The sequence below is a fragment of the Aythya marila genome (assembly GCF_965140915.1).
Source record: "Aythya marila genome assembly, chromosome: 11".
Lineage (NCBI taxonomy): Eukaryota > Metazoa > Chordata > Aves > Anseriformes > Anatidae > Aythya > Aythya marila.
In genome coordinates this window covers 1,135,897-1,207,295 of record NC_139052.1, presented here as the reverse complement: position 1 = coordinate 1,207,295, position 71,399 = coordinate 1,135,897, and the positions used below count along the sequence as shown (strand labels likewise).

General features: G+C 39.2%; 3 protein-coding genes and 1 long non-coding RNA gene across 6 annotated transcripts in view; 2 read left to right on the top strand and 2 right to left on the bottom strand.

Moving 5' to 3' along the window:
- CTXN2 (cortexin 2) overlaps window positions 1-2,457 on the bottom strand; it is a 9,357-nt gene extending 6,900 nt beyond the window's left edge. Inside the window, exons 1-2 of one of the 3 annotated variants that reach the window (XM_082768745.1) lie at window positions 2,320-2,457; window positions 1,136-1,299 (exon numbers count right to left, since the gene is read on the bottom strand). The gene's annotated coding sequence lies outside the window, so the exon portion shown is untranslated. The remainder of the gene's footprint in view (window positions 1-1,135; window positions 1,300-2,319) is intronic. The other 2 variants (XM_082768746.1, XM_082768747.1) reach the window with 2 other exon arrangements.
- A 9,428-nt stretch (window positions 2,458-11,885) lies between these two features.
- Window positions 11,886-30,019, top strand: MYEF2 (myelin expression factor 2). The gene is made up of 17 exons (XM_082769179.1): window positions 11,886-12,167; window positions 15,790-16,019; window positions 17,232-17,284; window positions 18,542-18,549; window positions 18,655-18,748; window positions 19,624-19,815; window positions 20,458-20,611; window positions 21,046-21,095; window positions 21,182-21,245; window positions 21,392-21,493; window positions 21,687-21,737; window positions 21,816-21,884; window positions 22,153-22,251; window positions 25,339-25,410; window positions 26,609-26,817; window positions 26,940-26,991; window positions 29,171-30,019. The coding sequence occupies exons 1-17, from the start codon at window positions 11,941-11,943 to the stop codon at window positions 29,332-29,334; spliced, it is 1,890 nt and encodes a 629-aa protein (XP_082625305.1). The 5' UTR covers window positions 11,886-11,940; the 3' UTR covers window positions 29,335-30,019.
- A 19-nt stretch (window positions 30,020-30,038) lies between these two features.
- Window positions 30,039-38,534, bottom strand: SLC24A5 (solute carrier family 24 member 5; the record flags this gene model as incomplete). Its single annotated transcript, XM_082769178.1, has 9 exons — window positions 30,039-30,367; window positions 30,906-31,007; window positions 33,883-34,089; window positions 34,814-35,094; window positions 35,876-35,976; window positions 36,299-36,402; window positions 36,492-36,575; window positions 37,973-38,152; window positions 38,411-38,534. 9 exons carry the CDS (start codon window positions 38,532-38,534, stop codon window positions 30,045-30,047), a joined length of 1,506 nt encoding a protein of 501 aa, XP_082625304.1. The 3' UTR covers window positions 30,039-30,044.
- On the top strand, window positions 30,940-40,510 carry LOC309882275. Its single transcript, XR_014318256.1, has 4 exons — window positions 30,940-30,967; window positions 36,271-36,446; window positions 38,111-38,159; window positions 40,203-40,510. It is a non-coding gene; the product is annotated as an uncharacterized lncRNA (long non-coding RNA).
- Window positions 40,511-71,399: the final 30,889 nt, after the last annotated feature.

Below are 71,399 nucleotides of genomic sequence, written 5' to 3'. Positions count from 1 at the left end.
GAAACAGCTGTATGAGAAACCAGTGGGCATTGCCACTGTGTGGAAATTGGTTCTGGGAAACTAATACACAGCTTTGTGCTCTTCTCTGCCCTGTTCTGAATTGCAGAAATTGTAATTGAAGCCTTAAAGTTCACAGAACATTTTGCATATTTGCATTACATATCCCCAAAACTGTGGTACCAAAATTGACCTTGAGTGCACTTGTATTGTTTTCAGATTTTCGTGCTACGTATACAGGTTAGATGTCCTCTCCCAGTTAGTCAGATATCCTTTCAGTTGCTGCAGAGTATGTGTCAGGTTGTGAGTCAGAAGACTCTGAATACTAACTAACATGGCCTACATCCAAAAATTCTTGAAGATAACCTCTAGGGCAATGTGATGGGGACAGGCATTAAGTCAGTTAGAATCTGCAGAGTCATTTTGTAGGGGCTGGTCTCAGACTGATGTCTCTTGACTTTTTTAATAGGTCAGGACTCTACTTATTCTTTGATTCATTGCCCATATAAAAACACTGCCATAAAGAAAGGCTCCTTAACATCTTGCTGTGAAATAAAAGGTCATTGGAGACCCTTGTGAGACAAGAAGAAACAGCTAGAGTCCAAGAGAAAACAGCAATGAGGAAAAACATCCGGAGACATAGACCACTGAGGTAAGGAGAATGGAGCTATGAGCTGGGGATGATGGCTGTACCCACAGAGGATGAAAGGGAGTACCATAGGTATTAAGCATTGAAAGTTAGCTGGAAGAAAGCCATTGAAACTCTTGATATTCCAGAAGCATCACCAGTCTAACTCTGCCAACGTTTAGTGTGGTTTGAAGATCCCAGCCCAAGCTCTTTGTTGGCTCAAGTGTCACTTTTTTCAGACCTAGCTCTCACCCTCATGTTTTCAGAGGTACTGAGAAGATTAAATAATTTGGACTTCCCTGAGAAAGTAGCTGGCAAGTGTTAAATACAGATTTTCTAAAGAATCTTCCTTAGACTTCAGGTTTCAGCCATTTCTCCTTAGAACCCCCAGCAATTTATTTATTTATTTTTAAATGGCTCAGTACTGTAAATGGGTACCTTAAATAGCTGCTCAAACTGGAAACATTCATCCCCTTGGCATGTTTAAGCCTCAGGTCCCTGAAAACTCACTTCATAAACTACAGTGTGTAACAAAATGGACTGAATCAGTTGCCATCTGTTCTCCCCTTGGATGTGCTGCAAGCCCAGCTGCTGATTCATGAATCTGGTCATTCTGAAGGCTCTTCGAATAGCTTCAGTTCCAGGTTTCTGTTTCTGAGTGACAACAAACCTGCCTTGAAAAGATGTTCATACAGTTAGGGACATCAACAAGCATCCTCTGGGAGTTTCAGAGGCACTGTATTTGCACTCAACTATTTGGTCAAGGAAAATGAATTTCAGGAATACTATTACAGCAATTGGGCATAGGAGTTGTTAGGGTAAAAAGATTAATAATGGAGAAAAAATAATGAAATAGAAACCAGAACGAATTTGGAATTCTTCAAAGGGTCTGAGATGAGTTAACAACACATGGCCAGAAATGCAAAGGCAAAAAGATCTACGTGACCACAGAGCCAACCAGTGATGCTCATGTCCATGCTGCATGCCTGTCTTCCCTAAATTGCTGGGGAGGAAACTGTCTGCTCAGTAGAGGTTTCTAAGACAGCATAGGGGGAGGTAGGTGTAAGGTAGGAAGGCCAGGGCATAGATGACCAGCAACTGAAGCATGTTGAACTGTTCTGTGAGCATAGCAAAGCCACCCCCTGCTCCCCAACATGCAGTGTTTTTTGCAGTATGGTAACTCAGGGTAGAGGCTGCACTTTTTCACGTAAACTGCATTCCCCTGCAATGAAGCAGCAGCCAGGCAGTGACATTCCCAGCCTTCAGACAAGAGATAAATTGCAGCAAAGAGATTTTACCCCTAGGAAGTATGCAAGCCTGGAGTCTGTGTGGAAGGACAGACCCCGTGCCGTGCCCCATACTGTGAATTCACGTACGTGGGTATCAGAGGCAGGAAAACCAAAGGCTCGCTAGCATCACCCTCCGTTTACAGACGTAGAAGAGGGCACCAGTTTCCTGGGGCATGCAGGCTACGCCACTGCCACCCACCGAGCCAACCCGTCGCCAACCCCGTCGCCTCCACCAGCTTGGCCCCTGCTCTCCTCGGTCCCGCTCCCTGGGGGCAGGCCCCCAAGCCTCGGGGGCTGCCCCTCGGCGGCAGGGAGCTCTGGGCCGGGCCGGGCCGGGCCGGGCCCCAAGGTCAGCCCCCGCCGCGCCCCCCTGGCCCGGCCCTGCCGCGCCCCCGCGCTACCGACCCGGCTTCTCCGCGGCCGCGCTGCTCATGGTGGCGGATCGCGGATCTCCCGCCGGCTCTGGGGAGCCAGGGCTGCCGCAGCCCCGACGGCTCGCACGGCTCCAGCTCCGGCCCCGGAGGGGCGTGCGGCGAGGGCGGCTCGCTCGAGCTCCCCTCGCCGCCCGGCGCTGCGCCCCCGCCGGGAGATGCTCAAAGCGCCCTAATTACAAATTGCACGCCACAGCCGTTTCCTTCTCCTCCCTCTCCCTGCCCGCCCCCTTCCATCGCCGCGCTCCTCTCCAGCCCCCCCCGCCTCGGCTTGAAGCGAGGAAAGTTCCCGCAAAACGCTACGTGCGGAGCATCGGTAAGCGGCAGCGGCCCGGAGCCCCCCGGGAGCCTCCCCCGGCCGGGCCCCGCCGCCGGGACCTGTGGAGCTCGGGGAGCTCCGTCCCGCCCAGCTGCTCCGGTGGTAATCGCGATTAAAGCAGGGAACATGTGGCGACATATGGCTGGGAGCCGCTGCTGGGGCGGGAGTCCGGTCCTCGCGTTGCATCTTTTCATTAGCTGTGTTTAGCTGATGCTGATGGTGTATTAAAGAGGCCTCCCTTTGCTACAACAGCAGGTGTTTGCAGTGGATAAGGAAAGAGGAGTTCTTTTTCCAAAGCTGGATCCGTATATTGCACTAATAAACAGCAAATCTGTTTTTAAATGATAGTGATTCAATATTTGCATGCTGCCCTGGTGAATACAGCCCTGGAAAAATGTACGTGGGTCAGTGAAGCAGTGCCATATTGTAGCACCATGCATGGTGAGATTTGTTTGAAGGTCACTTTAGAGCTACTGGTAGAATTTGTTCTGTAGTAAATAATTTTAAAACCTCACGTGCTTCTTGGTACGTGCAATAACATCACAATAGGTTAATATGCTTTCTTCCTAATTCAAACTGGGAAAATAATTTTGGTTTACCAGCCATTTTAACTCCTGTTTCTTCTGCTGTGTCTGCAGTGGGCTTCTGGGTAATCTCAAAACAGCTCCCTCCTGCTGGTAGAACTAATGGTTAAACTAAAAGTTAAAGAGATGCTTGCTAATGGTTATCTGCTTGATCATCTAATGGTGCAGTGTCAGTCATGTGGGAAACAATGTCTGTTGCTGAAATTACAAGCCAAGCTAATTTTTGAAGTGCCTCTCATATTGAAAGACCCATGAAGACTTTATAAATAGATTGTTGGAAATAATATGACTATGCTTTCAGAATATGATAAGGAGCCTCTTCTGTTCCTAAGAAGCTCTAAATTTTATTTTATTTTTTTTTATTTATTTTTTTAGCCTTGTCACTGATTTATTTGGAGCCCAATGAAGATCTTTTGCTATGGTTTGGGATTTGGGGATTAACAAAGACATAAGGACTTGAAGTTTCATGGTGTCACCCTTCCACCTTGCAGAATTGTTTTGGGAGAGTGGCATACATTCAGACTTCTCTTATAATCATTGGGCATTGCTATACTTGGAGGACCTTCCTGTAATATTTACAGGATATTTATTTTAGTTGTGGTGTCTTCCTGCTCATAGATAAATTCTTTTTTTTCCTCTCATTATTCTTGTAGAAGTGAATGTTAAGAGTTTTTTTTATCTTAAAGTAATTGCTCCTTTTGTACTATTGCATGGCAGAGGTTGCTGAAATCATGTGATTATTTTTAGGAACCTGATACTCACTGTTCAGTTTTAAAGAGTTTACAGATGTTTTTGTGTTGGAGATCCACTTTAAAAGGACATCAAACTGAAGCAGAAATCAGCAGCCCTCAATAGAGAATCAGTCTCCTTCAGCCACCCGTTGTCAGCAGACAACACTTTGTTGTTGTTGTTGTTGTTGTTGTTCTTATGTTTTTCTGTTCAAGTTGTTATATTTTCAAACGGTAAAGTGAGGAATAACTAAATTTATTCCTGTATTTCATTGCTTTTTCACTTAAGGGTCACTAGTTTTGTTTAGTTAGGTGCAGGATTTTTTTGTAAGGCAGATGGGATAGCAGTGTATGTATGGCTATTCTGGATACAGAGACAAATAGAGCATTCACTGCTCTTTACTTTCCATTTCTTTATCAGGCCTATCTTCTTTGTGTTCAACCTAATAAGAGCTGTCATCAGTTACTTAAATCATATTTGCGTTGATCCTTATTTTAGGGAGTGTTAAGTGTGTCTTCAGTGGAGAGCCCTCAGAAATAGGTATTTTATAGTCATCTGGTAATTTGGTACATTGACCTTGCAAATTGAGCTGGCCTAACTTCAGGCTGGGCAAGACACTTATAGCCAAGTGGGTGCAAATGAATGAAAGGCAATAGGGAACTCTTAGAGTTCCCTATTATTATAGTCTTATCATCTGGTTAAGACTTCCTAATGTTTAAGGATCATTTGAGCAATGTGTCAAGAAACGTAACTACTTTGAAGGATAACTAGCTCCATTGTAACATGCTTTTCTGTTTAGCTTAGAGGGCTTTTCAAGTGTTCCTACACAAACAAACAAACCCTACCGTCAGCTGCTGGAAATTTAAAATGGGCTTATGAAGGTTGAGTCAGCGAAGAATATTGTGCACAAAAGTATCTTTAGAAACAGATCAACTCAAAAGTTACCTCTAAGCAAATTTAGAGAAGTGAAAACAAATTTATGAGAACATGTGTTGGCAGAAGGAAATAATATATGCAGGATATCAAATAGAGTTGGGGGGGGACACATTACAGAGGAAGGATTATATAAAAATTTGTGTCTTGATCAGAGTTGCAAGTGGAAATTATTTTATATAATTTATTCCAGGGTACTTAATGTTTTAAAATGGATAAACACCTCTGTTCTGTGCTGTTTCTTCTTGTTATAAATGAAGTCTCAACTCAATCTGAATCTAGTAATATTTATACTTATCAGAGCTATAAAAGGTATAAAAGGCAAGTAAACAGCACTGGGTCCACGCTCCAACAACATGCACACACGCACGTCAAACATTCTAAATACATAGAACATTGCTTTACATACTAAACCCGAGTATGCCTATACATAAGTACAATCAGGAAAGGTAACAAACAATCCTTTAAGTTCCATGACTTAAGTCTCCATTTTCCGTTCCTTTTGAACAATATGTCTCGCTTTAAGTTGTCAAGCAACTCGGTCTTCAGGCCTTATGTATCCCGTTCTTCCCAGATTGAAGAAAAAGCATATCCATCTCCTTTTCAAGGCCAATGAGGCCTGGGTCAAAAGGCACGTCCAGGTCAACAGGGGGCATAACAGCAAAGGCCTGCGATGGCTGTAGCAGCAGAGGGGCCCATGGCGTAGCAGTCGGATCAGTAAAGGAGCCTGCAGCTCCCTCACTGTCTGGCAAGCCACACGTTTGTGATTGTGGCTCCACATGGCTCTTTAAGGCCTCAGAGATTGCTCACCAGGTGCTGAGCAATCCCACTGCAACCTTGTCATTTTTAGTTGCAGAGTCCCACACCTTGACATCAATTTGGTCCCATGTTTCAGGATCATAAACTGTCTCATTGCTAAGAAGGAGAATAAGCCGTAAGGTTACCAGGACAGTCTTTGTTCCTAAGGACGTATGATTCCCCATAATGCGCAACTGCTTACCAGCGAGGGGCAGTTGTGTGTGCAGCTCCGTTTCTCTCAGCTCGAGCTTCTCTCCAGCTCCAGTGTGCCTATTTCCAGCGACTTTCAGTACGAGCTTCTCTGAGCAGTTTGCTGAGTTTGGCTGAATCTATCTTCATGAGGCAATCAATGTGCCTGTTCCCGTCCTGGTCTCCGTTTTGCTAGCCTGTTCCTTTTCATTCCTTCTCTCTGCTTTTTTTATTGATGACATAACATCATCACATCGTGTTGCCTCTTTTTTTTTTTTTTTTTTTTATCTTGAGGGCAGGCTCCCCTCATACCTTTTTCTCCACAGCAGTTCTTTTCAAAACAACTTTTCATTGGTCTAACAACTTTGAATGTAACAACAACAGCAAACACCCAGAAACATCCATGCCTTAATGGCTGGAGGACAAGAAACCAGAGGCTGCATGGAGTCTCCTGAATCACCATTCTTTGTTCCCTCTGAACTCCTTTACATTCCTGATGGCCTCATTTTTAAGAGTCTAATGTTATCTCAACCACGGGGCTTGCCGACCCCCATGGCCACACTCCCAAATCTCCCCCTTCTTTGTTAATATCAACCATTTTCTCGACACGAATTACCACTCCATATATAACATTATGTAGTCTTTAAATATCCAGATCTTTCTTTGTGCTTGTAATGCCTTGCTTTCACCAGGTACTGACTTTATCAGCTGCTTCAATATGTGGTCTACAATCCTGGGGATCCATAGGGTACTCTGGTGAATGCCAAGAACGAGGCAGAGGAATGGCTTCTACGCAGCAATCTCCCTATGTTAAATATCTGAATAGGCCCACACCTCCCTAAAAGTTTAGGGATTCAGAAGCTGAAGCTAGTTGAAAATCATGGCTTTTTGTCCAGCACAAGTCACTGTTGATGTTGGGGAAGGTGGAAAGTTGCACGGATCCAGTAAAAACGAACAGTGCCACCTGGTGTAAGTGGGCCAGGAGGAGGGCAGCTGTCCCCAAGTGTGTCCCCAGCTCCTCCACCTCAGCTCAGGGAAAGCCCCTGGCCAACAGGGAGCAGAAAAAGGTCTTCTAAGGCCTTAGGTGGGATGGGTTCCCTTTAGACACGCAGGAGGTAGGTATTCTCTGCCTCACCATGGACAAGGGAGGTGGTGGGTGTGTTAGGGGCACTCAGTCTGTCCTTAGAGGTTATGTGTTGTGGAAGGAAGGACCAAAATGCAGGTTGCTCAAGTTTTCTTCCTTTGTAACTTCAGCAGGTAAAGTAATGACTTGGAGGGAGAAAGGATGATGTGAATTGTTTCAATACAGAACCAGTAACACTGCTGCTAAGAGTCTAGTGTTGTTACACAGCCTTCTGGGGTAAAAAATAAGTAATTAAGGTTTAGGCACTTAAGTTGTAGATAAGGGTTGCATAACACTGGGAAAAAAAGTGTTTAAGAGAGATTTAACCCTTCACTGGGGCGGAAAAGAGGTTAGATCCCTGCAGATCAAGTAGAGTATGTCTCCTCTGTGACTGATCCCACATTCTGGGCATAGGATGCTGCACAGTTTTTTTCTGGTTATAAATATACAGCACACTGAACTGAAGCCTCAACACACAGTTTAATTCCTGTAGCAGGCATCTGTGCAGTCTTTTATCTGGGGGGTCTGAGGTAGTAAAGTGCTGTTGAACACTTATTTGGGGGAGGGGACAGGAGGAAGAATGTCAGAGAAGTCTAACTGGAAAAAAAAGTTGAACGGCCATGGGAGTGAGAGGAAGGAGCAATCAGCACCACAGCTGCAGGTGGGAAGGTCTGTGCAGTAGGTGGGCTCTAGCTGTGAAACGGCTGTGCTGCGCTGCAGTCTGGAAGGTGCCTGCCGTGAGACAGGCTGTTGCATTTGACAGTTTGCCTTTTTGAATCATAAAATGTTTTGTTTTCCAGCGTTAAAAAATAAAAAAAAAAACAGGTTGCTCTACTTCAGGTCCATTACAGCTATGCAAAAGAGGGTTTCATTTGTAGAGCAGAGTTAATTTTTTATTTTTTATTATTATTTTTTTTTTAAGCACAAAGTAGAGCAGTGTAGGTTGGGTGCAGCCTTAGGCAAGGCAGACTGGTTTGGAAATATTTGTGCCTGTGCAGAAAGGAATTTTTAAATGAGTTGCAGAAGTCAAGTGGTTTACAAAGCACATCTGTTGTTAGAGCATTCCTTCTCTAGCTGCACTCAGGGCTTCCTAGAGAAGGGGCAATGTTTAGAAATGCTAAGCCCATTTAGGTGCCTTAGCAAACAAACAAAGAAAAACTATGTGCAACACATTCACCATGCAGGCATTAAACAGGTGGGGACAATGTCTGTCTGAAAATGATCATCCATGGAAAACAGTCAACGGACTTACATATGTGAAGCTTAGAAGTCCAGTTCTCTCACATGACATACAAAACTGACTTTGAGGAAGTTAGCACTTTTTCCACATATGCCAAATGCATATGAGAGTGTTGCTGGACTGCTTTTGATCATGACTTAAGTGGAAACAAAAATAAAAACAACATTAAGATAAACTGAAGTTTATCTTCAGTTTAAAATGATTCAGTTTAAAATTATCTTCAGTTTAAAATGATCCTTTCTAAAATGATGCTGAATTTGGTCATAGGCAAGTTCAGAGCAATGACTTCTCAGCTAGGACTTGAGACTTGAATTTACTGGAAATTCATTGTATAAAAAACAGTGCTTATACTTAGAATGCACAGTTTAATTATTTTAACTCCACAACTACTACTTCTGCAAGAGTAGTTTCTTTATAGTAGTTTATATTTACATATTATATATAAGAACACTAATAATATTCCATTATCCCTGACTACTTGTGTAAATTAGTGCTGTCAGCTCTCTGCTTGCCAAGAATATATAACCATAAGGCCATACACCCTAAATGAGAAATACTATTTACACTAGGTGACTGAAAAGAATTTGCTAGGACAGCATGGGGGAGAATATGTTGAGCATTTTAGTACCAGATGAGGGATTCCCTTGTAACAGGAACATTGCTCAGAGACCATGTCTGTCTCCTGTAGGGACGGGAACAGAGGTGGTAGAGATGTTGGAAGCCTGTTTATCAAAAGATAGTTTTAAAATATTCTCAGGAGGGACTGGTAGTTGGTAGCAGTAGAGACTTTCTTAGCACAAATACAAGCATTGAAAGATACTGTTTTGTTTGTTTGTTTTTCACTTACTGTGAAAAGTAGATTTTATTATTTTTATTTAAATCATTTTATACATTGAAATCTTCCTAGGGAAAAACTTAGACTTTTTCACTTTTTAAACGCAGTTTTGTAGACCAATGAAATGCCACTTTGTAATCCCAGTTCACCAGTCAGCTCCCAAACAGCTCCTAGTGGCATTGTTCTCCCATTTTTATTATTGTTCTTTGAAGACAGAAATACTGAGTGATTATGTGTCAGACTTCTACAAAAGGATGCAAAAGGCCTATAAAAATCTTGAAAGAGGCAACTGAGATAAATAGAATGCTGTAAATAGGAATTGTGGTGTAAGGCAGACAGGACAAAGCTAGTAGCACTCTCCCAGGCCTTAGGTAAGCTATGCCTCTATGCAATGCTAGAGGCCTCTATACAGAATGCTTCTACATTTATAGGTGTATATCTGTACATAAAACATACATCAGGTGACAACTAGTTTTACTGGCACTAAACCATGTGTATTCTGGTCCAAATAGGCATACAAATTTGAGAAGGTAGCAGTTGAAATACATAGTAGATTATTCAGTGCAAGTAGGCAAAAGTGTACAAGAAAAATCAATGGTTCTTCCTGTTACCAGCATCCATGGCCATAGGAATTCAGTTTCAGCTATATGGTGCCATAATGTCAGGTTAGTGGGTATAGGATCCCAACAATTAAGATGCTCTGTGCAAAGCACAATTGAACAGAGGTCTTGGTAACAGGGCATACATAGTAACCTGGACATGTGAATTACTTCCTTTCATCCTGGAGAAGCGAGAGCTGTAAAATGTAATGACAACAATTTAAAGTAAACATTAACTATTTCAGTGATGATAATAATTGCAAATAACCAAGTTATTTATCTAATTAAGGTTAATGTGTGAACAGAAATCATCACACCTCTCATCTGACCTCTAGACATGCTTTTTAACTTTCATCTGGGATGTAGGCTATTAGGTTACTAGGGGTGGTCAGAGTATCTTAGAGCTTTCTACAAAATCTCAGGTGTTAATAACACCTGGTGTGACAGTCATAAGGACAGAGGACAAAAGAGAGTCCTGGAAGCTAAGAAAATGTATTTCCAAAACCCATGTTTGTCCAGATCAGTGATTCTTAACCATCTCTTGCCAGAAACACATTCCTCCAATAGGGATGTGGAACCTGCACTGGTTGGCTTTTCGTAACTTTCATTTATGGGAACTCTTGAAAGAAGTGCATGGATTTCTGTGGATCAAAAAACAGAAGTCACTGATCTAAACTGGCTGTAGAGGACAGAAAGGTTTTCCTTGTATAACAGATGTTGATATACCATCCATTTGGTTACTCACTTAGAAATTCTTTGGTACTTAGAGTTAGCAGAATTAAACTGGAAAGGTATTCCGTCCCCTCCCCTCCTCCCCCCCACTACCAAAGATTAGAGCAAAATTGGGACTGAAGAAGCCAAGGCAAGCTGAGAGGAAAATGTGACAGATTCTACATGGTAACTAAACAAACAGCTCCCAGGATGAGTAATAGAGAAGCTGCCATGTTTAGCTGTATGTGTGCACATGGACCTATATAATTTTGTATTTTTATAGATGAATTACAATTATTCATATTTAATTCTTATCTATATTTAAGAATAAAATAAATGCCCATCTAGAAGCTTCCATTGCCCTGACTATAGTTGAGCTTGCACCTTAATCTACTCAGTATCTTCATTTGTTTATAAACAATCAGACAATCAGGTACCTATGGTTGGAGGAAATTTTAGGTACAAGATGATAGTTTTTCTACCAATACTGAAAAGGTGCCACAGCACCCCAAGCAGATTAGTGCAAAGGTTTGGTCTGTGAGTTTTCTCACCACAGGTTAAGGGGTACACAGAATTCAGGAACCTTCATTTTGCCATAGATGTGGAGGTACTGAAGTGTTTGAGGAAAAAACAAACAAACAAACAAAAACAACAAGCAAACAAACAAAAAAAACAATATACAATATCTTAAAGGAGGAGTACTTTACTTTTGGCTGCACTGATATATGAAGGAACAAGAAACCTATAAACAGGAAAAATTCAAGGCACATTTTAAGAGATCATCGCCTCAATTCATTAAGTATTCCTAGCATAAAATTTAAATAATAAGTTACAGTCTATTTTCTGAAGTAGAGGGAAAGCTGTGACTGTGGCGACTGGCTTTGGAATGCAGATGGTTCCTGAACAACAGGAGTGATGCACTTCAGTTAAATTAAGGGTCAAGCAGCCATTTGTTGGCGTGAACTGCATTATTAGAAATGTAAAGGTGAAGAACTGGAACTGTGCAACAGCATGTTTATTGTTGGCGCAATATGGCTTTGCAGATACTTGTAAGCTTACAGAAATGGTGTTGTGCCTCCTGTGCAGGGCTGGTGGGCCTGTGGGAGGTTCCTAAGCAACTGTCTTAGGGGTCAGAGAGCATGAAATGTTCATGCTCATGGGTCAGTGGTGCAGGAGGCAGTTGGCCACAAACTAGGAGGACGTGCACATGGCTGTGTGCGTCGGTGGGGAGTTACGTATCCTACAGGAGTGAGAACACTCAGGACAAGGATGGGGCGCAGGAAGGAATTGGGTCAGCAGAGCCTGGGGCAAGCCGTGCGACGGCTGTGGGGGGCGGCTACGGGCGGGCCCGGCGGACTGGGTCGGGCCCCGCAACCCCCCGCTGTCGCCATGGCAACCCGTAAGCCTCCCGGCGCGTCCCCTCCTCCCGCCGCTATCCCCGTTCTCGCGAGACTCGGCCGGGCCGGCGCGGCGAGGCCGAGGCGCTCCGGGCCCTGCTCGAAGGAGCCGTAGCGGGGCCGCGGCCCGGCCGCGAAATGGCGGAGAGCGACAGGGCGGAGGCCGCGGCTGCCGCGCCGCTGCGGGGGGCCGAGGAGGCCGCCCCCGCCAGCCAGCCGCCGCCTCAGCAGCAGCAGCAGCAACAACAGCAGCAGCCGCTACCACCACCACCACCACAAAAACAGCCGCAGCAGCCGCCGCGGGCTGAGGAGGCAGCGGCGACAGCAGCCGAGAGCGGCGGGGGCAGCGCAAATGGCGTCAAAATGTGTGTGGCGGGGGGCGGCGGGCCCGGTCGGGCCGCGGCGGGAGGGACGCGGCGGGAGGCAGGGAGGGATGGAGGCAGGCGGCCGGCCCTCTCCTCCCCACCCCCCGGCCCGGCTCCTCCCCCGCCGCGGGCCCGGGCCGCTCCGGCGCCCCGTTACCGGAGGGGGTCCCCAGGGTGTCGGGGGAAGGCTCGCTCCGGTGGGAGGCTGCCGAGCGGCGTTGCCGTTGGGTGAGGGGCAGGAGGCTGCGCTCGGCTCGGGCGGTTTAAGCCGGCGTTGCTGTAACGGGCTCTGGTCTGGCGGGGCGTCGGGGGGAGCCGCGTCTACAAGAGCTGTGGGTTGGTTCTGGCCTTGTTCACGTTTCCAGGTCTTACCGTAGTATGTTTTGTTAGCCTTTGAGCCGGTCTTTGTGTATGTGAGAATGGTAAGGGAGCCCTACAGTGGTTTACTTCACAAAACAGGCAAACAAACCCACAAACTTTTCCAGTAAAATTTTATGGGTTCTCTTCTCCTTGATGTTAGGCTTCAAGGTTTATCCCTCTTCAGATGAGCTACATTTTAGCCTGGGGTCATTGAAATTTCAGCAGTTGTTAGTCTCATTCACATCTTAGAGGGAAAATACATTTTTTAGAAGGCCTTCTACTGGAATATATCAAGGCTGTTGAGAGGTCTGTGAACTTCTAATGTGTTATATGCAGCCCAGGTTTGATACTGTTGTGCTTAAAAATAGATGTGGGATGAGGCATAATATCAAAATGGAGAATAAAGGAGTAACTTCATGCCTTTATTTGACTCCCAGGGAAATTCATATAGTTTGCAAGTTATAAGCTTCACATTGCAGTAACACAGTATTTTGTATCTATTTTCTTTCCTCTGAACCTGGTCGTAAGCATCCCAACTACACAAATTATTGAGTATTGGATGAAAGACTAACCTTTTTGCATCTTTTGAGGCATATAGTAATTTATTGTCTTTTGGAGTTGCTACTCATAAAATAACAAAGTAGTTTTTCTCTATCACTCCTGTCAGCAACTTTCTTCTTTTCCCTCCAAAAGTAATTGCCAGCAAATGAAAAATCCTGTTATTCTGCAAGATAGAATAGTTTCTGAGGCGGTCTTGTCTGTGTTCTGTGCATGGCTAAAGTCACATTTTTTGAATGTATTTTTTGATTGAAGGTACTTTTCCTGAGAGGGCTATGTGTGAAAAGGAATCTTTGCCTCCAGATTGTTCACTGGCCTACTGATTCTGGCAGATGAGTTTTGCGAGAAAGATCAATTTTTATTTTTTTAAACTAATTCTCAGGGATTATTTTCAGGAGGAACTATTTTCAGGAGGCTGGCTTTAGTTCCCAGATTAAGTGAAGTGTCTTCTTGTTTCTCGGATTTAAGAATTCATGCAAGACTTGTGTCCTCTCTGCTCTCTACTGGTTTGTACAGCCAGGTGTTGTAGGATCTGTGGGTTCTGTGTTTGGAGGCCTGGCTCTTCCTGTGCACTGTACTGAGCATGCAGGGGCTGTTTGATAATCCTTTAAGCAGGAAAGAGCTTAAAAGGCTAAAGAGAATTTGTTGGTCTAATCCTAAAACCTAAAGAAGAACTTGGATTTTGATAAGGGTATCACTGGGAGAAGTTTTGTGTTCACAAATGGAACTGGATTGGAAAAAAACAGATCTGACTGGAAAATTGAAACATTACTATTGCCCTCCTCGCTGTCCTTCCCCCTGGCTTCTGCCAGTTCCCTGCCTTGTTCCACCCATTTTACATCATTACACAGCCACACAAGAATTATATTGCCACAGCAGACAGGATGGTATGGGGGAGTAATGATACAGAGGAAACTGGAGAATGCTTGAAATAGATAACGCGTTGTTGACTGAATGTTTTAAATAGTAGGAATATTTACCTGAGTAATGTCCATGCATTTCTCAGTTGCTAATTCTTTTTTAATCCACTTGTAAACAACACAAGGACTGTGAAATTCATATCATATGAGTACTTCAAAATTTGGGAAAAAGTCATGGGAGAAAAATGTTTGTGTTTGAAGCTACTTTTCCCTGAGAAGTGCTCAAGCTTGAGTAGATAATACATTTAACTTCATGAAAGGCTATTTGCACATGCTCTGAGTGCAAGGCTGTCACTTACTGTTTTATTAAAAACTATGCAAAGAGAGCTGAAAAATAATAATTTCAATAAATCGAAATTTTCAATTTTGCCAGATTACTATTATAAAACTGAAGCGCTTGTTTTGGCAAATTTTACACCAGAAACCACCTACACTGTCAAAATGAGATTAAAAACTAAACCTTCTGAGAAGTGGGACAAATTGAAAGGACAGTGATGTTAACTTGAGAGGATACATGGTCAATCTCTTTGACAGTCTACTATGAGATGCTTCCATATCTTTGTTCTAACTTGAGTGACTGGTGTTGGCTCTTTATTGCGAAAAGTACTTTTACACATGCTTTTAAAGTTATTGTTAACTGCAGTGAGATTTGAACTAGATGTTGCTCTGTATCTATATAGCAGCTGTTTATAGCAGCTGTTTAGTGGATCATATTTGTGTGGCTTTGTTACTGGAGTCTATTAGTTCAGCGGTCCTACTTTTTAAGTAACAATTCAGGCACTTCGATCCTCTATTGGCATTCTAAGTCTACTTGCAATATTAACACTTTGAAGATTGCTGGAGAGGTTTGACTTTTAATTTGGATATATATATTTTTTTTAATTCTGTTCAAAGTGTATAGTTTTTACCAAGGCTGAGAAATGTGCTGCATTAAAGGAGAGGAAGTGAGTTGTGCTGCATTCTTCATCTAAAAGTAAAACATTTTTAAAAGGAAAGCAGCTGTTGTTGATAGATTTTTTTTTTTAAAGACTACGGGCCAGAAGTCTTTGTTGTTGTTTTTAATGGATAATTCCTGGTGAATTAATTGGTCTTAGATGCAGAGCACGTTTAATAGACCTATTTCTTATGCATTTATCATGTTTTCAAAGTATACTGGTGTTAAGCACTAAAAATGAAAAGAGCATTTGTTCTAAATTTAATTTTAATTTCTTTCTAAAATCAGTCTGGCACAATTTGTGAATAAAAATTATTTGTACTGAATAAAAGGTCATTTGCCTGTTAAGAGTTGATTTTATGTATTTATTAATACATTGAATGAAGTACACCAAGCTGTTCCAAAAATTAGACCGTTTCAACTCTGACTTCTGTGGTGAATAGCGTGCAACTTTGCCAAGTTAGATTTGAAAATTATTGAGGTACTAAAGTACTTCAGATGTTGTAGGTTATTTTTCAGCTGAGTCGTGTTCTTAGAGTAGTAGTAGTTTCATAGCACCGTGTTCCTGAATCTTGACAGACATAATGGAAATGGAATATACCTGAAGTAACAAGATGTGATGTCTGTACTTATAATAGTGAATTAATCTCTTGTAATGTTGATTTTTGTTCTAGGTAAAGCAATGTATATTGAAATTAAACTGGTAAAATTATTTTATTTTTCCTAATTTGAAAAGTGGGATTTGACATCTTCGGAGGTCTGTTAATATGGGAGGCATAGACCTACATATGTAGCTGATATAGTAGTCTTATAATCCAAAGTAAGACCCATTTATTTATTTGGAATGTAGGGAGAACGATGAGACAGCAAAAGAAGAGAAAGCACCAGTGAAAGAGAAATTTGCTGCAAAACCAAAGGCAATCCCTTCTCTTGGAAACAAGAATAGATTCCACCCCTATGCAAAGGAGAAGAATGCGGGCAGTGGAGAGAAGAAGGCTGTTAATCGTAATCGAGTTTTCATTAGCAACATCCCATATGACATGAAATGGCAGGCTATTAAAGATCTTATGAGAGAGAAAGGTAATTTATTCCTTATAATGTACTTCCTATAAAAAGGGGTAAAATGTAACGTATATGTCCTTTGAGCCACACAGATTTGATTTGACTTTTTAATTATTTTTTTATTTTTTGGCCTTTACTTGGTACATCTATCTTCCTTCCCCCTCTTTCATCTGAGACAATTGCATTGCAGAGTAGGATTGGTAAACGAGGTTTTGTAATCTTCTGCCATTGTAGTGTGACAGTAGAGAGAATATACATGACCTCATGACTTCTTCAAGAGATTGTTTCATCTAGTTGTAGTCTTTGTAGATTTTTTTAAAGGGCTATTGTATTTAAGCAACACATTTAGTGTATTAACATATGAATATGAAAGGAAGTCTTTCAAAAGTTGTTTTGTATTTCTTTGGTGGAATCTGGCTGTGGAATTAACTTTGTCTGCATTGTCATTACTGCCATGACTGCTTGTCTGGAGACCTATATTAAACACTTGTTACTATTGTTGCAGTTCTGATAGAGAAATCTTAATACCCCAAACTTTTATTTTCAGTTTTGGGGAAAAGAATGCTAATGTATGACTTAAGTAAAAAGCTAGTTCTGTGTGTTTTTCTTGAAAAAATAGATTCTTCAAAAGTAATGCAAAGCACACTTGGCTTTTTGGCTGTGAAGAATGCCAGTCCCCCAGTTCTGTAACTGCTGGTGTATCTGTTGTAAGGTGACATGATTATTTGATTGGTTTATTTACTGAAACTTCCAACTTTAGAAAGTGAGTGGCTTGCTGTGAAATATTTGATGTGTAAATTTGGTCATTATTGAAGGCAAACTTATGATTGAAGACATTCAGGTAGAAAGTCACCTTAAAACAGGTGTTGTGAGTAGGATGATAAATGTAACACTTTTCAGTGAATGTTGACGTTTCATTTGTTAGGTTAAGGGACTGTGTATATCTGAATTTGTTCACCAACTGCATCATACTGGCCAAAATATGATCTGTAGTATGAATTAGGTTAAATATAGTTGTTTGTTTTTAGATTCTGAGAATGTGGCTGTAGCATATTTCTGAAAATTAGCTAAATTATATAGCCATTGACAGGAGGTATGTTGGTCTGGTTTTGATTGTTGGTGAATAATAGGAGCTTCTCTGTAGAGTTGTGCACAGGGGCACAGAAAAGAAAGATACTGGTGTTTAAATGCATTGTCTCTTGGTATTTTCCCTTTGTATGTCTTATGTAGTTGGTGAGGTTACATACGTGGAGCTGTTTAAGGATGCTGAAGGAAAATCAAGGGTAAGTGCCGTGGGCAACAATCTGCTAGAGGTTTAAAAGTTCCTCAGCAGTTTTATTTTTGTATAATACCTGTACCAGTTATTGGAAAGTAAGTTTCATTTCCACATTGATTTTCATTAAGATAGCTTTGAGGTTTCTGTATTAGAAATAGTTTGACACTTTCAAGCAGCACAAGCTAGCTGGCTGTAAAGGACAAAATACTTCATAAATTTGGCATTCACTTAATTCTTCTTTTAGCCAACATCTTTGTTTTGGTACAAATCTGTTTTATATAAAGGATTTTCAGTAAATCATTGATTTTATTTAAATTTTGTTAGTGTAGTATTCTCTTCTTGGGGACACGAAGTATGAAATCTTAGCTAAGAATATACTGTTTGAAGTGCCTGATTTGACAGCTTTACACAGTTGGTACTCTAAACACAGGATTAATGTATTTGCTTTTTTTAAACTAAATGGATGGAGATGGTTGGTAGCCAAAACAGTGCCAGCAATGAGGCATTAACAGTGAAGATTGCTAAAGCTCCTTTGTCTTAAAAATAGTCAAAAGTTTGGCCAATAGTAGCTTCAAACCTGCAGTGAGAACTTGAGAAATGCATGTTTGAGTCTTAACTGAAGTTGTAAAAGTAGTTGTAAATTATTTTCTTCAACGCTTGCTAAAACTAAAACATGCTTTCAGCTTTCATTCACTTAGATCAATCCTGAACTCTTTGTTTTATTAGAAGGATTCTGGTGCAGTCAAAAAGGTTATTTTCTTACACAGTAATCTCTCAAATATGCTAGTAATACTGAAGAGGTTTGCAGGCTCCTTGTTCATTGTAAAGGTATATTTGATGTATTTGGATTTGAATTCTGTAGTTGGTGGGCAGATTTTAATGACATGATGAGTGTCTTGATTGTTTTTTGGTTATGTTTTCGTTTTTTTTTCCTTCTGCCCCTTCCCTTCCTTCCCCCCAGCTGTCCTTACATGGATCTGTGTGGCATTTTTCTGTAGTCCAATTCTGGTTTGGCTCAAAGAGAACAAAATATAATATAATGCATTTTGAATGGTATGTGTGTTTAGAAAGTAGGAGAAATTCAGCTTGGCTACTAGTAAAAAGCATGTATTACGAATTTTGAAGCTGAAAATAACTTGATAAATAGTTATTTAACAGTGAGCTTGGATCTTTAACTGGACTCTTAAATACTCTAGCATATGTGTTGACTGGCTTTTTTTTTTTTTTTCTCTTTACATGTGATTACAAATCATCGTGGATGTAGGGTTGTGGGTAAGTTTCTTTTTCTATGTGTGTAGAAACACACTGCTATTCAAACGTTCTGTTAAGTTTAATGTTTTAAACTTTAACACTCCAAATGTTTTTGTTCCCTCTAAGTGTGGTTGAATTCAAAGATGAAGAATTTGTTAAGAAAGCGTTAGAAACTATGAACAAGTACGATCTTAATGGAAGACCCCTGAATATTAAAGAGGTATGATTATTACTGTTTTTTAAATAAACTGTGAAGATAATGTAACTACTGAAATGATGGGTACTATGTTTTAAGTGTCTAGCTGTGTAATTATTTTATTTTATTTTATTTTATTTATTTTTTTAACATTTTCTTAACGGGCTAAAGTGCCTGCTGGCTTCTAGAAGGTCTTGATACAATGTCAAGTGAAAAAGATGAAAATGTGTCCTAAAGCCAAAATAATCGAATACTATTTTTCTTTTACACAACCTTATCTTTAACTTCGTATTCTTACCTGTGTAATCTGCTGCTGTTAAAATTCATGTTCCTTACCTGCCTTAAAATACCAGTTTGAGCAGAACAAGCTGAGTATCAGACTACTACATATGTGCAAGGATGGTATTGGAAGCAGAGAACTTGTACTGATTTGGAAAGTGAAATTAATGTCAACGTTTCTATTGTAGTGTTGTAGCATATAATAGTGTCTGATACAGTTCTTTATGTCCTGTTATAGCTTTAATAATGGTTATTAACATATCAAAAAAAACCAAAACTATTTAAATTAAATCAGTTATTGGAAGAAGGTACTAGACTGACAGTCCTTTAGATTGAAATCTTTTCTACTTGTCCATAGGCTAGGTACAGCATGTGAAGTGGCAGTGCACGCTTCTTCAACAAGTGCTTTGCCAATATGCCTCAACCCTCATCTGAAAGGACCCACCTCTAGAGGTGAGGGAATTAGGTCTCCATGCTAATTCGGTTCTTAATCCCTCTGACATGGACAAGGATATTAGTTGATAATTTTGACGGGCTTATGTAGAATTTCAAATAGTACTTATTTATTGCCAGTCCTGATATTGATGATTAAGTTGGCTTTATTTTTGCACATGTTGCAGGATCCTGAAGGTGAACATGCCCGCAGGGCATTACAGCGTGTAGGAGGACAGTTTCCAGGAGGACAAGGACCTGATATGGCACCTGGATTAATGAATTTACCACCTTCTATTGTCAACAATCCAAACATTCCTCCTGAGGTTATCAGTAACTTGCAGGCAGGCAGGCTTGGGTCCACTATTTTTGTTGCTAATGTAAGTTTTATAACGTATTTTAAAGCAATAATACTTGATCTTTGTAAAATACCTGCATAATCCAGTTTTAATATTAAGAAGAAATGTGAAATGTTAATTCACATTTAGGATATTCAACTAAAAACACAAGACACGTATCCAGATTTTGGATGTGAAAAATGTGTTCCACTCCTAAAGCTGTCTTGCAGTTTTAATTATAGTACAGTCAAATTTGGGAAAAAAAAAATATTTTTTTTTTTTTGCATTTTTCATTTCTTCCATTTTTAATACAATATACTTTTATTCTTGATAGTTATTTTATACAAACTTAAACTTTTATGTTTGGGTGTACTTCATCAGTTCTTTATTTGCACAAATTTAAGAAACAGGCATGGGAGTACAGCTGGTTTACAAGAACCCATCCATTTCTCAGCATTAGTACGTTAATTAGAAAATTACAATAGATATATGTGCTATAACTTGTTGCTTTTAGTAACATTCATGTTAGACTTGGTTGCAGCCTTTTTTGTGTATGTTACAAAATTGTTTACGTGTATAAAGCATTTTGTGAATCAAAGTTTTACTGCAGTGTAGACAAGCTTTGAAAACTAATGGCAGAACAGAAATGTGCAGTGAAATCACTTACGTATTTCTCTGTGTAAGCTTGACTTTAAAGTTGGCTGGAAGAAACTAAAGGAAGTATTCAGCATCGCTGGAACTGTAAAGCGTGCAGACATCAAGGAAGATAAAGATGGCAAGAGTCGAGGAATGGGAACAGTTACTTTTGAACAAGCAATTGAAGCTGTTCAAGCAATATGTATCCTTGGCTTTGGAAAAAAAGGAAAAAAATGCTCAAATATGGCTTAGTCATTTTTAATGGCTCTTTACCATATAGTTTTGCAGATGGTGCTTGTTTGCCTTGTAGATAGGATAAGGGACTAGAGTGTAGTACTGTGCAGATTGTTTTATTTTTTTTTAATAGTGACTGAATTTACTGCTAGAGTGTAAAAAGCTGTTCTTGATGAAGTTAACAGACTTAAAATGCACAGGGAAAGTGACACCCATGAAGACAACTTTTATATTCCTAACAACTTATATAGTCTCTTTCTGACCTTTGAAACAGCATTCTAAAGTTTAGTTAAGGAAAGTTAAGACTCCTAAAAGTGGCACAAACATAAGTTTTTACAGTGATTCTTTTGAAATAGTTAAATTGTCTTCTTTAGTTAGAGTCCTTGAATAGCATTTCTTCAGCTATGTTCAATGGACAATTCCTGTTTGATAGACCCATGCATGTAAAAATGGTAAGTTGCTTATATTTCTTTCTACCTTATGTATCTCTGCCAAAACATTGAAGGGATCATAGCATAGCATCCTTGTTTTTTATCAGGATGACAAATCAGTCCCTCATGAAGATTTCCGTGTTGCAGATAGCAAAGGTCCACAATTACCTCGTGAGTACACGCTCTTCATTTTTAACTCTTTGCACTTAATACATATTGATAGTGTCTTGGAACAGTTTAGTAGTACTCTTGCTTACTATGGTCTCCTTATGGTGCATAAAGCCTTATGATGATAGTTGTTTTTTCTTTTTTCCAAGGTGGCCTTGGTGGCATTGGTATGGGACTTGGACCAGGTGGACAGCCCATCAGTGCAACACAATTGAACATGGGTGGTGGAATGGGGAACATGGGTCCAGGAGGTAAAGTCATATTCTTAATTTTTAACTTAGAGAGCTTAAGTTTACAATTTTCATTTCTGTGTTTAGAAGAATGGCATGCTCTTGTCAAAGTAAGCCTTGCATTGTGTGTTTTTGAGACACTGTCTTTGCATTTTTGAAATATATTTGGATCTTACCTGTCTTCTAAATGGTGTTTGATCTTTTTGGTTTAAAGGTATGGGAATAGATGGTCCTGGCTTTGGTGGAATGAATAGAATGGGAGGCGGTACGTGCAGCCAAATTCTTTGTCTTATGCATTTTTTTAATATTGGATAGAAAAAAAACATTCTTCCTTATTTTACAGGGCTTCCTGGATTTCGTGGAATGGAAGGAATGGCTAATATGGGGGGATTTGGAGTCAGTCGAATGGGAGGTAGGTGAATACTTACTAGTTTGCTAGTACTAGTTTGCTAGTCTGTGAGCCTTATTAAAAGTCCTCTTTACATAAGCGTGGGTAATGTAAATGGGTTCAAAAGAAATGTGGCATGCATGGAAGCATAGGAACTGGAAGGAGAGGTGCCTCTGACTTGTGGATTAAATTTACTTCTGTTTAAACAAGCAGCTGTGAAACAAGTATTGTATTAGCATCAACTTAGTTGAATATGACAGAATATGTCTGTTTTGTGCATTATTCTCTACAGAAATGTTCCGTGGTGGAATGGGAGGAAACATGGATAGAGATTTTGGTCGTAGTGAGATGCAACTGAACCGTGGTTTTGGAGATTCTTTTGGAAGAATGGGTATGGTAACTGTTAAATTTCCTGTGGCAAATTGCAACATGGTATTGGGAGAGTTTTACTAGGAGAAAAAACAAGAAGAGGTGTGGTTTCATTTGGTCATCTTCCTCTGTCCCTTCTCCACCAGCTGTTATTGTAAAGGTGTTTATTTAAGGGTGTTCGTATGTGTTTGTTATGGCTGTTTCGGAAGATGGAGGTTAGGATGTATTTTTTTCATCTGCAGAATACAAGCAAAATACAATACAAGCACAGTGATTTTTAGGAATGTATTTTCCTTCATACTGTTAACTTTGCCAGGTATTATGTTCTTTGGATATTAAAACATCTGGTTTTGGCAATCCTGAACAAGATGTCTTTGTACTACCTTTGTAACTTCCTGGAGTCTGCTTTTGCAAAGACATGCTGGAAAGTTGTTCTTACTGCAAATCAGACAGCATTGGATAGGAATGATGAATTTTGGTTCCCTCAGTTTTCTTCCTGCCTTTTCCCTTGCTGCTTAGAATAGGATTTACTGTCCTCTTCTGAGATTGAGCAAGGTTTGTTATGTTTATAAATGGTGTTCTTTTGACTGAGTTCATTTTTGCTACTTTTGCCCTCCCTCAAATGAGATACTCTTCTGTCTGGATAGAAGTTGAGAGCCTGGAAGTGCTTAACAACAGAGCTTTCTATGGTTTTGTTACTATATTCTTACCTGAATGAATACATTATGGAAGACAGGCTTTCTGTTTTTTCCTGTTCCTCCCACCACCACGAATTCCCTACTGTGAAAGTGAAAGAGTGTTAAGAGCATAAGGCTCATTTAGTCTAGGAAAAATTTAATTTTCCCTCTTTGGAAGAAAAAATTCTTCCTCTTTGGTGGGTGTTTAATTTGGGTAAGTCACAATAAAGAGTAACTGTTATGTAATGCTCTTCAAGCACTGATAATTGTGTAGCAGTAGTAGATATTTAGTAAGGATGCCAGTTAAGTTTGTCGTAAGGTCTTGTAATTTATGTCTTAAAAAGCAGGTGCTATGCTTTCAGTATGTGTATTTCAGCATAGGATAAATATCTGTTTCTTGAGTGAAAATCCAGAGCTGCTTCAGTTATAAATGTTCATACAAGCAACAAACTTCTGAGTCTTCTGGTAACGTGCTGGTCTTGAAATAATGTGAGTATAGCTGCTGTGAGAAACTGATGCGGGCATTGGTCATTCAGTAGATTTCAGCAAGCTTCAACTTGCTACCTGTTAGCAATCTTACTGTTAAAATACTGTTCTGGTTTGAGATAATATTCTCCTGGAGCCATGCACCTTTAAAATTTGGGAACTGCAGAAAATGAAGATGAGTTTTAAGTAGCAGAAACAAATAGTATTGTTTTATTATAGTTAAATACAATGTTTAGTCAGGGAATTTCCTAGTGTACTCTTATTACAGCATTTAGGTTAATAATATATTAAAAGGAAATGTTGTGAGTGAGTGCATTTGGCTTCCATACCATGCCAGTTTCAATGAGGGCAACATAAGACAGTCTTCGATTGGACTATGGCATCAGTTAGTGAAAATGAGGATGTTTGATTTGCAGTGATTTAATAGCTAAAATTTTAAAGTATCCAAAAAATCAAAGGTTATGTCACAGTCTATCTCCAAACTTAGCATTTTTCATTGATGCAAATCCAGTAGGGAAAAATGTACAAGGAGAGGATGTTTCGAAGGATAGAAACAGCTGAATACATGCTTACTATGATTATTTCAATTTTGGTTTTGTTTGTTTTAAAACGCTTCCTAGGCTGCTAGGGAGACTTTTCCTTTTAAAAGAGAGGGAGTATAACTGGGATACATTCAAAAACTCTTAAAGATTTCTAGTTTTGAGAAAGTAGGGTTTTTTTCCTCACAATTCTTTTTAAGGTTTTGGCATTTCATCTTTGGCGTAATGAATAAGTATTAAGAGCTTCATCATATGCGATCTATTGGCTGAAGTACTGTGCGTAATCCTGCTGATGTTGAACAACCATAGGCTCTTGAATGGGGCAGTCCATTTTTTTGGGGGTCTTGGTATGGCTCTGCATGTTGTCTGAGAGAAATATTTCTCTCAAGAGACTGGCAGGGAACAACTATTGCTGTTTGTAACTGCATGGAGAAAATAAAGTTGATGGAAGACTGCTTGTCTGGAAAGTATCATCAGTGACCCTTTTTAGATACTGAAACAATAGTGTCTAGCCAAAATGAGCCAGTTGTTGATCTGTTTTACCATAAGTAAAAACTGAGCTGTTTCTTTTAGGGATTAAAATCAAGCAAGAAAAATGTAGTAACTGATGGCTCCAGAATTACCTGCAAAATCCTGCTTCCTTGTATACAGGTTAACAACTAAGATGATTATGCTGCCTATATCCTGAAATATTGCCCACTAATGTAGGAAGCTGTCTTTTGTCAGTCCAACACTTTTGTTTTACCTTTTCTGTCTTTAGAGTGCTCTTTTTGTAGATACTAGGTTTATTTGAATGGATTTGTTTGAGCTGGTTCTCTGGAACAATTGGAAGTGCTTGTTACAGAATCCGCAGAGCCCCTTGCTCTGGTCAGCATTGACAAGAATGCAGTTCTTCAGTTTCTGCAATTCTGGAAGCTCCCTTGGGATTGCTTTCCTGAAACATAGTGCTTCAAGGAAAACTCTCGTTTTATTTATTTATTTGTTCCATTAAACCCTGCTGTCTAGAATCAGTTTCTTACACTATTCTGGAGCTTTTATGGTTTTGTCAGGTACCCTTTAGTATTGCTTTTCTCTCTCCCTTTTTTTCTGCCAAATTCTATCAGTTCTCTGATACAAGATACGGTTCCTTCAGTTTCAGATGTTTGTGCTGCTGGCAGGTTGTCAGAGAAAAACTGTAGGTAGCAAGGAATCAGAGTAGCTTATATCTTGTAACAGAGGAGGAGGAACTAAAGTTACTTGTGGGGTATTTCCTACCTAGTTTGCATAATAAAGGCACGGGTTGGAGTGTTCTGTAGCAAAAGAATCGCCAGGTAACACTGAGATCAGTGCACTTTATCATTGTGTGCTTTGCTGTTGTCACTAACCGGCAGTTTCGGTGTATGTCACTGTTATTTTTTTTCTGTTTAGGTGGTGCAATGATTGGTGTTTTTGCAGGAGGAATGGGAGCGCCTAGAATGGGCCCAGTAGGATCTGGAATGAGTAGGTTAATTTGTTTCAATAGAATGTAAATGTGTAGGCAATGTAATGAAGTGGTGTCCGTGTAATTGTTTCAGAGGATGTACTTGTCAGCGTAGGAAGAAGTAGAATTCTGTTGCATGGGATTCCCAGTCTAATAGTTTTTAAGGTTGATTTGTTGAGGTAAAAATTCAGAGGAAAACTTGCTAATACAGTCTTCCCTTTGAGCATATAGTTTTGAAATGGTTTGAACTTTTGGTTTGGAGGGAGAAGTGATTCAAGTAAATTTGTATTCCAGAAAAAAGATGAATAGGCAGAGTTAGTTACTTAAGTTCAGCTTCAAGTTCACATAGGTACTTTAGTAATCTCTCATAATTGAAATAAAAAAAAAAAAAGTCTTGAATTTCAGATTATCACTCAGTTTAATTTTGTGCAAAGCTCAAACACTGAGTTTGTATTACCGAAAATGTCTCTGTTACTCAAGCTAGAGCAGATAAGAAAGTAAAATCTTGCTAGGGACAATCTTGCGAGGCGTAAGGCTTAGAGAAGGTCTGTCATGGATGATCTTGATAGTCTTGTTTTACATTGTTAATTATGAATCCAGAAAAAATATAATAGAATATAGGATATCTGAATATGCCATTGATCTTGGTTCATTATGTAATATACTTTAATATATTCCATTGCATGTATCAGGGAAGGTCCATGCTCTGCACAGGACTGGCAGGAATGGCTGTTCTTTGCAGAATAGGCTTTCTCTGTAAGACTGTCATTAAGTGTGGTATGGCTGCATTTAGTAAAGCCAAATGGTTTTGCTTCCTGTATTCACAGTCGTGTTGTACCTGGTCCAGTTACCTTTATCTTAATATTTCCACAGTCATTTACTTAATCTCTTTTTGGTGCAGGGTATCATATTCTTATTAATTAAACTAGACGGTCTTTAAACCGTAACTGTTTTACTTCTGGTGTTAAACGTTTTATGTTAGATGATGTGAATAACAGCTTCGCGCAATTTGCTTTTTACTTCTATACAATAACTGATACTTTGTTTCTTCTAATGCTCTGATTTTAAATATTAGCCATGTTACTAGATAAATCACTTTGCATGTATGCATTGTTTTTCCTGACACAAAAGAATTTAGACTTTTTAACAAGATACTTATTCATTGATTAATAAAAACAAAACAACAAACTTGTTATTCTCCTTTTTCTTCCTCTGTAGGTGGTGGAATGGGTGGTATGAACAATATGGCTGGAGGAATGGGAATAGGCATGGATCGGATGAGTTCTGGTTTTGATCGATTGGGACCAGCTATGGGTGGAGGCCCAGACAGGAACATGGATATAGATCGAGGATTTGTGCCTGGCCCAATGGGAAGTGGAATGAGAGAGAGATTAGGCTCTAAAGGCAACCAGATATTTGTGAGAAATGTAAGCATTTGAAACATAGAAAAGATAAGCCTATGTTGTGTGCGTGTTTTACTACATGCTTTTTCTTTTTGTAATATTTTGCCATTAATAAATACTTTTTTTTTTTTTTTTTTTAATTGTAGCTCCCTTTTGATTTGACCTGGCAGAAACTGAAGGAGAAATTCAGTCAGTGTGGTATGTATGTGAATCTTACCTCTGCTTAGCTCCATTGAGTTTGCATTCTGTCTTGTTCTTTAGATAAGGGAAGTTTTATAAATAATTTTAGGTGTGACATAACACATGAGACTATGGTACATATTGGCTGAGAGTGCTCATCTCCTATAAACTTTAACCCATCTCATTAAAATTACCCTTTGAACTTTTTCTTTTTTGAGGTAGGTATTAGTTATCCTCTGGGATATAATGTAGTATTTATTTTGAGATAAATGCATGCATGGATGTGGGCCTGGCCAGGTTTATGCGTTATTTCCAGTAATGGTGCCATATCAAATCAGAATTAAGAATTTGCAATCCTGTACTGTCTCACCTTTTGTCAAGAAATAAAGTCGTCCCCCCCCCCTTTTTTAAAGTAAGATACAGGATTTCTGTGACTATCCGATAACTATCTCTAATTAAGAAAAGGTTTCTTTTTACAGAAGTGAATTAAAACTGATTCTTGTATGTAGAAATGTGATTTTTTTTTTAAACGCACAGAATGGAATAGGTGAATATAACTGAATGTAATATTTCAGAATGAAATAAAAGAATTATGAATGGCTTCACTTACTTTGCAGAGACAGGAAGGAAAAATAACTTTAAACATTCTACTTTTATATAAGACAGTCTTCATACAGCTATTTGCAGAGTGGATATACATTAGAACTTGTAGTTCAACTATGAAAATATTTCAGGTGTTCAAATGCATTTAGTGGTTACAGGAACTTAAGGTGTGCTTACATTCCAGGACTCAAAGCTTTTGTTGCTGAATTATAGATAGATCTAGCATACCGGGTTTTCAGAGTGAAGTTCTCCCTTCTAGCATTTTCAGGGCTATGTTGCTGCTGTTATAATTCTAGGAGCTGCTGGTGAATATCCTAGTTTTATGCTGGGATGCCGTGCGGTTAAAGGACTGCATAAACCCTCTCTGCTTTTAAATACAAAACGAAACACCAAAACAAAGCCCTTCCCCATAATTCAGTATTAAGCTTTAATCAAGTTTCCATAACTGCATAACAGGTTAGTCTGTAAAACCACCACCACCTTTGATTTTGCTTCAGATTTTTTTTTAGGGGTTATCCTATGTGTTTTCTTCCTTGCCATCCACGTTTTCCCTTAATATGGACAGGCATGAAATAATGATTCTTGTGCAAATCCATTGAACAGTTTTCTACTAAAATCTTTTAAAGTATTTAAGAGAAGTTTTTGAAGAAGTAAAACATCTTGTGCAGATACATCACTTGATACCACACTTGTATGTTGGGAACATCTGTGCTTTTGTGAAGATACTTCTTGATATCCTGTTATCATCAACTTCTTAGTAATATACTTGCACTTACACTTAGGGATTACATTGTTTTCTAGAAACATAAACAGGATCTCAGTGACTATCAGATATAACAATTATGTTGAATTGTTTTTAAGAATGTTTAGCACAAATATAAACAACAGATTGAACCTGTGGAGCCATGGTCTTTGTATTTCCTTATGATGCTGACATGAAAACAATTTATTTCAGTGAAATGCCAGTCTTTTATTACTAGCCACTTAAAAATAAAAAGTCCTGTGTTTTAGGGAAGAATTTCTTGTTCCTGCTGGCACTTAAAGGCTTGCTACTCTGTGGCATCTACATAGAAATGTTCTCTCATGAGTTGAGTTTCCAACCAATTGGGTAGTGCATTCTATTTGTTTTTTGCTCTGCAACTTTTTTTTTCTCAGTTATATGATTGTTGTGATTAGTTGATAATGTGATTATTGTACTGCAGTGAGCATGGTGGACTGGATTGAACTGTCATTCAGTTAGAGGATGACAATTAATCATACTTTCGGCAGTGTGGCTCCACCAGTGAAACACAAAACTTTTCCGTAAGCTTATAGGACACTTTGTTTCAAATTTGATGTCCAGTTCAGGCATGCATAATCTTATGGTAGTCTGAAGGATCAATTTTAAGCAGTGGGACTTTGATTGGAATCTTTGCTGCTGTTTTGACCTATCACCTTCCCTGAATAAGTGAATATACTGTAAATCTGATAGTTCTGATATTATATGTCCCTCTAGATTATATTTAGAATTGTTTTTTAATCACTTCTGATTAGTTCTTTAAGTTTTTAGTGCACTGAAGGTGGAAAATAACTACTGTTTAACTTGTTTATTCAGGTCATGTAATGTTTGCAGAAATAAAAATGGAGAATGGAAAATCAAAGGGCTGTGGAACAGTCAGATTTGACTCGCCAGAATCTGCTGAAAAGGCCTGTAGGATAATGAACGGCATAAAAATCAGTGGCAGAGAAATTGATGTACGCTTGGATCGCAATGCATAATTTAAAATTGTGTGTTCAGGAACATTCCTCTGTCTGTTTAGCTTCTCTATCCTAGTAAGTCATTTTTAGTAACATTGTATGCTTACAAAAGCTGTAAAAACAAACTTTTAAATCCCACCAGCCTTTAACAGTATAGTGTTTAATATACTGTGATACTTGTTAACTGAATCTTACAATGTTTGGTTTTTAAAGACAATTTGCCTGATTTTTGTTGTTGTTTTTGGAGGCACTGAGCACCTGCAGGTCCCGTTAAACTCTGGGAACTTTGGATGCTCAGCGCCTTTGGAAAATTAGGCCAAGTGTCTCTAGTCATTCAGTTTAAATGAATGGTTATACTGTTTTTAATAAAATAAGCCATTTTCTCTGTTAAGATTGCATAGTGGGATTTGTTTAGTGTTTTCTGATTTTTATTTCCCTCCCAGCATGTATCAGCATCGTAATGTAAAAAATAGGTGTCCTTTTTCCAGAGTTTTGGTTTTATATGCTTGTTGTTGTCATACTGTAATTCTTGACTCTAAAGGAAAGGGCTCCAATTAGGCTGTGATGTTTCTGTTCTACTTAATATTACTTTAATGCCGTGACTTAGTTCTGTAAATAAGATCTAGAGCCCAATGGGAATTTTGGATTTTTTTTTTGTAATTTGACTAAATGAAGAAACTGATCTTTCTCTTCTGCTTTTATTTTTTCATCAGTATAATCACTGATTAAAACTAGTTACCACAGACCCTTGTAGGATTGTTCCCTATGATGCCAAGTTCATATAAAATTGATAATATGGTAAATACTAAGTACAGTACAAGACAAATTGCTCCCAATTTTTTATCTATTTTCCAGCCATTCAGGTGAATTGCCAGAAAAATAAAAACAACTGAACAGATGAGAGAAATGGCTGTGTATGTCAAACCACTGCTGTTCACTTCTATGGGTCCTGTTGTATTTATGAAGGCAGTTTTTATAAACCAGGGTATTCCCAAACAGAGCATATCAAATACGTTGGATCCTACGATGTTAGACATAGCCATATCTCCATTTCCTGTAAAACAATAAATACAAATAAGCCTGCTTAGTTGTGCACTGTGAAATTGCCAAACTGTTTTGGAGGAACAGACTGTTGGTCCTCAACCTCAAAGAGTAAAACAGTGTTTTTAGCCTTTTTGTTCTAAGAACTATAGATACGATTCCACATACCATAGTTTTGGGTACCACAAACATAAAAATGTCTCCCTAAATCAACAGCACCTGCAAACTTGCACTTAAAATAAGCTAGACAGGTTATTCTAAAATCCAGTTATCTTTAAAATACCAAGACCTACAGCTGTGTTTTGCAGTAAAACTGCTAACGTGCTTAACAGCAAACCAAACCAATCTAGAATACTTTTCAGAGAGGTTTTGAAATGGCTGAACCACAGCTTCTTTGGGTAAGCTATCTTATTTATTAGTAGCAAACTAAAATCTAGAGTTTGGAGCAAAAATTTTAAAGTCACTCCTTGAATTTCCAAAAATGTTAATTTTTTTCCATAGTACCTTTTAAACATATCTATTGAAATGAGCCTGAATACCAAAAGCTTTACCTTTTCGAGCCACCAGAACACTTGCAACTGTATCTGGTAAGCTTGTTCCTGCTGCAAGTAAGGTGAGACCCATTACTGACTCTGGAATTCCCAATGTTTCACCTGTAGTTGGTAAATAATGGTAGAAAACACAAGTATAGTTTTAGCTTGTTTCATCCAAAAAATTTTCTTTGGACTTTCCTTGCTGGAGAAAAGATTAGTGATCATACAATAATTCCAAGAGGAATCTGATCACTAGCTTAATGTGACTAAATATAAAGTGACTGAACCATGAAGTATTTAAAAACAAGAACAAAGGAATGTCATCCTGTTCTTGTTCTTCAGTCAAATAAAAAGGAACTGTGATATAGTAACCATCTGATTTTACAACTTTCTCAGAGAATTGAGAGGAAGGTCTCCACTGTTCAAAATGGTATGAATTATGAATTGCTCTTTCAGACACAGCAGAAGTTTGAATACCTAACATTTTTGGTTTTGAGCATCTCATCATTAGTGCTTGAATGTGTTTTGAAGCAATAACTCTTATAATAAAACATTTACTCTTCAAAGGGTGAGAAAAAAGCACATGACTTTCATAGGGAGGAGGGTCATTAAGATCGTTACTGTAATACTGTCTCAACTACATGACTTCGTTCCAATTAGAAAGCTCAAGTTTTTTAGTTCTTTTGCTGAATTTGGAAGAAGCATAATGAAGAATTGTTATATGACTTAAGTATGAGTGATTCTTTAGAAGCATTTTTTCAGGTAAACACTTTAAGAATAGTTTTAAATGGTTATTAAAACAGCAGCCTACCTCTCACCCCTGTTTTTAGTACCATTTGTGCTGAAAGAGTATTAGTTTCTCACTTAAAATATAGTGATTCAGGTCTTCAAAACTGTTTTGGTTGCCTTTAGTTCTACGTACCATTCATAACCATCCACATGCTGAAGTTCTTGATACTTCTGTTCAAACTGTTACATAATTACAGTTTTTCTTAAACTTTTGTTCACTAAACACTTTTTTTTTTCTGTTGAAATCTGAATTTTTGCTTACAATGTTTTGACACCAATAAGAACAGTTTTCTCAAAATAAGAGGTGGTATGCTGTAAGCTAGCTCAGCAATGATTGCCTAGTACATACCAGCTTAGTTTAGATCGCCTCAGTAAATTTATGTTTGAAACTTATGTTCTGTTCAAAGGGACTAATGTGATCCTGTTGTAAACTTTGTACTGGTATTTTCGTCACTCCTAATGTAAGAGATCTGTAGGATGGAGGGACCCAACATGATCAGCTTTTGTAAACTAATCTAAGCAAATGAAGGTGAAATATGAATGAAGCAGCTTTACACACCCAACAGTAGTGTCTAGCCCTCTGAAGGTTATGATAGAATCTAAACTCAGGTGAATCTTTTTTATTTTTTTTATTTTTTATAGATTAATCTTCTAGTTAAAATGTAAGGTTGTTTTTTTCTTTTCTGTTCTTTTTCTGGCAATTGACCATAAAGAGAGAGTGGTCTTATTTTTCTAGCCTTTGTTTCATTTTGTGTATCAGTAGCAATATCTTGCTATAGTAATGAAAATTTCTTTGCTAGTAACAAAAAGGTGTATTAAATTAGGTTTGTTCTTGACCATTAAAATGTAGTCCCCTGCTATGAAACACATTCTCATAGGCCATTTATGCAATGATAGAATATTTTTGAGTCACCTTTCATGAAAAACCTAGATTTGAATATATATATATATATATATATATATATACACACGTGTAATTTTTAGAGTTTTAATGTGTAAATAGAGCATATTTGACCTAGAAGTAGTGGGACAAAGACCCCAAAGCTGCTTGTGATGACTTCAACGTGGACTAACACTAACACACTATTTGAAACTCCAGTGTACCTGCTTTCATATGAATTAGTGTTTTGTCTGGAAGAATGGCAATAACTTTCGTTTGGATCCTGTTTCAAAGTCTTCTAGCATTCAGACAGTAAACCTTTGCTTTTTAGATACAAGTGGAAAAAATTTTGACAAAGAAGTGAACCTGCTGGGTGTTATACCCAGAAATCTATTAGTAATTTCTCACAGGTCTACCTTTGTGTAGGTCTATGTCTGCAGTCAACATTTATTGAATTTAATTTGAAGACAATTTAGGATGCTGAACTAGCAGAATACTGAGGTAGGATTGGTGAGCTACAATGCGGAAATGGCAAGCTTTGTGCAATTTCTTTCTTGTTTAGTGGTTTGTTTTCTGCTTGTTCTTAAAATTAAAGACTTTTTCTTAAGCTGATTGGAGAAAGAGTGAAATGAGGAAACTTTTAATACTTCAAGAAATTTTTTAAAAAGTTGTTTTTACACTCTTTCACACCCTTTCCCTCATTTAAAAGCAGTGCTTTTACTGCTTGACTTTATGATGCGGATTTTTAAGAGATACAGACATACCTGCACACCCAAGAATGTTTAATGAAAATACAGCACTATAGTTAAAATAATACAAAAACTTGGGCATCTTTTTTGGCAGTTCATTTAATGCTGAGTCTCTTATTATAGTGTCCAAGAAAACTATAGGTATAGAAATAATGGATATTTTTACAAACACCTGAACCTTTAATTCCAGTCTTGGTGGCTTACATGTGTGTCAGACTTCAGCTTGATGAATTTATTGCTGTGTATCTAATTGTTTCACTTCATGAAGCAGTTTAATGAAACTGTCCTTTTAAATATAGGCTGTTTTTTGTAGCTTTGTAAACAAATTCCCTTTCATGTGATGATAAGCAGTCTGAAGCAGCTAAATTTTAAAGTAGTTTTCATTAGATGGAAGGAAGCAAATGAAGCAGTCAAACATTAGGGTTTTTTGTTTTTCTAAGACAAATATGTGTTGCTAAACTAACTGTTAATTGTAAAAAAAAACTTTGCAGATAAAAGAATGTGTGTTTTTTTTTTTTTTTTTCCAGTGATTTTTCATTGGCTGCTTCTGTACAGCAGCAGTAGTTAAGGTACCTACCTGCTATTGTTATCATCCATACAAGAACGTAAGTCATTGCAGAAATCCATGCTGCTGACATTAAAAATGTCACCATGAACCAGTTTCTCCAAAACCGTCTTCTGCAATCTGGTGTAGTCAAATAGAGTAGTGTAATAATAGGAAGAGATAACACCCACAAAATTCTCTTCATACCCACTTCAGGCATGGTGAAGACACTTGGATGATCTGTTGAGGAAGTAACTATTTTAAACTGTAGCATTATGTTTGAATAATTAGTATACAGTCATACTATTTGCTTCTACTTGTGAGAATACTGGAAAAAGGTTAAAAAAAAAAAATAACTCTTTGTGATGTTGTAACTGTTGTCTTCTTAGTACCTATAACACACTTGACTAAACTCTGAACTCAAATATTCTTTATTACCGTGTCACTAGGAGGGAACAAAGGTGGATGAAAAAATTTTTTCTATAAGGTTTATGTAAAATGTTTGCCAAGATTTAGTACCAGCTGCTGATTTGCTGAAGTGAAGAGGAAAAGTGATCTGTGGCCCCATTAGAGCTATCGCTTTACTTCTGCTATAATGCATATTTTGGATAACAAATTGGCCATTTGTCATAAGAATACAATATAAGTACAGAAGCAGCATGCGTTTCAGCTGATACTGCGTTTTACAGGCTGAGTTGCTGGGAAGTTTCAAATATGCACAGTAACAACTGATGTTCTATTACTGACACAAATAAGCAACTCCCCTAGCATTCCTCTAGTAACTAATATAAATATCACAACTATGATTTTACTTAATGTTATATTCTAGGGAAGATTAATGATTTACTTAAGTACTATGCTAGAGTTCTTTTGTGAACAAAATCTGAATAATATCTCAAACCATACTCTTTTTTAGAACTGATGCAAACAGGCATATAGTGTTTAAATTTAATAATACTTCTACCTTCAGAGATTTCATCAAGCCCATGCAAGCTTGTTGAACGTTGAGAATAATCCATCTCATCTTGAAAAATTCCACTATCTGTTCTTGACTGTTGACGAATTAGAGGTCCACTGTCTTCCCACCCAGCCAACGGTTGCTGCTCAGCATTCTCTTCCATAGTTTTTGTAAAACACGAACAGCAGGGACTGAACCTTTTCATGAGGCATTGGTTGATTTTAATGTCAAAACATAGTACCAGAATATAACACCCATATATTAATAATAAGGAAGCACTTTCATACCTAGAGTGGAAAAAAAAAAGAAAAAAAAAAGATTTTACATAACTTGTAATATATATTAATATATAAAAATAAACTCATTAAAATGGCTGGCATAAGAAGAGAAAAAACTTGCATGAATTGTGAAAGGCAAAAACAAAAGCATCTATTTGCACTTGTATGGGCAGTGTCATGGAAGTTTGTGTCTCCATGTCTTTCAGTAGTTTGATTCATTCCACTCCCCTGCAGAATCTTGTCTGTGCATTGTATAGCTGCATGTTTTCCAGGGGAACTTACTGAACAACTGATGTTTGCAAAATTGAGTCTTATATGATGGTTATGGAGAGGTATAGAACGTGTTATTCTGAGTAAGAAACTTCAGGAATATAGTACTGGACCTGACTGTCCTGAGACAACAGGAGTTTCAGTGTTGACTGAAGCGTGTTAGTATCAGAAGCTCATGATTTGCTTCTGAGATATGTTTTCTTAGTGGTAATGCTTTTAAAGGAAAGCTTCTAAAAGAAGCAAGCTCTGAAGACTAACTGCTGTGCTAAACCAGGTATGACAGAAATTCTGAAGTTTGTACAGAGAAACCTATGCAGATCACACTTTATAAATATGCAGGGTTTGAATGTTTAGGTAATAATCTTTACAATCATTGTAACTTTCTATATTTTTAAAGCCAACAGGATGTTTGTTTCTATTAGTGAATGGCAGTTCAGGCTTCTTGAAGTTTTTTGTTGTGTTTTAACACTGTTTCACTAATCTCCAGTCAACATGAACTCAACACTACTCATGCTCTTACCAGTAAATTCTGCTGTCAGATATCATCGCAAGGACCGCCGCTACACTAATTGTATATGCCAGGCAGTCTCTAAACAGCGGCCAACAGGATAGCCTTGAAACCTGCAGATCACAGATTCATTCACATTTTTTTTAAATTTGTCTGTAATACTTTCACTAAGTGCTGTAAATGCTGCATCAATATGTTGTTTCTATATTATGTACAAATTTAAGATTCTTAGGAATGACTTAAGTATGATATTTAACAAGTTAGTGTTTTTAAAACTTTCATAGCAACTTATCTTAAAACAGATTACATGCTGGTTTTGCTACTAAATAATAAACTTGACAGTTGTCATAGTAAGTCTCTCTTGACTTTTGTTGGCAAAACAGAAAGGATAACCATTTGGTTCTTAGGTATGGAATTATCGAAGTTGATACATACCACATTAGAAAGCAGCCCACAAGCTGCACAAATCCCGAGAAGATTATAGATCGCTGATCCAAGGATGGTGCTAATGCCAATATCTCCCTTTGTCACGAAGACTCCTACAAGCAAAATGACTCGGGTATGTTCCAGTTCAGCAGGCAAGGTAAAGAATTCTGGATTTTGAGGAGTCAAAGCATGTATCTCTTACCTAGAAAAGCAGTGACAAGCTCTGGAGCTGAGCTTCCAGCAGCCATAAAAGTTGCTCCAGCAACATCCTGAGAGAGGCCAAGGCCTGAGGATAGAGTATAAAAATACTCTATTTATAAATATATAAAAATATTCTTTAATAATAAAATTAAAATTAAAAAACTTCAGTAGTCTGTACCCATTACATGCATTAGTATATGGTGTTAAAAGCTACTGCAGTTCAATGAAATGAACTTCGCTTGCTTTCATACAGCTAATGCATTTATTAGAAATGACCAAAATGTATTGAAAGTGTAGCCTCATTTATTGGGCTAACTTACTCCCAGCTTTATTACAGAAAATAGTTTAAATACTAGAAAAGGAGCACTGATAGTACAAGACATTTTGGCATGACCTTAAAATGTAAAATAGGCATACTTATGTAGGATCTGACTTTATCATAAGGATAACAATTGCAGGGAGATTCCTTGGACTACAGTGTGATAAGGCTACATGATTCAAGTCAAGTCTATTTCAAGGGGAAGCTGTGCTCCTGTGTCTTAACATACCAGAAACATTAGGTAAATTCAAACCAATGCTTGGATGAGCCTGTCTTGATTGAAGGCAGTAAGATTTTTGTTCTGGTAAGTTGTCTGTTTCAGAAATTTAACTCTCTTTTTTGATCAAGGTGTGCGCACTAAGAATGGGCAAGTATGTTTAACTATGGAATGACAATCTAACATTTATTGTCAGTAAAACAAAACAAAACAAAAAAACTAGCTCTGTAGCAGTGCTTAAGCTTAAATTTCCTGTAAGTGGTCCGATCTGGAGAATGCGTTCCAGTTCAGGGATGAATTTCCCTAGCTTTTTAGTTTGTTTATTTTTTAATTCTGTGCAATGAAAAGCTGAACTCTCAGCCAAGACCATCGTTTTAATTCTGTGGTCTGCTGAACCCAGGGAAATTACCACAGGTTAATGAGATTTCACAGAACTGCTGTAATTATATTTCTTTCCTTTCTGTGTCATGCCTTTTATATCTAAGCAGTTGCTCATACTGGTACTTGTTCAGTACTTTGAAAAAAATACCAAAACTTCAGCAAGGACATTAATTCCCATGATTTAATATAGGAGAGGTTTGGGATTTTTTCCTTCCCCTTTCCCCCTCTTAACTTTACTGGTAACATAGATTTATTTACAGCTACTCACCTAAAGTTATATATATTGTCAGTTTTAATTAATCCTGAGGAAATTTTAAGATTTTCTTCCAGGTATAAGGAAAGCACATTTTAAATAAATGCTTAAGAGGAGTGTAATCAGAGTTTATTTTTCAGTACGGTGTTGATATATTGCATCGAATTAAATGTTGTATTGATAGAGTCTAACTGTGCAGGAGACTCAGAACTTTAGTTTGGTCTCCAGAGCACTCCAACTTCGACACTTTTCAAAGAGAATGATCTACACAGAGCTTAATTTTTAAAGGAAAAAGTAAGGATGTTCACTTACATTCACTAATGATCTCTAGGGAAGGCAGGAAGTAATCATCGCACACAATGGACACAGCCAAAAACATGTAAAGTATAATTATGAAATAGATAACGATTCCTCCATCCTTTCTCTCCTGTGATGTAAAAAATCCCTCAGGAAACTCCGATGAAGAGGAGAGGACACAGTTCGTCCTGTTTTCTGAAAAGTGAGTACAAGGGCGTTACACATCCCCATGCCGCGTAGCTCTCAGGCAGCAGAGCGGCGTGTGCTCCACACGCGGGCTGCCTTCGGTGGGGCTCTTTCTCTCAAAAGGGGTTTATCTGCCTCGTAGGCTCCAGGGCAGCCTCAGGAGAACCGCTGGAGTCGCCGCGGTGGGAGCAGGCTCGCACCGGCGGCAAAGCCCGCGGGCAGAGCCCCTGAGGGGCAGCCGCTGAGGGCTCAGCTCCCGGCTCCTACCTGCGTCCGCGGCCGGGCTCTGGGCCCGCGCTCCCCGCGGCGGCGGCTGCCAGGCCGCCAGCAGCAGCGGCAGCAGCGCCCGCGCCACCCGCCGCCTCCATCGCCCCTCGGCTCCCGCTCGCATCTCGGCGGTGCCGGAGCGGCTCTGAGCGCCGGGAGAAGGGAGGCGGCCGGGGTTGGGGCCCCGGACGGTCATGTGAGGGCCGGGACCGGTCCTCCCCCCGCGCCTCGTGGGGTCCCGGCCCCGGGCTCCCTCAGGGCGCTGCCGCTCCGCCGGAGCCGCGAACCGCTCACCGGCCCCCCCGCTCCGAGTGCCTGCCCGGGGGCTTCATCTTAGGCTCCCTCAGGAGCCGATGGGTACCGCTGTCAGGCTGTCACCGCTTCCCTCTCCACATCCTCCTCTCCATTTGAGGAGATGGAAAGTTAATTCAGCCTGTTCTGACAGAAGCTGTGTCTTTTTTTGTGCCAATTTCTCTGTGTTCCCACCGATTCCACCAAAATTCCTGTCAGGCTGTGCGAATACTGGCCTTATTCCCCCTTGGGTGGAAGAGATGTTCATGCTGTTTAGGTAAACTAGTCGGCAAGAGCAAGGCTGAGACCGACCACACAATCCTTCCCTTCAGAGCTGGTTAACTAAAATTCTTTGTCTGGTGACCTTTCCACAATGAAGTCATGTGTATAATTGAGGATTAAATGGTAAAATACAGTCTTTTAGCAACATGGCTTTGTAGAGCCATTCCCCCGCTCCCCCTAGCCACCGGTTACTCAGAATGGAAAAGGGTTAGTTTTCTAATAAATCTCTTACGGACGTGTCTCCATAAACATTTGCAATCCCATTATGCAAAATGACATTTTGAGGTGCCCATGTTGCTCTTAATCATTTATTAGATGCAGGGCTAATGCTTACAGTTGTGAAAAACAAAGGCAAACTTGAAAATCGTGTTTTGCTTCATTGCATCTAATCCTTCCAAAATCTTGTTCCCTACATCCCTGTTGCTTGGCTAACACATGGTCAGCCTCTCTTTAGTATACAGAAGATGAGGTAAGGTGATAAAATGATTATTTTTCTTCTGCAGTAAAATGGAACGAGTAAACAATCCTGAAGCCACCATTAGAACATGAACACTCACAACTGCTGTTGCCCATTTCAGAACCTTCTGTGGCCTAATTTTTTATTTATTTTTTAATTATTTTTTTTTACCACAGTAAGAATGATTTTAACGGTCAACATTTTTAGAGGTGACAAGTACCATTCAGAGAACAAATTATCCATGCTTTCTGAAACATATACCAAAGTAAAGTTATGGCAGCTGCTGCTCCTGTTTTACAGGAGGAAATAAAACATTTTGGTTTTGAAAGATTTAAGGATAGGATTTTCTTCCAAATCCCACTTTCCACCATAATAATACAGTATGAATTTTCTTGTCTAAATTACCAATGTCCATTTCCCTAGATAGGTCAACCGAAAGGGTTTCATCATCAAGGTAAGCAGCTTCCTTGGCATTACCTGGCTCCTTCCCTTCGAGCTTATCACTTACTTACTCTTAGAACCTCAGCAAAGTTTCTAATATCTGCTGTTTCATTTCAATTTAGATAATTTTTTCGATGATGCACTTTTTTTTTCCCTGCTTTAAATTGCTCATAGACCTGCCATTCTGATTGGAGTGACTTCTCTGGTACAGCATGGTGCTTGCTGTGTAATTAGGAAAGCTTAGTCGTGCAATTTCAGGATTTGGAGGTTTTACTATGGTCTGGTTTTGCTATGCATTCAAGCTCTAATTCCTTTCTGCAGGCACCCCCTCTCCCTGCATATCTGAAACAAAAAAGAGCTTTTATTTTGGTGAAGACTGAAGCCTACTTATTTTGCCAAGAAGTTGTGAGTGAGGTTGCTGTGCTCACACCCTCCTTGCAAAACACACCCCTGGAGAGAGCAACAAATAGAGGAAAAAAAAAAAAAAAAGTCTTTCAGCATGAGGAACCATGTGCTACAGATCTGCATGCTTGACCCAGTGCAAAAATACACACAGCCAGGCTGTGTTTTGGCCTCAGCATGGCTGGCTGCCTGGTCTAGGCTATTTCAGTCTGAGAGCCTTCTGCAAAGCTGAGGTGAGTCAACTAAAAGTGCAGATTTATGTGTGCTGCTGCATTTTTGGCTGCTGTTAAGATAAAGCCCAAGCCCTTAGTAGTAAAAAATATGTAAATAATTTTTTCAGAGCTTCTGAAGGAGAGAGAAGGGCAGAGGTTTGCTATTCAGGTTGCTAACACTAATGACCTGCCACTTTATGGGCTATGCCAGAGTCTCCCATGGCTGCCCAAGCACAAAGGTCTTAGAGGGTGAGGTAGCTCCAAACTACAGCAGCCATAGTTCCTTTCCTGTTGTCCATATTCTGATGTAAACTAACTGTTACAAATCTGAATGCCCCCCATTCAAATGAAGACTGTTTTATTTTGCTACGACTTAAAGCAAAAGGAGGTTGGGCTGTCTGGAGATCTGATTCCACCTGTGACCTATTTAGTGTCTGATGGACAGGCTGATGGGCCAGATGGAAGGAAATGTACAGTGGGATCAGCTGGTCTGTCTCTGGGCAGCAGGTGCTCTTCTTCCACAGGCGAGGTAGAATTTTAGCATTTCTGTATACCTGTACAGTGAATTTCGAATTTCTTTGGCTTCCTTAATTATATGTGCACTTGCATTGTTTTTCTTCTAACTGAAGCTGTGAGCTACTATTTCAGTCCTAGATTAATATCTGTATAAAATTAGCACAATCGGGGGTTGAATGAGTGCACTCAGGCAGCCTTAGAGCTCATAGGAGTGCACCCTAGTGGTATAATTAATGTCCCAGTATGTGATCCTTGATAGAGCTGTGTGTTTTACACAGAGCATCACATGAAAGTATACACCAGTAATGTTCCTGGTAGTAAGGCCTAATGTGCTGGGAAGCAAATTAAGTGAAGATGTTTTCATCCTCAGGAAAATCCCCAACATTTTTTTTTTTTTGTAAATTAGTGTTATCTTTATTTGGCAGAACAGAAGTGGAGGATGAAGATGTAACTGGCTGCCTGGACAACTACTGCAATGGGAGGCTGTGCTAGAGCTGTTCAGAAGGTTGGTTTCCACAGTCCTGTTCTGATCATGCTGCTCATATGACTCTTTGGAAGCTAGAGTAACTATCTCTAAAATGGTGGTCTCTAAAAGAGATGGTAAAATAAACTCCCCTAACCTGGGATGTTCAGATATCCCGCTAAGGTGATGAGGTAGATATGTTACTGTTGCAGAGTTAAAATAAGTTTCTTCAGTATAACTCTATTATTCTTAATTTAAATGATAAATACACAGTCATTGTCAGACCAGATATTCATTCCCCTTTGTCAGCATTTCATGGCTTACTTCCTAGATCTAGATAGATTGATGATAGCCGTTTAATATTCTCCACAAGTAGTGATTTGAGAGTTGCCAACTCTCATGATGGCTGCTGTTTTTCTTAAAGCATGAGCTTTCTGATTTACATTAGCTGCACCAGAATCCTATCTTGTTTTCTCTTTCTCTCAAATATTTGCAGAGAAAGCTTGAAAATGTGAATCTCAACTTCCAATGCTGTAAGACAAATAAACACATGGCAAAGTATTATTTTTCAAGCTAATCTCATGACTTGAGGAAGGGTTGGTGGGTTAATTCATGGTTTTAGGCCAATGAGAAGGGGAAGGATTTTGATTTCTGGCCCTCAGCTCCCTGAAGTACTTAAAGAGTGAAAAGTTCTGCTGTGAATACTTCTGAAGATCCCTGGAAGATACAACTCAGTTGCAGCCCCTTGTAATGAACAGGAAAAGTGGTTGAGCTTTGAAGGAATAGTGTGTGTTAGCCAACACAAGCTGGTGTGAGTCAAATTTCTTCTAGAGCTCTTGGCCTTTGTGTTCTGGCCTTGCACATGTGGTGAATATTTCTTTATTCACTCTAAGCTGCAAAGCTGTGAACAGTGTATGCTTGTTGGTGGTTCATAGTTAGACTTCAGTGTTAATATGTCTGTGAGCTAAATGTGGGAAGCTTCCAGCTTTTCTGTTGTGCTGTTTGGCTGCTTCCAGCTATATTGCAGTCTCTGAGTGAGTGACGAGGTTATTTCAGACAGACCATGAAAAGCATTTGGGCTACAGAGTCAAGGGAGGTAGGTGTGGTTGGGGAGTCATCTGAAGCTGCTGTCTTCTGTGGGGGTTTACAATTGTGGAATATTTTTTGTGTTAGCTGTGAAATAAAGTCATTCCTGATGGTCGTGTGGGTCTCATTTGCTTTGGAGCTTTGTTCGTATTCCTAGCCTGGCAAAGGCATAGCTTGACTTAGGCTACCCACAATGTCAAAAAAGGTAGAAATTCTTTGGTGGTAATTTTGCTTCCTTGTCCTCAGATGAATATCTGATGAAAAGAGAGTGTAGTATTGTCAGCTGGAGAAGATTGAATCTGCTCATTTTCGTGCCTGGGGGTTCCTCTTTTCCTATTGGCTCAACCATATAAAGTTGTGCCTCCCATCTTTGGGCCCAAAGACTTACTTGTCTCATTTAATCTGCTATCTCTTTGGCTAAGGTGAAACTATAGCCCACTTCTCATGGTCTTAGTTTGCTCACTGGATGATTTGATCATCTGTTCAGGACATCAAAGGAATCTGTCAATCTGTCTATTCTAGTGCAGCGTTGTATCAACGGGGCAGGTAAATTCACCAGAAAACATCTGGGAGAGTTAAATACTGTATTCAAGTATTTCTTTAACACAAGCTCTTTTTTTTAATTATTATTTTATTTTTTTTTCCCCCTGAAATATAGGAAAGGCAAGGTCTTTTTTCTCTGGACAAAGGAGAACCAAAAACCTAAAATGGTTCCTTGCTTGCAATTTCTAAACTCTTCTTCTACTGCCAGTTTTATACACCACAGAGTTCTGGTCCCTCTCAGGTTGACTTTTGCTTCCCCTTCTGTGTTGTTTTTGCTGCCCTTTCTGTTGACCCTAAAGAAAACCTTGTGCTAGTACTTACTCTGGAGTATATGCTTCCCCTCTTGTTTAAGATGTTTTCTATGGCTTTTTTACTTTGGCTCTGCACTCTGGCTGTCTTGAGACTTGGCTTCATTCGCTGCCTGCCATCATTTTGGTGTAGTTCCCTTATACTGTTTTGGAGATGTAGATGTTCATCACTGTGTGATGAAGCCTTTGTGTCACAGCCTCTGCGGTTTTAGTGAGTCTCCTGGGTTTGTTGAAGCTTTGTTGTTATTTTTTTTGTTGCATTGCTAATGAAACTGTTGCTTCTCTGGCAACTTTCAGCTGACCTTGAGTTTGTAAGTACTTAGGAATTTACATTCTACATAAGAATAATGATTTCCATTTTTATTTATGATTATAATATTATTATTATGGTTATTGCCTGCAAGTTTGTAACCTCAGTGATATCTCAGGAGATGAAACAAACTCTCAGTACATAAGCATTTGTATACAAACAACATCAAATCATGTTTTCTCTAATGTGATTGCTTCTTTTCATGTATTCCTATAACTAAACAAGCATTAGAAAAATAATTATTATTGACATATCAGAGAAGCGACACATTTAATTCTGTCTTACAGGCTACCAAGTTGTTTCACCAGATAACATCAGCATGTACTAGCATTATTTACAATGTAATAGGTGTTGATTTGAGGATGTTTTTGTGTTTCAGAAATTGATCTGTAAACAAATGTGTTGTAAAAAAAAAACAAAAACAAAAACAAAAAACAACAACAACAAACAAACAAAAAAAACCAACCTGCTTCTTTATGTTGGGTTATGTTGCTGTGCATCAGCCTAGAGGAGAGTCCTTGTGTTTTAAAATACCTTTGGTTTTTGGTGCAGTATCTGTGATGCTAACCTTTTGTTACTTCAACATTGTGTGTTGTGATAAGCTCCTTGAAATTCTCTTTTCCTCCCATCACCCCTGTGCAGCCTCAGGGGTGAAGCTAGGGGGATGGGGGCGAGCAGTTTGCTTGCTTGCTCCATGGGTGTGCTTTTCGCTCAAGTGGAAAAGGGGGGAGCAGAGAACACGCCCCAGGGAGCTGGAGGAGGGGCCTCTGTGGCAGCCTGGCTAGACAGTGAAGCATGACTGTTGCTTCTTCTGCAATGAAGAGGGAGAACAATGAATTGAAGAGCAGATAATTCTGGTAATATATATCTAAGTGGCAGTATGCCAAAAAGATGGTCTGAATAGATAGCTCTGTGAACCTGGAATTTACAAACGCTGGCTGAAATTCAGCTGGAACTCCTTGGTTCTCCCAGTTTACACTTTGGGTAGAGCTCATGTAAATTATATCCAGACTAATACACAAGTTATGTGTGCAGACGCCTGTCTTTCCTCTGGAAACACTGTAAGCTCTGCATGAAATGAAGGAACAAAATCAATTCTGTGCTTCTGTCAAGGAGATGACAGAACTATTACTGTTCAAACTGAGCAGCACAGACAACTGAAGCATAAAATTCTTGCAAACTCTGAGAATGTCTCTTTAGAGAGCTTTGGTGCAGTCCCCCCACTGCTTTCTCATGAGAGATCTCATCAACATAAATGCAGTTTTGTATTTTTGTACAAGGACTTAGTTTCTTCCAAGCTCACATAAACTGATAGTGAGTCACTACTGATTATCCCTTCACAATGCTAACTTTAAAAAAACTCCACCATGAAATGAAGGTTATTTAAAACTTTACATATTTTCTGGGAATTGCTATATATGCAGACACATATTTTAATTATGTATGACATATATTTTAATTTTCTAAGACAAATTATGAGTTTTTATTATACCTTAAATAAGTATATTGATAGCCTAATTTCTAGCATAAAATGTATAGATAATACTGTATCTTTCACAAGAAGCATATTGTAGCTACAAAGAGACAGATGTGATAGGGCTGAAACTTTTTCCCTCAGCATAGAACAATTGTTATATCTTTATGTTGCTCCATCCTGTTCCTCATATTCTCAGATATTCTAAATTCCTTATAATTTAAGAGTTTTCTCATCCATTTTAAATGCTGCTAGCTTATGTGTTTGTCTCCCCACCACTGGAAGCATAATTTCTTAGTGATCAGTCATCACTGATAAACATAATCAGCAATCACGAAGACAATGTACATAGTATGTGCAAATTTACATGACTTCTTCCATGCTCTGTTCTTTTTTATAAGTAGACGACTGAAATGGCAGCCAGCTGCTGTCCTGCTCCTGCTTTACAATAAGGCTCTTTCAGTGCTGACTGGTTTACTGATATATGTTTTTATAAACAATTTTCAGTTTACCTTTTTTTCTGAATTAATATTAAAGGTTCTGTCAATTGCAAAAGGTTTCTCAGCTAGAGCAAGTCTTTGATTTCTCAGTGCTAGCAGAGACAAAGCCTTCTGGTGGGGGAAGAAAAAAATGACAAATTTCTACTCCTCCTGTCCCTTCACTGCTGCTGCTGGTTCTGCTTACCATGACAAGCTAAGAAAGCTGTTTTGGAGCAAGCACTGAGCTTGCTTTCTTCTGTGGTCCAAGTGCTTGGTAGAGTCAAAGAGCTAGAGAGCAGTCGGTCTTGTGCAGCAGCTGGTGTTGTTTGGTGAGTCTGTATGCAACAGCCTTGTCTCAGAATCTCACATATCAGACATATTGTTAACATAAGAACAGACTTAGTGGATCATGTCACTGCTCAGTTTAGTCCGGTCCTGTTTCTGGCAATGGTAATAGTGCTGTTCTAACAGTGTAAGGTGAGGGCAGGCGTGTTTGGGTACATTATCAGTCTGCTCTCTTCAGCTGCAGCCCAGGATTTGTGTATTTGTGTTTGGTAGGCTTTCTTGATAGGCTTTTTTCCTTGTGTCAACTGGCGTATTCACTTTTGAACATGTGAAGCAGTTGTTATCTGTAGCACCCTGAGGCAATGAGTTCCACAGGCTGACTACAAGCAGCATGAAGCAACACCTTTCTTTGTTAGTTTTCAACCTGCTTTCTCATCATTCAAGCAGTTGTTTCCTCTCTCCTTGCATTAGAGTAGACACTGAACAGTTTTTCCTTGCTATCCTTTTCCACAACATGCAGCTTCTGTTTTATTTCCCCCCTCAGCCATCTGTTTTCCAGAGTGCGTGTAACTGTGCTGTGTGCAGAAATAATTTTGTTCCTTTAGTTATCCTTATTGGCCTTTGTACCTTTTCTATCTCTCCCTTTGTGAAAGGGAGCTCAGTATTGAACATGATATTCAAGATGTATCTATTCTGTTGAGTTATAGAATGGCATAAAGATATCTTCTGTTATTTTTCTTATAATTCCTAATATTTGTTTGCCTTTTGTTTGTTTGTTTTGTTTTTCCCTTTCCAGTGCTGCTGGGCATTCAGTTGATGCTTTCACTGCATTACCTTTTTATGTTCAGTATCTCTTCCTTGAGTGAGAATAGGTGGTTCGGAGTATTTTATATTGTAAATATAAAGCTTTAGTTTTTCCTTTCTTTAGTGTTTTGTTGCTGAATTTCATCTGCCACATTGAGAAATGTGTAGTTAAATGGATGGATTTTTTTTCACCATCATTTCCTGCTGAGGAGGAAGCAGTTGTGAACAGCTTCAGCTTTGTGATCTTCCTCCACGCTTTCCCCAATTATATCACTTCCATTAGCTGGAAATGCGTTTTTATTTGGTAATGTTTAAGAGTTTGGGCTGCTGGGCTAGGACAGCGTATAGCCTCTCATCATGCTTTTCTGGAGTTCGTGCCCACTGAAGCCAATACAAAATCTCTGAGAATCAAGGAGAATGTCTTATGTTTTCCTATTGAAAACTGAGACACCAAATGCAGTCCTCTGCTCAGTCTGAGGGAGGAAACAGTGTCTTCTAGAGAAGAGTTGAATGTGTGCATCTGTGCTCCCATGGATCTTGCCTGACCCTACTTTTGTTGATGAATCAAATGTAGAAGAATTTTTGGTGATATTCATCTGTCCCAGAACTTGTTGTTTTTCAGGTAGTGGAAAATGCTACCTCTTTCTTCTTTACCTTCTGTGCCTGTTCTGATTCTGGGACATGCAGTGCACACAAACTAAGTGTTTGGTCTATTTGTTCATTTCCCTTTTTCTCTTGAATTGACCTTTGAGTGTGCCCACTTTTGATTCTTCTCAGTTTAACAGTTCCTAGTTTTGAAGAGCCTTCTAATTCAAGGTTGAGGGAGACTTTTCACAGCATGCACTGCACATTCTTCAGTTCCTCCCTGGGGTCTGTGTAAAACTGCCTCCTCTTAAACCACTTCTTTGAACTTTTGTTCTGTTTGTATTTCCTGTCTGTCCAGTGAGTTGATGCTCCTGGTAAGAGAGCTTGCACAAATTTCTAGCTTTCAAGACAGGACAAATGATTGCAAATATTTTAAAACAGGGCTTTAAAAGCTCTGCTTGGAAATGCTTTGTTTTGATCTGTTTTCTGATTTGAATATTTCTTTCAATTTTACAGAAGCAATCAAGAAAATTGTGCAGATTTAAACCAACTTTTAAAATGCTCAGTTTGGTTGTTTTGAGTTATTGAATATTGGATCTGCCTAATGGGATATCCTCTGTGCAAGAGTTTGAATGTGTTAGGCTTCAATTCTGTTCTGTAATTGTAGGTGTTTGACCTTTGGGTATTTGAGGCTATCCTACCTGCTTTCCATCTGCTGCTCTGGAATGGGTCCTGCTAGCCTCATGTGAATGTACTGAGTACTCTGTGGGCCCAGTACCTATCAAGGTAAGTAATATTTAGATATCTGAGTTGAGCACTTTACCCCTTGTCAGTTTTTATAATTTATATTTTAAAAAATAAAGCAATCTGCTTCTACTCATCTTCCTTTTCTGAAGAGCCAAGCAGCATTATGCATAGAACCTTATTTGCAGCAAAAAACTGTCCCTGTGAACTGCTATCATCTGTTGGAGCCATGCACTCACTTCTGTGCAAATCAGCTTATTGCTGTGAAGTTGTGCCAGCTCTGACCAAACCGCAAAAGAGTTAATAAATATTACAAAAAGTTTCAGTGAATTCCTGCATCTCTCTTTACCATGCTCCCAGCATCCCCAATTCTAAAAGTTAAGAGGCAGTCACAGGTCAGATCCGGTAGCTCTAAACTTCTTTGTTAGTTCTTTTGTAGAAGATGTGGAGCAGTGAAGCTTAAGGAAGAGAAAGGGCTGTTGCAAACTTGCATAAACAAATGTTTTGGGTTTGACTTCCAGAATGACTTGGAACATATTTATTTATTTTTCCTTCCCCTACCATTGTTAAAGAACTGTATTTATGAATGTTACAAGTTTTTCCTGACTTAAATAGAAAATTGCAGTACACATGTGCCTGTGGTGGAATTTGGGGCCAAAAAGTCTGTGACTCATGGCTGATTGAAATATAAATTCTGTTGTCTGAAAAATCAAGATCTAAATGCAGCCCTAAAGACCTATCAGTGCAGGATTTGTAGTGCTGGAGTGCTGTGGGGGAGGGAGGAAAATATCGTTGCTTGAGAGTGCTAAAAATGAATGGAAAAAAAAATCAAACAATGTTTTTATTAAGGTATTTGCTGAAGCTACAGTGAAACAAGAAAGCTTTGTCTGTCAGCCTTCTAGTGCTGGCAGGACATTAAGACAGCAAGGTAAATCCATATGCCTGGTATTTGGAAGGAGCAAGCAGGGGCAAATTAGAAGTGGTGGCCACTCACAAATTTACTATCCTGTGTGTTTTGATTTTTAATAAGATCATGGTTGCCTCTTAATGTCTTTGTTACATACTGAGAGGATACTTCAGTGTGTTTCTATTTGTATAACCTATTATTGCAAGACCCCACCCTCTATTCACATGCTTACCTCTCCCTAGTGCTAGTACTATGTACTATAAATGTAACTGAAATGCATGGGATACATGGTTATGTAGTGCTTTGCTTGGGCAGTATATTTAGCAAATTGTGTAGTCAAATGATTATGTTAGAATGAATGGTTGATGTCTAGTACACAAATAATTATGACACTAAACTTACTATGTATAAGCTGGAGCCATAGCTGATTTCAGTGACAGATGGAAAACTCCACTGAACCTTTTATTGGCCGTATGCCATTTCTGACTGTTGGCCAACAACAAGATTTGTTGCTAATATATAATGATTTAAGCAGTAAAAAGAGCAGCTGCACTTTGATTTTTCCGTTCCTTTAGTACAGGTTTTCCTGGAGCTTTTAAATCTGTACTGCTGCTTTCTAATGCAAAACTGTCACTTCTAGTATGTGAGAAAAGACTTTATCTTCTCAGCACTCTCTGGGTAGAATTTTGTATTTTGATACTTATAACTAAAGCTCTTTTCTGCCTTTTATTGCATTATTAAGGTGACAGCATAAAAATCTCTTTGCAACATGGGGATAGGAATGGTTTGTAAGATGGCTCTGTTGTGTAGTACCACAACAGAGTTGTGTTTTTTGTTTTTTGTTTTTTTTTATTATTATTATTTTATTTATTGTGTTTTTGGCTGTCAGTAAGTCTTTTATTTTATGGCCTGCCAGAGACTGGGAAAACAGCATTACTCCAGATGTTCAGAGAAGACAACTTTCAAAACATAGTTCATTGAGAGGACCTGCATCATGTTACCAGGACAGTATTTGGAAATTTGAGTATGTGAATATAAGCTGCAATCATTACCTATGCAGAACATGTCACTGTTTTTGTTGCTGCTGGCAGAGGAGAAAACTTGCTGCCACATAATGTTTTGACCTTCGTTCGTACTAAAGAGGGTTCCACTGCTGTCCTTTGTTGATCTGCTCATTCCAATATCAGTCCAGAGAAAAACAAGATTGGCATCTGGAGAGCAGAACTGTTCTGGCCATGTGCCCAGAAGCAGAGAGCATGGTAAGGGAGGTACATAAGGAAGCATATTCCAATAGAATTTCATGTATATTTTGGGAGGAAAAAGAACACTTCATTTTATGAAAATGAGTATTATGCAAGCTTGCATACAAATAAAACTGGCCAAACTCTTGACTGTCCTGGGGAGTGTCAGTCTTTGCTGCATTAAGAAGCACTCTAAAGATCTCTAGGACATGTTTGACTGATACTGTTGGTCCAATAACAGTCATCATGTTGCTTCTGTGCCAGAGGAGGCATGAAGTGGTCATTACATAAAGTGTTTCTCCCTGTGGAAGGCAGGCAGGTAGGGAAGAGGACAGTTAATATACCTGTATGCTTCTTTTATCTTCTTGGAAATGCGTAAGAAATGGTACAAATGTTGCTCTCCCCTTTCCATGCCAGCTGGTATGGAGAGAGATGCAAGGATTCAGGTTGGTGCCTGGAACCATGGTTTGGTTCCTGACCAGTTTGTGGGACATTCTGTGGGTTGGCCTGGCTTGTGCAGTCTAGCCTTAGTGAAGACAATGGCAGTATTTCTAAGCCATGTTATCTGGCTCTGGCTGACTGCTCTGCTTGATTGGATTGCCTCTGGGTCTCGCACATGCCTGGTAATGCACAATTATGATGCTGTCTGTACTGCTAATATACTCTTGCATTGTATCAAAGACCACTTTTACCATCTGCCTAGGTACATTGCTGTCTGTTGCCAGAGCACTTGTTCCCCATTGGGTAAGCCAAGTGATTCATCCATGGAAAACTGAAAACACCCATTTATTTCTCCACCCAAAGGTAAATAGCACACAAGCTAACCAAAGGAAGGGTCTCTGTGTGTTTTTTGCATCTTTCACCTTTCGTTGTGGTGCCAGGTGACTCTAGATCTTGCAGATTGGATTGGCCACTGTCTGCGTGCTCTGAAAGTGTGTGCTAGTTGGCCTAGCTCATTCTTTCCTTTAACAGACCAATGTTTTGGCATGATTGTTTGTTTGTCTCACATCTTTTTTTTTTTTTATTATTTTAAACTTTGGAAAAGGAGCAATGTCACATTTCTGGCTGAAGACAGATTGCTTCTTCATTGGTAATAGCCTGTCTATTGTAGTTGGAATTTGCTGGGATGATCCCTATCTAGGTTGTAGTTTTTCTTTCCTGTCAGATTCCTCCTCCACCACTCTTTGATCTTACCTACAGCAAACTGTCCATCTCAAACAATCGAATGGAACTATGCAAAGTATTCGTAAAGTGATACAACTATCCCCCACTTTGTTCCATCTTGGAGAGCACTGTACCTGTGTGAAATCCACATCAGTCATAGTGATAGCAAACATTGTAACCTGTTATTTGTACTGGAGTTGAGAAATGAAAGATAGATATAACTGAGAGGTTTACGGCTGGCTGTGTCAATCTGAAATGGTACCTGCTAGAACCCAGTGATGATTTTTGCAGTGATGTGGGTGCCCATAAAGTATCATCAGTGAGCTGCATGCACTTTCAAAATGTCCTGTACTTTTTTTTTAATCCTTCATAGCTGGTGTGTGTCATCTTGTGTATGTGTGCAACACAGGCCGAGCACCTTGTTCTGTTTCTGGCTGTTTTTACACATTCTTGATGCTACTTTTGCCTGGTGTCTTGTGATAAGTCAAGCTGAGTCTAACGCATATGTAGAACAGCTGCTCTGTTATTTGTTTTATTTTTCCCCTCTCCCAGGATTGAGGGACTCTCATCCAGGTGTTTGTGGTTAGGTGCAAACTGTTGATTGTAAAGCACTTGTGCTTTCCTTATGTCGTACAATTCCCTAAAGCCCATTAATGTGGCTGACTGCATCATCTGCCCTCTTTGTAATGTTTGCTGGCATTAATGTATGTTGGTCTGAAACCTAGTTAAATGAGGTCTTATCCTTTTCTTAAATTTTTATTGTTTAAAGGCTACAGCTATTTTCAGATGATTTATGTCCACACAGATTATGCAAAACTAAGGAAAAAGGGGTATTTTAAAATCTTTTGGTGGCAGTGAAGAAGGTGGTTCCTGACCACCCGGTCATTGTCATGTGCTCGCTGTTAATGTGTACAGATAGTTGTGTGTGCAGTCATATAGGAAAGAATGAGATAACTGCAAATGATGGAAGTGAAGTTCTGCAGTTTCCTTTTATTTCCCTCAATAAATTTGATTTTGCTTCTTAAAAAAAAAAAAAAAAAGATCTTTGTCTGATAGGTGTACTGTGAATAATGTTTAACTGTGGTTTGTGATGTTTCCTCATGATCTTATTGCATGACAATACCAGTGATTTACAAGGTCAAGGTACTAGTCCAATGAGCATCGGGATTGCAGTGTATGACGTAATTAAAAATGTGACAATAGGGACAGAGTGATGACTTCTGAGATGACACATACAGAAATCAAAACACTTTGTTAGAAAGCAGGACTTGTTGGTGTCAACTGGTAGTTAGTATTTACTTTCCTAAAGGCCTAAGGTTACACCAATCTGTTCTTTTTAAACTCAGCAAGCTCTCATTGTGATGGGCATGACTCATGTCTGGCTGAATGCCGTAGCTGCAATTTCTGTTCAGTTGGTGTTCAGGCAAAATGTCTGTTCAGATCTTCAGGCAGGTCTTTGCTGAGTGGTTTTGCCACACGTCTTTAAAATCTCTGCTCCCAGCACTGCATTAAGACAGGTAAAGCAATAGTGGATGGTTAATATTTTGGTAACTAATGCACGTTTCCCTTTCATAAATAGGGAAGTTTTTTTTTCATTGAAGATTTGTGATGACTTGGAGGAGAACACAAAAGTCCTATTGTTCTTGACTCTTCTACTTCCATTGTGCTTTCTAGGGTTTGTACTATCAGCACCTGCCACTTGTTAGGTTTGCTCCAAACACATGTATTACCTTATTTGTTCTTGAGCAGATCTGCTTTTTCCTTGCCCTTTGACAGCTCACCTACTAGTTTTTTTGTCTGTTTTGTTATACAACTGTGACACAGATATGTGTCATGTGAGCCTGTATGCACGCAGGTGGATACTTCACGGCTATCTGGAGACAGGGACTGTGCAAAGCCTGGAGAGCAGTATGACCAACAAACACACAATAGCTAGATGGGACCCAGGAGCACAATTAGTTGGCTCTGCTAATGCCATGCTGGAATAATTTAACTATCCCTTGCCGTGTCTGTGGCATTTAAATGGGGATGCTGTTGGTGTTCTGCAAAGAGGTAAAAAATAAAAAATAAATCGTAAGGTCCAAAGATAGATGTTTCTTGAGAAGTGATGATCTTGATTATGCTTTACATGGCAGTCAAAACAGGAACAAATGATCGAGTGTTTTCTAATGGCTTTGACAGGAGATGGCATCTGTTGAGGTCCAGGTGGATTTATTAGTGGATTAAGCTTGTCTCCCTAGAGCTTGCAGCTATCACATGCTGCCTTATTCTGTGTTCCCTACTGGAATATATAAAAGTGCTGTGTGCAACTGGTATTTAATAATTGTTAACAGTGTTAAGGAAAATATGTAGTTCTTACTTCCACGTTGATGATAGATACACTTGTATACATACACTTATACACGTACATTTTTATGTAGGTAGAATGTATATAGCGAATAATAAAGTAGGTGATTGAGGATTGGATTCAGGTATTGTAAATACTTTACTTTAGTTTACTTCTCCTACAATGAGTTTGATACACTATATAATTAAACTATTTCATGAATGAAAATTTTAACTACAAATCTGGCAGTGTTTAGTTCCTAATCTCAAAGATGCCACTACAGATCCAGATGCCTGGGAACCATATCCAGCTACAGACAAATATCAGGTGCAAGTAGAGTGGTTATTAATTAGCAGTTGTGCTTATGAACATTTGTAGATATTCAATTTTTTTTCCATAGTACAACAACTAGACTGTTTAACTGCATAGGGTGAATGCAGATAGCAAAGCTCTTTTGGGGGGTGGCATGGTGTGTGTGTAGTTATGTTTAGACAACAATATGACCTACAAGCTGACCAGTGTGGAAATACTGCTATCTTCTGTGACATGGAATCTTATACCACTTATGTACGTTGGACATAAAGGGAGCATCTACCTTTAACCAAAGTGATAGCTCCTGTGCGTTTGCAGCAGAAAGAACCATGCTGTGTCAAGTTCTGGAGGGACGTAATCTACTCTTAATAAAATCCTTCAGTTTCTAGGTTGTTGTGGCTCTAGCAATCTTTATGTGAGTAAATAATGCTTACTGCCATAATACTTTGTTTGAAAGCAAAATAATCACAGCCAGATATTCTTAAATATTTTGTCCTCTGGTTATCAGATTGTATGATTAAAATTGCACATGTAGAACAGCTGATGTTCATCTGAGGTTTCTGGCTGTTTGAGGTACATCTCTACCACTGCACACCCAAATATGTAGTGAGGACATTTGGAGAAATTAAGAATTTCCAGAAAGCAGTGTTTCGTCACAATTAATGTTTATCTCCTCCTGGTGACAGTACTTTGGGATATCAAAATGAATGACAGAAATGAAAGCAAAACAGCTGTTTTTTGACCGATAGTGTTGAGCATAAATGTGAAATAATTTAGAATGGGTATCTGTGTAAGACTTTATATATAGTATTTTTGATTTGTACGTTTTTTTAATCCTTTTCCTCTGTTGACCTTGAAAGCACTGGTTGGTTATTAGTAAAATATACACCTATTTTCAGGGTTTAAAATGGAAATGGAGATCTTGCAATAATTTGGCTAAAAGCTACTAGAGCATTCAAGCAGCTGTCAGAATTTTAGGAGAAACCATATTAAGCAAAACCAAGCTGTAGCTGTTTAAGTGATAGCTATGCTGACTGTATTTAGATACCTGGGTAGGTGGCACTTCGGCTGGCTTAATTCAATGGCTACAGATATGAATTATTAACAAAATACAGTTTGGTGACAGCTTACACACTATGGGCCAGAGACTCTTCTCAGTCCACATGTGCAGCTTGTATTATATCCAAATTAGATCAATTTATAATTCTACTCTCCCTCTCCCCTTTCTCTCGCTTTCTCTCTCACACACACACTCTCACTCGCTATTCTCTACAACCTGCATTTGTGACTTAGTAAAGCCCTGATGTTAGCCCATCTAATTACACGTTTGGGAGAGCATTGACACTATCACCTTACGGACTCCTTATGAACATAAGTGGCTGATTGAATACTCACAGCAGAAATAGCAGCAGCAGTACTGTTACCTAAACCATAACTGTTGTTTGTTTAAATGGTGGGCTTTACCTTTGGAAGAAACATTCATCTTTTGATCTGGATGGCTAAGCGCTGTGAATTCTTAGTCGGTCAGGGCAATGGATATGTGCCAGAATGTGCCCCATACCCTTCCTGGGTCCTAAAGGTCATTCATTTTTAAGGCAGAAGCAGTCTGTAGTATTGGTAAGTAATTTGCTTTTTATTTGCATTTATTTTCCCTTCTAAGTTGTAAATGGCTGTGTGGCTGTTGCTTTCTTTAACTCTGTCAAAAACTCTGCATTCTCTGAACCTTGCTTTGAAAATGCATGCAGCCTCAGTGAGTTGCATATTACAGAATTATCTTTCTTGGTTTCTGTTGGCTGCAGAATATGCATCTTATCTAAATATTTACAGTAGATATAAAAGCAAGTTCTTTTTTGTGAAGTTGAACGAAAGGATGAAGTGGCACTAGTGCACTTAAATATTAGTTGAGGAAACAGTCTCCCAACAGTCTCCCTCTGTTACTGGGTATTACCTGAGTTTTAAAAACCTTCTCAGGCAGAGTACCCAAGCAGAGGGAAGCAACTCTAGAGCTTTTGTGATGTACTCTTTTTTTTTTTCCTTTCTTTCTTTCTTTCTTTTTTTTTTTTTTTTTTTTTTTTTTAAATTTATTAATTTATTTTAACTTTTCAACCCATACATGCCTGGAATTGAGCTTAGTAACTAGCAATATAAATAAATGCTGGTCCATCTTCTCTTGCATGTTTGAAATTGTCCCTCTGAAATGCTACATACTGAGTGCTATAAAACATGGTAACTTATTTAGAAATGCATACAGTATTCTGTTGTTTGGAAACACCATCTGGATCTGCCGTATTTCATAAACACCTTCATCTCTTTTTCTCTCTCTCTTTTTTTTTTTTTTTTTTTCCTCAGGTATTCTATAATATTCTGTTAGAAAAATACTTTGTGGTGGAAAGTAATTCTGAATGGGATGGAAAGACTAGATTACCTGACAGGTATTTTTCTATCTAGTGTTTCTTGTAGCAATAAAGCATAAACATCCCTTTTCAGTTGTGCAACAATACTTTTTGATGCTACTGTTGTAATGACTTTCTTTGAAATCTGGATGGGCTTCAGAGGGCACAAATGAACTGAGAAAATGAAGGTAAGGAAAAGGGAAAAAGGGAAAGAAATGGAGATTAGCTGAGCAGTCTAGGGAACTTTTTTTCTCACTGCTGGTGTCTGTTTCTGAAACTAGCTAAAATGGCTTTAACCCCTACAAGCAGTGCAATTGGAGGTGGTTTCAAACTGTGAATGTGGATTCAGATGTTAACAGTGAAATTACAATCCTAGAACTCAAGGTGATACCCACCATGCTTTCACTTCATTCTGTCATTAATACATGATACTCACGTCTGAATGAGTAACCGAGCCTTGTCTCTTATTTTTATTTTTTTATTTATTTTTTTCTTATAAAAGTGTTTGTAATATTCAGACCTAAACTTGGTTTTTCAGCTTAGTTCTGACTGAATTATGCTCCAGGCTGTTTTGTTTAGAGACTTTAAAATAGGCCTTAATCCCACAATGTGATGTGGAGAAGTTGGTGGCTGTGCTCATGCAGAGCTCTCCAAGAAACTTTAGAGTTTTATGTTGCACAGTCAGCTCCATATTTTGTGTATTTCTTAACCATTCTATGATCCATTTTTCTGATAGAATTTCTTGCATACTTCTGATTCTGACCTCAGTATTTCAAATTATCCTGCATCCAAGAAAGACTTGCCTATATAAGCATATATATATATTGTGTGTATACACTTAATACAAATGGCTTTTACTTCATGGTGACTTCTGAATATCAGGATTTGCTACATCCTTAAAAGGGCATTTAACAACAACAAATCATGTAATCCCATCCCTTTAGCTTAATTTAGAACTGTTTTATTCATTTGTGCTTTTACTGACTTTTTTCATATTGTCTGTGGCTGGATATTAAAGAATCCTATGTTTTCATTGTTTCCAGATCTTCCACCGAAGATCAGTGAAAGTGGATTCCATGAGTGATGGGCTGATGCCAAATGTTTCAATCATTGTTCAAGGTGTGTAGTATTATTAGTGATTGTATCTGGCTGTTGTTGGGGTTGAAGTTGAGCCATTTTGATTAGCTTAGCCTGTGTTGTAATCTTGGCTTGGTGATTTTTAGCTTCATTTATTGCATTTTCTTGTTTTTCCTCCTCTTACTCCAGAGAGGGTCTGAATTTATTGAGCTTTTTGTTCAGCATTTGACAACCTTGACTCAAGATTTGAGATTGAAGGTCACGCTTTTTACTCAAGTCTTGACACTTGAGAGTCACTGTGGTCAGTTTTCTGGTGATTCTCCTGGATGACACAGGAGTTTTATTGCCCTGTCAGGAAGTCAGCAGGGGCTTTCACTGCACTTTCAGTTTTATTATGGAAGTCTTTCTTGGAGATGTTTTTGACATGAGATTTTTTTTTTTTTTTAAGAAGACTAAACTTATTTTTTTAGGAAGGCGGTATTTGTGCCACTGAACCACCTGCTGCCCCCTCAGAGAAGGCAGACAGAAGACCAGTACTGCCTTTCTCATCTGCCACGTTCCTTCTTCCACCCACTTTTGAGTCTCTTTCCTGTAAGTGGATTTTGCTTGGTTTGTAACAAGCTAGTCCTAACAAAGATGCTGCCTGCAATTTACCAGCAGTGACAGAAGTATTATAAGTGCTGATTTTAGTTTTCCTAATTGTTTTGCTGCAAACAGTTGCTTACTGAGATAACATCTTGCTGGGTTTGACTGGTGTACTATCCGTTGCTGAGGTGTTATGTAATTAGCAATAACTAGGCTAAGTATATCGGGCTTATGCCAGGCTGGCAACTACTCCATGAAATGAATTCAAATAAGCAGGGGAAAAGCACCCCAGAAAGGTGTAGAAAATCAAGACAGGAAGTGGTCCAAAGGTCCCCCACAGTAAACGTCTTGCATGTCTAAGAAAGCAACTTTGGAAGATACTTAGCCCTTTTAACAGCAGACTTTCTTAATTCTTCTCTTTCTCAGAGTTGTTGGATTTAGTCTTCTTTCTGCAGGCGGATGTGCCCACAACTGAGTCAGGAGTCCAGTTGCCATTCACTCTCACAAGGCTAAGTGCTCTGGCTTTTGCTGCTGAGGTGGTTTGCCACTGCCCTTCTGAAAGAGGTTGCCTTTCCAGAGCAGAGCTGGTGTAAGAGAACACAATCTCTGTTTCACAGTCCAGCACCTTAGAGGATATCCTCTTTTAGATCAAGCTAATTCATGTCAGAGTGTTTCAGACAGGGATGTACATGTCGGTTTGTGGCCTATGCTGTCAGGACGGAGGGTTGGAACAGTCAGATCCACTTTAGATCACCCACAGCAAATCAGATGGTGCCTGGAGTCTTTATGGTTGTAGAGAAACAGGATCACTGCTGCAGAAAGGCATCTGGGAGCCACTGGTAGTATGCTGTGCTGCTTCTGGTACTTGCAAGGTCATCTAGTCTTTTGGGTACCCAAAGAAAACATGACTTTGCATTGCAGTCCAGTTCTAGTCCTTTCTGCATGTTATTCAAAGGATGCTTCCAGAAACGAGCACTGAAATGTGTGACTGACAAAATCCTGGCTCTACAGCAACCTGTTGAGTTAGCAGTAATCTCAGGCCCCATCTAGCGTGCACTGTGTGGTCCCTTGGTTTCTCTTACCCAGCAGGATTTGAGATTCATGAGAATCTTGCATTTCTGGACCTTGTGAAAGCAGAATTCCTGCTGGTTTCAATACCTTGCTCATTCATAAGAAGTGGATCTGGCAGGGAGATTTGAAAGATGGTGGGAAATGTGTACATGTGTCTGTGATTAAAACAGACTTTGTGTTCTGGAATTCATCCAGCCAGCAGGCTAGGATCTGGTTAGTTTTGTAATTCTCCTCCTACAGCCCTGCCTTCCCCTTCCAACAGCAATCTGCTAACATGGTGCAATAGACTGAATTCTAAACTAGTACAACTCTAAACACAGCAGCTGAACAAAGGTAGGGTTGTGCAGCATTATTTCTCCAAGGCTGGCACCTTTGACAATGCTTTCAAGGGAAAGTTTCACAAAGCAAAGTTGGTTCTTCAAGGCAAAGGCTGCTTACCCATGGGCTGTGTGTGGTCTACCAGTGTAATTAATCTGGCCAGCTTCCCAGGATAACTTGGAAGAGATCTGTAGGCAAAAGGGGTTCTATAGCTGGGATAGCTTGCTCCTTGCTATTTCCTTTCTGCTGTCCCTCCCCCTTATGATGTTAGTGTATGTGAACTGTATATTTGTTTGTGAGTGGAGTGGGGTGGCATGTGGCCCTGCATTTAATTAGTGGTCTGTGATGGCTGGGCAAAACTGGACTGAGTCAGGAGACTTCTGTTGTTCTTGTGACTGCTTGTGAGCAATGTGTTTTAAAATGGATGTGAATGAAATCTTTACTGGTCTTCCAAAATCACTGGAATAAAATGTAAATGTAACTGGGGTAAAAGCATTTTGTCTGCTGACGAGGAAGTTTATTGGGATGAGTGCTATTTATTGCATAGCTTGTGTGTTTTTTTCTAACAGCCACACAAATCTGCTCCTTAGATGTGTGCAAACACCTTCCAGGTATGGGCAGAATCCAAGCCTGACCCCGCAGTGTCTTCCCACAGTATCTCTGTGGCTGCTTGTAGCCAAGGTGTGGCAGTTCTCAAACCAAAACAGAGTTTTACTTATTCACCTTATTTTACATATTCACCTTATTTTTTTCTTAGACTCTAGGCAACAAATACCATTACCTTTCTGCCTGGGAAAGGTGCTCAGCCTTCAGGAGCCAGAAAGGTGAGCTGGGACAGCAGCAGTATGGACGATTCATTCCTGTTACAGTAGTAGGAGTCTTTGGAAATTCTCTTCTCTAGCTAGTTCTTGATATCCTTAAATATACAGAGCAGTTTTCTTCCAGTGTGCAGGTGACAGCACAGGCTATTTCCTTTGATACTGCTGAGAGTTCACACTTCCTCATGTATGTGCATGCTGTTTCTGCAAGTTCTGGAAAATAAAGACCTTGAAAGTGACAGAACAAACACCACCAAAGGAATTGCACCTACTGTATCAACAGAGAGAAAATTGTCCAGCTAAGGAACGGGTCACAGAGATCTGGGCTTAAATTATTAATTCCTAACTGTTACGAAGTTCTGCAAACTCCCTCTCTCTTTCTAAAATGCCCAAAGCAGAGGGTGCAGCCATTTTTTGTGCCCTGAAGACTAGGTCACAAATCTGTAATGCTGTTTGTCTTAATCCACTGGCTTTTTGTTGTTGTATTTTTCTCTTTTGCTATTCCCACACCTGGATGAAATGGTGCCTACTCTCACTTTCAGCCTGTGTCACCAGCTACTGGAGTGTTAGGGGACAGTGAACAGTCAGCATCTGCTCTGTTCTCTCTAGATGCTTCTGGCTGTGATCCTAGAGCTCTCAAGGTCCTCTGTCTGGTTCTGCATAGTACAGACCCCTTGCATGTGGATCCATACCATGTCCTAAGAAAGCTGCCTTCCCTGTGTGCAGACAAGCTTCCCTCACTTCCTCTGGATGTCTTTTCACCAGCTTGACTGTTGCTAGTCGTGAGCTGTTCAGCTCATGCAATCTAGTTAATCACTTACTCAGAATTAAAGTGACTGTAATGGGAGTGAGATCCCTTCACAAATAAATTAATACGTTACTTTTGAGAGTGTTTGTAAGGAATCTGTTTAATGATTCTATTTCAAAAGCTAATTCAGGTTAATATTCTTCAGCATATGTCATGCCTTCCTTCCTGTACTTGCTTGGTATTTTAATTCTTGCAGTAGGGGAAAAACCTGAAATGATGAACCTTAGCCTGGGATAGCAAAAGGAAAAAAGGCTTAAGAGACTACTGAGAAAATGGTTTTTCTAACCCCCTATTCACCTCCTGATATTGGATAAATTGCATGTCTCTGGACCCATCTGGCACTGCAGGGGAATAATATCCTTTATGAAAAAGACATTTTACTTAAGGTTTTATTCCAGTTTGATCCAGAAAGGGGAAATTGATTTAGCCTGTGATGTTAGAAAGCAAAATCAAGGACTGCTGAGACAGAGGGCAAGCTGCACTGTGACACCTTCTGTGCATTCAAACTAGAAACAGGATCCTTGCCCTGTTGCAGTGATCTCCCCTTCACATCTGTTGCTCCCTTTTTACTCAGACACATGCGAAGTCACATGTGCTGCACTGACAACAATGTAACTGTTCTCCTGTAATCAAAGAACTCCTCATATGAGCTCCTCTGATCCTTCTGTAAATGCCAGCTTACAGGGGACAAAGCACTGGACTTGTTTCATCCCAAGAAGAAGCCTTTAGAATAAAAAGGTTTTTGGTGGGAGCATTTGGGAGCAGTGTCCTAAGGGGAAGTGTGTTTTCTTCTGTTGATGCCAATCTGACTTGCTTTTGTAGTTGCCAGGAGTTTATAGAAGGCCAGTATTTCTGACCCAAAAGACAGGGACCTTTAAGAAGGCCAAATCTAATGGACTCTATGCCTCACATGGTGAAGTGGGAAACAGTAACTAGATTGTGCATGGTCTGTGTCTGAAGCATAACACAGTAATGGCTTCTTCCTAAAGCATCAGAGGCTGTAGTCAATCCCTAAGCGGACGGTCACAAATTAAAGCCGCTAAGTTTGGGGATTGCAATCAGTGGTTATTCCTCTGAGAAGCAACTTAGCACATTAGGCAGTTGAGCACAGCATAGCTGCTTGACCAGCATGCTCTCTATTCCTCTGATCCAGTGGCTGGAAGCTCCCTGCAGGGCAATGATTGTGACTGCACTGAACTGCTGGATGAGGGGGTCTTGTATTATTTTCTTTTTGCTTGTTTGTGTTTATGTAGCTCACGTGGCTTCTTCTGCCTAGTAACTAACAGCCACACTTTTTGTTATAGCAGTGTTTCAGCCCTACATTCTGAATAATAGGCCTGACAGAGCTAGTTCAAACCTTTGATGGAAACGTGTTTTCCTGGAGTAAGTTCTCCATGTGAACCTAGATGTCTTGTAAAATTAGGTTGATTAGGGACTTTTTTTTTTTCTTAAGCAGCTTTTCACTTAAACTTTTATTTTTGTGTATGTTTATCCTACAGCATATAACTGAAGTGAAAAAAGTATGTTTTAGATTATTTTATGGGAAATGGTTTCATAAATATCCATCCAGACTTGGCAGAAAGTTGAAGGTTTCAAAGCTCAGAATTTTTCATGAAACTAAACCTCTGTTCTTTACACAGCTTTCATGCTTGTCCCCACAGTGACTTCCACCTAGATCACTGCAGTATATTGCAATGAGGAATAAATGGGAAAATCAGCAAAGGGCTTCAGCCTAGTGTGGTGTCTTGTTTTCTCCCTGTGACCACCTGTGTTTTCACTTCTGCGATGCTAAAGTTTGGCAGTGCTGATTAGCTGATAACATTGTTGCTTGCTAGTGACACTGCCAAAACTATTGACTGTCATGCCTGGGGTGTAACTGAAGTATTTAGTGATTATTTTGAGGAATTGTATGAAATGAACTTTGAGAAATCCTTGCAATGCAGACTCATTCAAATCATCTGTCAGTGCAGTGCTGTAAGTGCACCAAAGGAGAACTCATCTAACAGAAGAGAGGAAATTAACTTTCTGTACTACTCAGGTCTGTGAAATTTCATCTCTTAAACTTAGGTTTAGCTTGCAGACTTTTTTTTTTTTTTTTTTTTCCCACATAGTATGCAGAATCTCTTCCATTACTACTACAGGAGCTGCACTGGTGGATAACTGTTAAAACAACACTGGGATTTCCTTTTTGTTATTTGAAGAAGAAACCACTTTTTTTTTCTTTTTTTTTTTTTTTTTCCCCTCTTTATATGTTGTAGCTTCTCACAGAACTTTGGGAAAGCAAAATGCATGCAAAATCAGATGGGATTCTTTATGCCTGCTGTCACAGATACTCCCATGAAAAATCAGAATGGAGAGGATGAAGATTGGTGCATTCATTATGAGAAGAAGCTTGCTAGCAGCAAAATATAATGTGGAATCTCCTCCTTCCTGAGGATGATAGTTCACATGCAATTGTAAATATATGCTCTCTGAGGGATTAAAAAAAGACCCTTGAAAGGCCAAGATACCCATTATGAAGCTATCAAGCTGGAAAGCTGCCATTGACTAGATTAATATGAGCCTGGTCAATTTTTCAAAACATACATTATAAAAAGAACAATGCTTAGTGCTTTGTTTTCAAGGCACTTTCAGTCATTCATTAAATCATCCTCATAGATACAAGAGATGTGCTTATGCAGAATTTGGAAAGCATTTAATTCAGGATTTATTTAGTCTTTATAGAAACCAGTAAGACTCTGGTTCTCAAACATTTTAAACCTTCTTCCTTCCTCTTTGTCCCCACTGTCATTGCTCTTTGAGACTTGTAAATGCAGTGGAGGTGCTCAGCTGATCCACTGTTTCAGAGCTGCTGGGAGAATGTGGTAATGCAGTGAGTTCTGGGGTTGATGGGTCAGGAGAGAGGGTGCTGGCAGAAGAAGGGTGGTACACATTTGTCCCAAGTGTTGCTTCTCATGCTTCTCATCCATCATGGTCTGATCCCCCCATCTCTGTGTGGCAGTGTCTGGAGTCACTTCCCAGGCTTGTGTGATCCAGAAGTACTGTGCTCTCACTCTTGCTTTAGACGTACCCACTCTTTTCATTTCCAGTTTTATTTTCACCTAGGACTAAGGAGCTGGGAGAGGTGGTGGAGCAGGCAGCCACTCAGTGCATGGAGTAGAAAAAGCTGTAGAGGGGCTTAAGGTGGTGCCTTCCCCTCTAGATCTGTGTTTTACTTCCTGCTGCCCTTTGCCTTCTCAGCTACTACTTCTCCTGACTTGGCTCTGCTGCCTCCTTCCAGATACAGCCTAGCTCTCTGCTTCTCTCTCTCTCCCTCTCTCTCTTTTTTTTTTTTTTTTTTTTCTCCCCAGCATACATATGCTTGTGAGCACTGTTCTGTCCGTAGCTGTGCGAGTGTAGGAGGGTCCAGCAGGGAGCAGAGCAGTAGAAAGGGGCTGCCCAAGCAGCATTTTCTAGCAGCCCGGAGGGGAATGAAAAAAAATGAACTATGTCAGATGACATCTGGAACAGAGTACCCTTTGCTTTAACAATTGTCCTTATTATAGCATTATTGCATTACGAGAAAAATAGCCAGGGTATTGAAATAAGGAGTTAAAGACCTAATACTTAAGAAATGATGCTTTAGCTGACACTGACTAAGGGTATTCAGAGCCTTAGCACAATTTGTAGACTGGCTGGTGAGTTGCTTCATTCATTATACTTTTTTAAGTTCATAAAATGGTACAGGGATTAAAGATTATCACACTCCTTTCTTGCGGTTTTAGCTGTTTATATTAAACGCTGTACAGATGAATCAGGAGTGTTGCTTTGCCTAAGAAAGTTGGCAACATAAGAAGTTTTCATGAAATTTTCCTTACGTGTTTAGAATAGCAATAAGCATGCAGTATTTCATCCTGTTTTAATAGTCTGGATGTGGCTGCCTTAAAATACAACCCCCTGAGAAAATCTCACACTGCTAAATGTGTTTTCTTTCTATATCAGATCCTTCCTCTCGCCAACCCTCTTCCACCCCAGTTCTAAGATTTTTCTTTCATTGAATGGAAATTATTTTTTTGAGACATTCAGTATTGTCATTTTACTAATGTAAAATTGTGAATATAATCTTATGGTCTTGGTACAACTGAGAATCAAATCACTGGAACAAAATAACATAAACATTTCTTGCTTCAGTACTTGTCAAGGGAGTTTAGTCATTAAATATTTTGCAGGAATAATTCAGTCTTTTGATAAAACTGCATTTCGCACAGAGAATGTGGTTCTGGCTCATTTTGGCTTTCCAAGACTAGTGCTAGCCAGCAGCAATTCTGTTGACTTTTCCTAAGATCTGGGTCAGAGTTGAAAGCAAAAACTTCAGTGTGTTTGCATGTTTGTGTATTTCTAAGAACGATGGTTTATATAACTTCAGGGACCTTATCAGCAAAAAGGAACAGGGAACTGAAACAAATTTGTGCTGCTGAGTGGAGTGATATACAGAACGATGACAACAACAAAATTACACATTGATAGCATTGACAAGTATGCTTTTTAAAATTGTAGTAGTAGCCAAAATTCATGTTTTTATGCATCATGGTGGTTGAAACCAATTATTAATTTGGCACTCTGAGTGATAAGAAGAATGAAAATTAATCTGTAATAGCAAAAATGAGCTTTCTTGGATCTTAGCTGGTGGTAGTAGTTTTTATTCCTGGTGTAGGTTACAGATTCCAGTCCACTGATTCTATACGCTTATTTTTTATTGCTAGCATAAATTTATGCCTTCTTTTTATTTTAAATTAAAGACTTAGAGCAATATTTTTATTATCTATAAATGAGTGTTTCTTTCAAATGTGCCCTGATGTAAAATGCTGAGAGGGTTAGCTTTGGCTTTTTTCTTTACCTACTGTATACTTTTTCTGACATGTTAGATTAACTTTCAGCCTCAGGCCAATCTGTCAAAGAAACAGGGAATGTCTCCTGCTATGACAGATTTGCCAGAGGCTGAGGTTTGAAACAAGCTGGGTATTGCTTCTTACACAAAAGTAATTTCTCCCTACTGAAGAGAACTATCACTGAATCAGCTGAACAGAAGCCTCTGACTTGCATTACTAGGTTCTGATCAGAAAATCTGCAACAGGCGTTTTTTTAATAAACTTATATGCCACAAAGGAGCTTTGGCAGTATAACTCAGGGAGAACTTTCAGCAATATAAGGTCAAAATAATTTCCTCAAGGATATCAGAAATCCAATATAAATTTAAAAAACTTTTCCTGGTTGACTTCAGTATTGTTATCATGTTGGATGAATATACTGCTACAAAGATATACCCATAGGTCAGACTTTAACATACAGGCAGGACGTACGCTATCATCCTGGAATCTGTTCCAAAAATAACCACCCCTGATCCCAAAAACTGACTCAATTTACAGTATGAGCTGAATGAAATTGTGCCCTCTGCACCCCAATTTTTCTGCCTTCGCTGTAGTGCTGAGCACTGAGATGTTGTGTATCCTGAACTTTCCTTTGTAGTGTGGCTTCTTCCAAGGGGTTATCAACAGCTGGCTCTCAAAGCAAATCCGGCTGTGTAGCAAAGCCTGGGATTTTTGCACAAATGGCTAAACAAGAAAATCCATCACAGGCGTCCCCTAAGACACATTCTAGACAATTGCACAATAGTTACAGTGCTGCTGGGCACCTCGTGGGGTGAAATGAAGTCATGGTTCATTCAGTCGGGGTTCCTTTTGTGGAGGGCATTTTTCCCTCTTCAGGACTGGCTGGCAGAATGTGTGCAATATTACAGGAAATCCTCCGAGAGAAATGAGAGGATTACACTGGGAGCCCTCACTCCCTCTTTTGCCTTCCATGATATGAGTAACAGTGCTTCCATGATATGAGTAACTCTGTAACAGTGCTTCATGCAAACTGGGAAAGTGCATCAGCAGTTTGTTCTACCAGATTTTGTACCCCATACGTGTGAGCCAGACTCTAGGATATTTTAAGAAGTACATTTTATTGGCCTTGATGGAGGAATTAATAGGTATCCTCCTCAGGCATGTGCCATGAAAAGAACTTAGACACACATAATGGGCTCCTTCTGGCATTAGAATAGCTAAAGCTATGTCCATTTCAACAGGCTAATTTGAGTTGATGCAGTTGTAATAGTTTATGCCAACAGAGGATCTAGCCCAATTAAACTGGAATGATACACCATGATAATTTTAACCCTTTCTCCAGAAATGCATGTCTTTGCTGTTTTACCTGCTGATCACAAAGTTCATAAGCTTCTGCTTGTAACTGAGCTTCCACTTTGTGAAGTCTAATCCCTATTTGTATTCTCTTAAAACAAAACAAAACAAAAAACTTCATAAATGTTGTGAAGAGTAAATAGATTATAAGTATTAATTTATACTTTCAGAGTTCCCAGCTGCTCCATTTCCCTTACAGCTGCACAAAATCACAACAGTGGTTTGGAGGGCTGTAGTAAGGTAGGAAATGTATCTCGATGCTGTTTCTTTACAGCTGTCCTTGCTACGAGGTGGTGTCTCTGCATGTATTTTAAGAAGAAAGCACTGTCCATCTGTTGGACACGTGGTGGGCTTCTGAGGAACAAGGAAGTATGGAAGTATGCGTGTTTAAAAGTTCAAGGAACACCAATAACAAGTACCACATCTACCTCAAACTGAAGAAAATGGAAGTGTCGTGTGGCCTAGGGATGTTTGTCTCCCTGTTTGGGCCCCGGTAGTGTACCTTAGTGTCACAGAAGAGGTACAGGAAAAGAAGGTCTCTTGGCTTTTCTTTTCAAGATGACCAAATATAACCAAAGGAAATACGCAAAATATAACCAAATTGCAAAATAATAGAAATAGAAATAAGAAAGAAAAATAAGCAAAAATATAACCAAATGAAATAAGCAAGAATATGTATTCACTCTGAAAGCTGTTTTCTGCTTTGTGGTAGTGCTTGTGATCTAAAAATACAGTGAGTTGCAGGGGGGGAGAAACAGCAACAAAAAACTAAAACCCCCCAAAAAGAAGAGGAGAGATGTTTTCAACCTACAGGAAACAACTGCTGGAAGATCATAGCAAGAGACTTCTCTTTGACAGAATCCTGTAGGGCTGCTTTGTTTTGGAAGTGTGCATCGTGATGGTGGTGACAACAGTATTGGAATATATTTGCAAAAACAGATGAGAAATGTGTGGCAGCTTGTTTTAAGTGTATGTCAACAGACATACACTACAACTTCACACTGGACTGGTTATGAAGGCAGATGACTTTGAGGCCCCCCAAAAAGCATAAAGTTATGGAATTTGTCCTCTGCATTTTTCAGCTATTTTACAATTTCTGAGAAAAAAAGATTGAATTTTAAAGCATAATCAGGACTACTTTATTTTAGTCTCAAACAAGAAGAAAAATCTATAAACAGATAAACAGTGGAGATCTGCTCCACAGTTTCACAGGAAGGATTCTGGGTTTGACAGAACTAGATTTTTCTCCAAAGTATCACTAATATTTTACACTTGGCATTTGTCCAATTCTGTTTTGGTGTAAGTTATTTAAGAGCATGCAAAAAGTGTTCAATCTTCACAGATAATGAGGTTATTATTGCTAATGAGAAGAGACTTTTGAGCTATAAATAGTGAACTCTGATCCAGCAGCAAAGTTGCTTTAGGGTAGAACCCAAAGGAGAAAATAAATCCTTTCTGGGTTGCCATTTTACTTTGGAATTCTGGTGCCTTATCAGTCAGTTGCACCCTAGCCATACGATCTGTTTGGAAAAGAGAGAGTTTTAGGCTTAGTTCACTGATTGGATCGATGGAGGGATAAGCAAACCACAACCCCCACCCCACCCTCTTTTCCTTCATTCTTGAGACGATGCCTAATGCTGTTTTGTGGACCTCAGTGCAGGTCCTACAAGTTCTGGGTTCTGGATTTATTTGCTTTGTGGACATGGGGTGGCTAGCTACAGATGCTGTTTTTGTTTGTTTGTTTGTTTGTTTTTGTTGGAGGTCACGTAAATCAGTGTTAAAATGAATCTTAATCCTATGTGCTCCAGATGCAGTGGAGTATCTATGGAGGAGAAAAAGAGAGATGTAAAGGAAACACATATCATTTGAATTTGTTTTCTAAAAATAGGTTATAAATCATATTTAACATCTCAAGCAGTAGACTAGTAGAGGATTGCAGAATGATTCAAGTAGGATCAGGAGATCTGAGGCTCACAAGTCTTTCTGGCAGCTCCATTGAGCTTAAAAAGTTGAGCCAAACAGGCAGAAGTTGACTGAGAAAAAGGAGCAAGTTGGATGTTATGATAGTGACTGCAGAGGGCAGGCAAGGCTGAGTTGCATGGGTGCTGCAAAGACTCTTAAGATGGGAGAATAAATCTATTTTTACAGACTGAACATCAAAGGAGGGGACTATATTGGGGAAAAATGCATTTTGAAAATACAGTAAGGCAAAAACAAACAAACAAAAAAACCCACAACCAAACAAAAAAAACACTTTTCCCTCTCTTAAAAAAAAAAAAAAAAAAAAAAAAAAAAAAAAAAAAAAGAGGAAGACAGAAGAATGGAGAAAAATTTAGCTTTGGTTATTTTTGCACCCTTTCCTTAAACTGGAATATAGAAGAGAGAGCTCCTTGCCTGCCTAGGAGGGACTCAGAAAGTACAAACCAGCCAGAGTCACGGTCTGGACCCCTGAACAGAGAAGTACAAAGGAAAGGTGTGCACTGTGCAATTCTTCAAGCTTCATGCTGAAAGTGGAGAAAAGCAGAAAGGTTAATGTGGCCCTTTCACAAAGATGCATGCAGAATAGTAATTTGCTGTGGAACAAATTGGCTGAAAATGGCAGGGCAGGTGAAAGGCTGAGCTCTGGGTGCTAACACAGAAGGAGAGGGAAGTGCCTCTGCAGAGCCGGGTCTCAGCTTGAAGTTCACAGGTCCTCAACACAAAGCAGCTCTTGCTGCCTGCTGGGCTGTCTGCGCCAGCCTGTTCTCCAGGGCCCAGGTGTTTTGAACAGATACCTAAAAGGGCTGTTGTAGCTTCATGTTTTACCAAAAGAGAGGAAAATCCATTTCTGTCTATATAGAAGAGCTGATGAAAGACTTCCCATTTGTACAAGCTGGTATGCTGGTGCCTTAATGCAGCTAAAATTTGAGTCTGCTGCCCATCTGTATGTGCCTGCAGTTGGAGCTGAGCAGCACAAGCTACTTTGCTAACAACCAGGAAACTGCACCATATGTCATAGGCTCTTACTACTAAAAATCCAGCAGAGAGCTGGGAGGAGTAATAAGAACAAAGCTACCTGAATTAAATGTACATATTTCATGCAAAATGTGTACTGCGAAAATGCCTCCAGCCTTGCACGCTTGAGAGCTCTCATAACTCCCTCCTTGTTTGTATTGCCCCAGATCTCTGCCGTTTTAACCACTGCATGCAGTAGATTTTTGGTAGTTACCTTTATGGTTATACCACAGTTGGAACAAGAGACAGCTAGCTATTGATACTGTGAACATACCCTGTTCACCCTGCTGCAGATAATTTGCAAAATGGCCTCAATCTTTTTATAGGTTCGGTCATGACAAGAATTAATCAACAAGTAGGTTTTGCTGACATGCTTTAGACTAAATTCTTTGTGTTGACTTGTGCATTACAAATAACAAACTGCTGGTGGCAGATACTGACCTGTTTGTTGAATGGGGCACCTGACAGCTGCTTGTGGATTGGAAGGCTCCTTATACATTCACGGACATTTGGTATGGCTGCACCACCTATGTGCAGATTCCAGCACGCAGCAGCACCACAACGATTTTTTTCTGATTCTCCCTGGGACTGCAGCCCTGGTTCTTCAGACTAAGTGGGAATGGATGTGAAAGCCAATAAATGGATATTGATGGTAGGGGCTTTTTCACTTGTTCTGCCCACCTCTACCACTCCATAGTTACCAACAACAGAAGACTTAAATTACTTTTGAAAAACAAATGAACAGAGTAAATGATGTGCTGTCATATCCTTGACTGGGCTTTTTAATAATGTTTGTTTGCTTATCTTGCTGATTTGTAGGGTCTGGTAATTTGTGATTGGCCTCGCAATTGTTAGTGTGGATTAGCGTAACTATGTTATATCAGAGGGACAAACTATTCAATGAGAAAAAGAGAAGCATCCCATGTTAGGGAAGCTATAGAAAAATGGCTTTATTTATTTATTTATTTATTTATTTTCACTGCTTAGTGTTGCAATTACCTCAAAACTTTATTTCGTATTGGTTTAGTTCTTAGTTAATTTCCTTGCATGTAAATAACTGTTCAAAAAAAGA

Bases quoted from the DNA above. Each gene is read 5' to 3' on its own strand.
- MYEF2 (XM_082769179.1), top strand. From the start codon at position 11,941: ATGGCGGAGAGCGACAGGGCGGAGGCCGCGGCTGCCGCGCCGCTGCGG. The intron at 16,020-17,231 runs GTAATTTATTCC...TGTCTTATGTAG, and splicing joins AGATCTTATGAGAGAGAAAG to TTGGTGAGGTTACATACGTG. The intron at 18,749-19,623 runs GTATGATTATTA...CACATGTTGCAG, and splicing joins GACCCCTGAATATTAAAGAG to GATCCTGAAGGTGAACATGC.